The following is a 71643-nucleotide window of genomic DNA, read 5'->3' on the forward strand; positions in this document are numbered from 1 at the left end:
GAAATGCCAGACTATTTTTCAAAGATGCTGCATCATTTTACATTCCCAGCAGCAATGGTGGAGGGTTCCAATTTCTCCTCTATAACACTTGTTAATATTCATCCCAGTGAGGTGAAGTAGTATCTCCTTGTGGATTTGATTTCCATTTCCTTAATGTCTGAGGACATTGATGATCTATTCCTGTGTTTAAGGTTGTAGAAATGAGGTCCTGGTTTCTTTACTGGGTGACAGCCAGGGACTACTCTCAGCTCCTAGGCCCTCCAGCATAGCTTCGTTGTGTACTCCTACATCTTCAAAACAGTAAAGCCCAATCAAATCCCTCTTGTCCTTTGACTATCTTGTACTTCTGTTTCTGCTCTCTGGTGAAGAAATCTGTCTACTTTTATGTGTTTTTATTGGGGTGGGTGGGGGGGCATCAGTGGTGTTGTTCATTTGTTTGTTTGTTTGTTAGACAGGGTCTCGCTCTGTCTCCCAGGCTGGAGTGCAGTGATGTGATCATGGCTCACTGCAGCCTCAAATTGCTGGGTTCAAATGATCCTCTCGCCTCAGCCTCCCAAGTAGCTGGGACTATAGGCACGCACCACCACGCCCACCTAATTTAAAAAAACAATTGTGTTTGGAGACAGGGGTTTCACTATGCTGGCCAGGCTGGTCTCGAACTCCTGGACTCAAGTGGTCTGCCCACCTCGCCCTCCCAAAGCACTGGGATTACAGGCGTGAAACACCACGCCCATCTCTGTCTGCTTTTAAAGGACTCAATTGAGTGTGGCAGGCCCATCCACAGGGACACCTCAGGGATAACTGAGATATGGAGTTTATGCCATCTGCAAAAGCCCACCCCAGCCAGTCACTGCTGGAGTGGGCAGAGGCTGCTTGGCTGGGTCCTGCAGGCCCCTGGCCACTGATGGATGAGTGTGCCCAGGAGGCAAGTCCGCTGGCAGCACAGGGAACAAAGAGGGCTGGGGTGGGGCTCAGGCAGGGCTTCTCCCAGGACAGACCTGGGTGCTGAACTGGGAGGACCGAGGTGACACTGAGCCCTGGCGGCTCCTAGTCTGATGAGCTGCAGCTGCCAGGCGAGGATGCGGAGCCCCGGCAGTGCAGGGCAGCTGAGAGCCTATGGGCAGGCACCCCAGGACCCAAGATGAGGGCAGCTGCCAGAGCCAGCTCCAACTGCTACAGTCCAAGGCCACCACTGTGAGGCTGTCCAGTTCTACCAATGTTCTCTCCTTTCAGCATTTGTTGGTACCCCAATGAGTTTCCCCGTAATAACCCCAGACATTGCCTCAGGTACCTGAAGAAGAATGCAGCTTTGAAGATGGGGTGCTTAATCCCAAGGATCCCCACCCATTTGGCCACATCAAATGACTTTGGTATTGTAATTTGCATTTTGTATGCGAAAGGCTCAAAATACTTCAGGGGTAGGCTGGTGTTCGATTTTTGCTAGAGAACAAACACTACTTTACCCCAGACTTTTACCATGTCTTCAAAAAGTTGTAGCTATCAGAGTGGCAAGAGTGTCCTGGGTGTGATGTCCTCTTTCCAGGGACTTACATTGCCAGCTGCAGTTTCTACAGCACTGCTGATGAAGTGCATATAAAAACTTGGAAAAGAAAGGAAACTAGTATATGGAAGAGGTATCTGCACTCCCATGTTTGTTGCAGCACCATTCACAATAGCTAAGATTTGGAAGCAACCTAAGTGTCCTCCAGCAGATGAATGGATAAAGAAAATGTGGTACATATACACAATGAAGTACTATTCAGCCATAAAAAAGAATGAGATCTCATCATTTTCAACAACATGGGTGGAACTGGAGGTCATTATGTTAAGTGAAATAAGCCAGGCAAAGAAAGACAAACTTCACATGTTCTCACTCCTTTGTGGGAGCTAAAAATTAAAACCACCGAACTCATGGAGATAGAGAGTAGAAGGATGGTTACCAGAGGCAGGGAAGAGTAGTGGGGGTGTCAGGGGGAAGCGGGGATGGCTCGTGGGTACAAAAATATAGTTAGGTAGAATGAGTAAGATGTAGCATTTGATAGCACAACAGGGTGACTAGAGTCAATAATTTATTATAAATTTTAAAATCACTAAAAGAGTATAATTGGATTGTTTGTAACACAAAGGAAGGATAAATGGTTGCGGTGATGGAGACTATTTACCCTGATGTGATTATTATACATCGTATGCCTTATCAAAATATCTCATGTAATCCATAAAGATATACACCCACTAGGTACTGACAAAAATGAAAAATGAAAAAAGACCCTGGAAATCCACAGAGCATGATATGGGTCTAGCCTTCACCTGGGATGGCAATTAGACACTGATTGAATGCACAGACATTTTCTCTTCTGATGGTGATTATAACTGGGACTGGACTCTTCAATATTTGTATCTTGGCTTCCAAAATTCTGGAAAGCACTAGTTCCTCAAGTTCCTAGGGTTATTCATTCTGGAGACTCCAGTATACTCTGCAAGAAAACCTGTAGGCCATCCACCGGAATGCCCAAATGGAGTCACTCTTAAATAACAAGCCCTGCATGTTTCCAAAACCTCTAATTATCAGTGAAAAGTTTACTACGGCAGCCATTTCGCCACCCAGGGCAATTGGAGAATGGCAGATACTAGGGACCATTAATTCTGTAAAAGCTGTAGAAGACTGCAGTAAAGAATCACAGTTACAGAACCAAAAGTGACAGTCTTCTATTTTGGATGTTTGTACAAAGAGGATATACAATTAATAAAGTGGTCGAGGAACAGTTTTCTGCTTTAACACCAAAAACTAACATAGAAACCTGTAAAGGTGTCCAAGTATAGTAATCCTTTTCATGTATATCTGGTTAAGATTTAAAACTGAAGCTTTCTTTTTTAACCTTTTTAAAATTATAGATGCAAGACGGGTACATGTACAAGTTTCTCACTTGGATATAATTGCATAATTCCGGGGTTTGGGCTTCTAGTGAACCCATCTCCCAAATAGTGAAGAGAGTATCCAATAGGTAGTTTTTCAACCCTCCAACCCGCTCCCTCCCTCCCCTCCACTTCCCTTTTGGAGTCCTCAGAGTCAATGGTTTCTACCTTTATGTTCATGTGTACCCATTGTTTAGCTCCCACATATGAATGAGAACATGCAGTATCTCATTTTCTGATTATCTGATTTTGTTTCTGCGTTTCACTTAAAAGTGAAGTTTTCGCTGGACACAGTGGCTCACGCCTGTAATCCCAGGATTTGGGAGGCAGAAGTGGGTGGATCGCTTGAGGTCAGGAGTTCCAGATAAGGCTGGCCAACATGGCGAAACCACAGCTCCACCAAAAATACAAAAAATAGCCGGGGCCTGGCGCGGTGGCTCGCGCTTGTAATCCCAGCACTTTGGGAGTCTGAGGTGGGCAGATCACTCGAGGTCAGGAGTTTGAGACTAGCCTAGCCAACATGGTGAAACCCTGTCTCTACTAAGAAATGCAAACAACTAGCCAGGTGTGATAGTGTGTGCCTATAGTCCAGCTACACAGGAGGCTGAGGCAAGAGAATTGCTTGAACCCGGGAGGTGGAGGTGGCAGTGAGCTGAGATCGGACCATAAACTTAATCAAATTGTTGTTCCAACTGCAGCTGCTGTACTGCAGGTGGTTTTGTTGCATCGGCAACTGTGACATCCCTGGGAACCTGATATATAATCCTGATTAGGTGAATGTTTTGTTTTCTTTCAGTAGTTGTCATAAACAAGAGTTTGGGTCCAGCTAGAAAGGACAGCAATGTACTATCATCTCCTCTTTCAACCTTATATCAACTCTCAAGGTTTATATCCTAAACGAGTCCTTAGGGACCATGACCACCTTTCTCTTAAACCAGATGTAACACCATTCTTTGCACTGATGACATTATGCTGACTGCGCAGGACGTAGCAACTAATCCAGACACATTAGCGACACACTTACAAGACATTATGTGAGAAATAATTCCCAAACAACGTCAGGGGTCTTCTACCTGAGGGAAACGTTTAACAACTTAGTAGTCTGGCATGTCAAGATGGTGGTTATAAGGTGAACAGCATGTTCTTACATCTTGCCTTTTTTACTACTAAATAAGGAACACAGAAACGAGTTCCATAATAGATGTTGTCTTAGTATATACCTCAATGTTGTGCAGTACTGTGACCCATTGACAGGTGCCTGAAACCCTGCTAGCATGGATTGGGGCCCAGAAAAAGAGAAGCTTCCTTAGTCCTGCACCTGCGGTCTCATGGGGAGTTCCCTGCGACCAGTTGATGAGAAAATAAAAAACATCATGCCTGATTTTCATTTGTTACTTCAAAATATGCCGGCACCACGTCTATTAAGTTTGTTGCTACTGCAAAAGAAATTATCCCCAATTTAGCAGCTTAAAACAACACAAATATATAAGCAGTTCTGTAGATCAGAAATCCATGCAGCCTAGATTGGTATCTCGGCTTAGGATCTCACAAATCAAAGGTAAGGTATCAACCAGGCTGCTGACTAACTGAGGACTCAGAGAGAAATTATTTTCAAGCTCATTTGGGTTATTGGCAGGTCTAACTTCTATTTATTTATTCATTTATTTTCATTATACTTTAAGTTCTAGGGAACATGTGCACAGCGTGCAGGATTGTTACATATGTATGCATGTGCCATGTTGGTGTGCTGTACCCGTTAACTCATCATTTACGTTAGGTATATCTCCTAACGCTATCCTTCTCGCCTATGAGTGAGAACATGCGGTGTTTGGTTATCTGTCCTTGTGATAGTTTGCTCAGAATGATGGTTTCCAGCTTCATCCATGTCCCTACACAGGACATGAACTCATCCTTTTTTATGGCTGCATAGTATTCCATGGTGTATATGTGCCACATTTTCTTAATCCAGTCTATCATTGATGGACATTTGGGTTGGTTCCAAGTCTTTCCTATTGTGAATAGTGCCGCAATAAACATACATGTGCATGTGTCTTTATAGCAGCATGATTTATAATTCTTTGGGTATATACCCAGTAATCGGCTGGCTGGGTCAAATGGTATTTCTAGTTCTAGATCCTTGAGGAATGGCCACACTGTCTTCCACAATGGTTGATCTAATTTACAGTCCCACCAACAGTGTAAAAGTGTTCCTATTTCTCCACATCCTCTCCAACACCTGTTGTTTCCTGACTTTTTAATGATCACCATTCTAACTGGTGTGAGATGGTATCTCACTGTGGTTTTGATTTGCATTTCTCTGATGACCAGTGATGAGGAGCATTTTTTCTCCCATTCTGTAGGTTGCCTGTTCACTCTGATGGTAGTTTCTTTTGCTGTGCAGAACCCCTTAGTTTTATTAGACCCCACTTGTCAATTTTGGCTTTTGTTGCCATTGCTTTTGGTGTTTTAGTCATGAAGTCCTTGCCCATGCCTACTATGTCTTGAATGGTATTGCCTAGGTTTTCATCTACGGTTTTTACTGTTTTAGGTCTAACATTTAAGTCTTTAATCCATCTTGAATAAATTTTTGTATAAGGTGTACGGAAGGGATCCAGTTTCAGCTTTCTACATGTGGCTAGCCAGTTTTCCCAGCACCATTTATTAAATAGGGAATCCTTTCCTCATTTCTTGTTTTTGTCAGGTTTGTCAAAGATCAGATAGTTGTAGATATGTGGCATTGTTTCTGAGGGCTCTGTTCTGTTCCATTGGTCTATATCTCTGTTTTGGTAACAGTACCATGCATACCAGAATCTCTGGGACACATTCAAAGCAGTGTGTAGAGGGAAATTTATAGCACTAAATGCCCACAAGAGAAAGCAGGAAAGAGCTAAAATTGACACCCTAACATCACAATTAAAAGAACTAGAGAAGGAAGAGCAAACACATTCAAAAGCTAGCAGAAGGCAAGAAATAACTAAGATCAGAGCAGAACTGAAGGAAATAGAGACACAAAAAACCCTTCAAAAAATCAATGAATCCAGGAGCTGGTTTTTTGAAAAGATCAACAAAATTGATAGACCGCTAGCAAGACTAATAAAGAAGAAAAGAGAGAAGAATCAAATAGACGCAATGAAAAATGGTAAAGGGGATATCACCACCGATCCCACAGAAATACAAACTACCATCAAAGAGTACTATAAACACCTCTACGCAAATAAACTAGAAAATCTAGAAGAAATGGATGAATTCCTCGACACATATACCCTCCCAAGACTAAACCAGGAAGAAGTTGAATCTCTGAATAGACCAATAACAGGCTCTGAAATTGAGGCAATAATTAATAGCTTACCAACCAAAAAAAGTCCAGGACCAGATGGATTCTCAGCCGAATTCTACCAGAGGTACAAGGAGGAGCTGGTACCATTCCTTCTGAAACTATTCCAATCAATAGAAAAAGAGGGAATCCTCCCTAAATCATTTTATGAGGCCAGCATCATCCTGATACCAAAGCCTGGCAGAGACACAACCAAAAAAGAGAATTTTAGACCAATATCCTTGATGAACAGTGATGCAAAAATCCTCAATAAAATACTGGCAAACCGAATCCAGCAGCACATCAAAAAGCTTATCGACCATGATCAAGTGGGCTTCATCCCCGGGATGCAAGGCTGGTTCAACATTCGCAAACCAATAAATGTAATCCAGCATATAAACAGAACCAAAGACAAAAACCACATGATTATCTCAATAGATGCAGAAAAGACCTTTGACAAAATTCAACAACCTTCATGCTAAAAACTCTCAATAAATTAGGTGTTGATGGGACGTATCTCAAAGTAATAAGAGCTATTTATGACGAACCCACAGCCAATATCATACTGAATGGACAAAAACTGGAAGCATTCCCTTTGAAAACTGGCACAAGACAGGGATACCCTCTCTCACCACTCCTATTCAACATAGTGTTGGAAGTTGTGGCCAGGGCAGTCAGGCAGGAGAAGGAAATAAAGGGCATTCAATTAGGAAAAGAGGAAGTCAAATTGTCCCTGTTTGCAGATGACATGATTGTATATATAGAAAACCCCATTGTCTCAGCCCAAAATCTCTTTAAGCCGATAAGCAACTTCAGCAAAGTCTCAGGAGACAAAATCAATGTGCAAAAAATCACAAGCATTCTTATACACTAATAACAGACAAACAGAGAGCCAAATCATGAGTGAACTCCCATTCACAATTGCTTCAAAGAGAATAAAATACCTAGGAATCCAACTTACAAGGGATTGTGAAGGACCTCTTCAAGGAGAACTACAAACCACTGCTCAATGAAATAAAAGAGGATACAAACAAATGGAAGAACATTCCATGCTCATGGATAGGAAGAATCAATATCGTGAAAATGGCCATACTGCCCAAGGTAATTTATAGATTCAATGCCATTCCCATCAAGCTACCAATGACTTTCTTCACAGAACTGGAAAAAACTACTTTAAAGTTCATATGGAACCAAAAAAGAGCCCGCATCGCCAAGTCAATCCTAAGCCAAAAGAACAAAGCTGGAGACATCATGCTACCTGACTTCAAACTATACTACAAGGCTACAGTAACCAAAACAGCATGGTACTGTTATCAAAACAGAGATATAGACCAATGGAACAGAACAGAACAGAGCCCTCAGAAATAATGTCGCATATCTACAACTATCTGATCTTTGACAAACCTGACAAAAACAAGAAATGGGGAAAGGATTCCCTATTTAATAAATGGTGCTGGGAAAACTGGCTAGTCATATGTAGAAAGCTGAAATGGGATCCCTTCCTTATACTTTATACAAAAATTAATTCAAGATGGATTAAAGACTTACATGTTAGACCTAAAACCATAAAAACCCTAGAAGAAAACCTAGGCAATACCATTCAGGACATAGGCATGGGCAAGGACTTCATGTCTAAAACACCAAAAGCAATGGCAACAAAAGCCAAAATTGACAAATGGGATCTAATTAAACTAAAGAGCTTCTGCACGGCAAAAGAAACTACCATCAGAGTGAACAGGCAACCTACAGAATGGGAGAAAATTTGTGCAATCTACTCATCTGAAAAAGGGCTATTATCCAGAATCTACAATGAACTCAAACAAATTTACAAGAAAAAAACACACAACCCCATCAACAAGCGGGCGAAGGATATGAACAGATACTTCTCAAAAGAAGACATTTATGCAGCCAACAGACACATGAAAAAATACTCATCATCACTGGCCATCAGATAAATGCAAATCAAAACCACAATGAGATACCATCTCACACCAATTAAAATGGCAATCATTTAAAAATCAGGAAACAACAGGTGCTGGAGAGGATGTGGAGAAATAGGAACACTTTTACACTGTTGGTGGGACTGTAAACTAGTTCAACCATTGTGGAAGTCAGTGTGGCAATTCCTCAGGGATCTAGAACTAGAAATACCATTTGACCCAGCCATCCCATTACTGGGTATATACCCAAAGGATTATAAATCATGCTGCTATAAAGACACATGCACACGTATATTTATTGCGGCACTATTCACAATAGCAAAGACTTGCAACCAACCCAAATGTCCATCAGTGATGTACTGGATTAAGAAAATGTGGCACATATACACCATGGAGTACTATGCAGCCATGAAAAATGATGAGTTCATATCCTTTGTAGGGACACGGATGAGGCTGGAAACCATCATTCTCAGCAAACTATCCCAAGGACAAAAACCAAACACCACATGTTCTCACTCATAGGTGGGAATTGAACAATGAGACCACATGGACACAGGAAGGGGAACATCACACACCGGGGCCTGTTGTGGGGTGTGGGGAGGGGGGAGGGATAGCATTAGGAGATATACCTAATGTTAAATGACGAGTTTATGGGTGAAGCACACCAACTTGGCACATGTATACATATGTAACAAACCTGCACGTTGTGCACATGTACCCTAAAACTTAAAGTATAATAATAAAAAAAAGAAAAGTACCTGGAACAATTAATATTTGTTGAATCAATGAATGAATGAATTAAGTAAAAGCATAGAATGGGCTGGGTGCGGTGGCTCATGCCTGTAATCCTAGCACCTTGGGAGGCTGAGATGGGCAGATCACTTGAGGCCAGGTTTCGAGACCAGCCTGGACAACATGGCAAAACCCCATCTCCACTAAAAATGCAAAAATTAGCAGCGTGATGGCACCTGTGGTGCACCTGTAATCCCAGCTACTTGGGAGGCTGAAGCACAAGGATCGCTTGAACTGGGGTGAGCTGGAGGTTGCAGTGACTTGTGATCGTGACACTGCACTCTAGCCTGGGCAACAGAGCAAGATTCTGTCTTAAAAAAATAAAATAAAAAGCATAGAATGTGCAAGTCATATCTGGAGACAACAGTCTTAAAGGGACTGCTACTGAAGCTCCAAATTATTGCTATCAGGCCAATCCTATCTAGGAACTACCTTTATTATATATATTGGATATACCACCCCACCCGCATAGATATACATATATATATGTGTATATATATATATATATGGGGTGTATATATATATATATATATATATATGGGTTGTATATATATATATGGGGTATATATATATATGAATAGGGGTGTATATGTAATATGTGTAATGTGTATAATGTGTATTATATGTATAATGGGAGATTACAAAGTGTGTGTGTGTATGTATATATACCCCCACCAACACACACACACACACACAGGTATAATGTGCATTACATGTATAATGGGAGATTTTAAAGTGTGTGTGGATTTTAATGTGTGTGTGTGTAAAATATTTTACACACACACACATTAAAATCTCCCATTAGTTCTGCCTTTTCGTTGAAGGCTGACTGATACAGATTTCAACATTGAGATCGGGTTCCCACTACACCAGGGGCTAAGGAAGAGTATGTGTGATATGTCTAGAGAGCTTCTTAGTCCTCCCGTGTTTTTCGATTAGAGTTAATGGAAAATCACAGCAACCCCATCCAGGCAGGACATCTAATGGTTCAGACTCTTCCGTAATGAAGGTTTGAGTCATCCTGCCAGGCCAAGCATCATGACCAACTGACATGCTATCTTAGGGCAAAGGGAATGCGAAATGGGTAGCGAAAGAAGGTAGTTATAAACGCCAGCTACATCAGTGTGAGCTGCTGCAGAAACCACGACTGTAATAGTATTTACCTAATGGGTTAATAATATCTACCAGCACAGGTGGGAATACAAAATAACCAAAACACAAGTTATCCTTTCAAATAAAATGCTTTGGGAAAAAGAACATCTTTTACTAACAGAAATTTCTTAGCCTCTGGAAGGCTATTTGATTCGGTAACATATGCCAGGAGACTTCAGCAATATCCTGCTCCATTGTAGAAAACAGCAATCTGATCCTTTTCTCTCCTCAATCATTAACGAGATTATGCATTTGGGGTGTGATAATCCTCCAGGGACAAGTATTCTCAAATCATACGTTTCAGTTTCTTCTTAAGGTGCTTAACAAAGTCTCGTCTCATACATCTGAAAAGAAAGAGACATGTCATTAACCAAAAGATAGCTAAAGAACCTATGCTGTACGAAGCACTGTGATGGATAGAAAGATGAAGTAACAGTCAGCATGGAAATAGAAATGTATCTGCATGGTAAGAGGTAGTCTAGCCGGCAATAACAAATGCTGGCAAGGGTGTGGAGAAAAGGGAACCCTCATACACTGTTGGTGAGAATATAAATTACTACAACAACTATGAAGAACAGTTTGGAGGTTCCTCAAACAACTAAAAATGGAGCTATCATATGATCCAGCAATCCCACTGCTGGGTATATACCCAAGAGAAAGGAAGTCAGTGTACCGAAGAGACATCTGCACTCCCATGTTTGTTGCAGCACCATTCACAGTAGCCAAGATTTGGAAGCAACCTAAGTGTCCACTAACACATGAATGGGTAAAGAAAATATGGCACATACACACCATAGAGTACTGTTTAGCCATAAAAAAAAGAATGAGATTCAGTCATTTGCAACAACACGGATAGAACCGAAGGTCCTTATGTTAAGTGAAATAAGCCAGGCACAGAAAGACAAACTTCACATGTTCTCACTTATTTTTGGGAGTAAAAGTGTAAAACAACTGAACTAATGGAGATAGAGAGTAGAATGACAGTTACCAGAGGCTACAAAGGTTAGTGGGGGTGGAGGGTGTGGGAAGTGGGGATGATCAATACGTAGAAGTAGGGAATAAATAAGATGTCGTATTTCATAGCCCAACAGGGTGACTATAGTCGGTAATAATTTAATTGCACATTTAAAAATAATGAAGAGTATAATTGTATTCTCTGTAACGCAAAGGATAAAAGCTTGAGGTGATAGAAACCCCACTTACCTTGATGTGATTATTACACATTGTTGTCTGTATCACAATATCTCATATAGCCCAGAAATATATGCATCTGCTATGTGCCTACACAAATTTTTTAAAAAGAGGTAGTCTAGCAAATACAAAGAGTGTCAACTGAGGGACAATGCGCACCTCAGACTATGGTGAAAATGGAAGTCTCCATAGTCTTCGAAGAATGAGTTAGACTCAGATAACATTAGCCTAAGTAACTGTGGAGACAGCCATAACTGTGAGTGAGGACCAGGGTTTGAGAAACGCAAGGCAGGGGCTGCTCCCCAACGCTCACCCCCAGTACTCTATTGAGCCCAAGTGCTTAAAGAAATTGGACAGTTCCTATTTCTACCCACCTTGCTGCTTCCTTGATGATGGATTCAAAAAATCGTTTCCTGACTGCAGTAGGTCCTTGCACTCCTTCAAGCATTTCGAAGATTTTTTCATATTCTGAAGATGTTGAAAAAAAAAACTTCAGTATTATCAAATACAAAGAAGAATAGAAGTGAATCTACACCTCAGCAATCATGCTTCAGAGGCTGAAATGTTTTAAATGCTTAAATCAAGATACCTGCACATACAAAACCTAAATAATAAAAAAGACACCTGCACATACATGCGAATGTAACTCCTTTAATCATAACCAAGAAAGAAAAGAAAAAGAAAAAATGTACATGCTTTAGTCAAAGAAAAGAGGAACCACCATAAATTATGTGCAATCTCAACTCTGGCAAAGAATGAAACTCAACAGGCAACATGAATATTTCCTGAATCATAGAAAGAGAGACTTCCTATAGTTTTATAAAACAGACATTCTTATACTACTTACTTTGTCCAACGCATCGGAGTTCCTTCCCTAATTGACGTTTTATATCAGCATTAATTTCTTGTTGGCTTTTGGGAGAGGAGGCTATTCCTCTGCATTCTAGGTCATCTCCAGAGAAACTGCTGGTAACGTTTCCTCCCACAGGTGCATTGCTACCAGGTTTCCGCATCATCCCATCTTTGCTGAAACCAGTGAAGTCATCAATCTGAGAATCCAATTGGCTGGGTGGAATAGCATCTCCTGTCATAAGCTCTGGTGAAACAGATTTTGAGTAAAAGCCATCAGCTGTTGTTTGACCACTTTCTTTCCCCTCCACATAGACCTCATGAATGACAGCTCTGGAAATCAAACTGAGAAGTTGAGCTGTGAGATACGTGTGTTTCATCACCCCTCTGGGTACATCTATGTGCTCCTCAGTTTCTAGGGAATTATTTATTTCATAAATGGGAGGATACACCAGGGAGAAATCCCAGGCCTGACAAACGGAGGCCAGGACACATAATACAATAAAACCACCTCTTATTTTCTGGCCCTATGAATAGACATGGAAACCAAGTAAGGCAGTACAACTCTAAAGCAACATTCACAGATCCCTGGTACTCATGGGACAGTTTCAGCTTGTTATGCTTTACAAGTTGAAAGCAGCAAGTCTCACTTGATATCATGATTTCTCAAATTCACTTACAAACTGCCATGCTTTACTGAGCTGGAACCCAGGCAACTGGGATACAACTCAACCGGTCTCCTGTTATATCAAACACATTCTGAGAAAATAGAGGCGGCCATTACTGCTGAAAGTTCTATACACACTCCATCACCAAAAAGTCCCTTTTACTGTATGATTTTCCTCATCCTTCCTTTCTGTCTCACAAAAGTGACTTTCTTTTCACTCCAGGTCTGACACCTCTCATTTATTCATCGTCTGTGGCAGGCAGCATGCCAGTAGCTGGGGATCAGCAGTAAACAGCCCAGAGAGCAACGTTCCCTGCCCTTGTGGAGCTCACATCCTCATGGGGCGGTCAGACAGTACGTGCACAATGAGCAAATGAAACATACAGTGTTGGGCTAGTGGTAAGGAAGCAGTCCACAGGCCTGTGGGCAACAGCAGCAGAGGGAGCCCCAGGAGCTGCTGCTGGTTGGGCAGAGCCTTCTGTGGAGGTACCCTTGGGCAGGGCTTGAAGGAAAAAGCAGAGCTGCCTGCGCAGAGGCAGAGGGGGAGTTCCAGGCTGCGGTGAGGCCAAGGATATGGGCTGGAGTGGGGATGGACCGGGCACTACGGGGTGAAGGACAGTAGCAGAGAGAGTCAGGAGATGATGGGGCCCGTGTGAGGAGAGGGTGACGGAGGCCAGGCCACGCAGAACCTCGCAGACCAAAGCTGCTTCGCAGTCGGTTCTGAGTGCTTAGGAGTGTTGAGGATGGGTGTTCAGGAGCGACATGGCATCACGTGATTTACATGCCAACATCATGACCCGGCTGCAGGGTTGGAGGGTATGTGTTTGATGCGGGAAATAACGGGAAACATGGAGGTATCTCAGGAGCTCAGTGATTGATCGTGGCAGAGTGGAATAGAAGGAGAGAGAGAGATGCTGGGGTTCAGGAATTTTTTACAGTATTTAGAGAAGAGAAGAAAAAGAAATGTAGAAAAAAACAATGATGGGGTCGGGGGTGGTGGCTCGTGCGTGTAATCCCAGCACTTTGGGAGGCCGAGGTGGGTGGATCACCTGAGGGGGGGAGTTCGAGACCAGCCTGGCCGACATGGCGAAACCCCATCTCTACTAAACTTACAAAAATTAGCTGGGTGTGGTGGCTGGTGGTTGTAATCCCGCTACTCGGGAGGCTGCGGCAGAAGAATCACTTGAACCCAGGAGACGGAGATTTCAGTGAGCCGAGATCACGCCACTGCACTCCAGCCTGGCTGAGAAGAGCGAAACTCCATCTCAAGAAAAAAATGATAGGGATTCACCAATACGGACAAGAAATTAAAAAAAAAAAAAAAAGATTGTGGGAAATGGAAATCCTAGAAGGTTTTCATGAAGAAGCGAGTGAACAACTGTCAAATGCTGCTGAGAAATTAATGGCAATGTCAGCCGAAACTGTTAACCTTGACAAGGACAGTTTCTCTGGAGGGGATGAGGCAGGGGCATGAAGAGGAGGTGAGGACAGGCTTACTTACTCTTTTCTTTGGACATGGCAGAGCCTGCAATAAGGCTGTCTCCTGCTCCTTGTTTCCTTGCCAACAGGGCCATCCTCTGCCTTTTCTGATACGAAGGACTGTCACATTCCCTGGGACGTTTAAACACAGTTTCAGGATCTACAGCCACCTTCTCTGTTTTATCGGTCATTGTTTCCTGAAAAACATCAATGAATATATTCTATTCATGACAAAAATATAACAATCACAAAATGGCAAGCAATCTGCATATGTGTATACAACCAAGACTTTGAATCATTAATTTCACTTTTAATCATGAGCCAAGATTTACCAAGTCTGAACAGACACTCTGTTCTCAGGAAAAGAAACCTAATTTTAATGTACACAAAGTAAAACAGAAGAAAGATGGTATAACCAAATCAATCAGAATGCTTGTGGAATAAGCAGCTGTCATCAACCAAAAATAGATAAAAATATTATTACCTATTTGAAGATGTATAAGCCAATCTGTATTAACCCTTATTAGAAAAAATGGATGTATAAACCAATCTGTATTAACCCTTATTATACATTATATTTTAAATTATATATTATATATCATATATATTTAATATATAAGTATTTATGCTTATATATTCAAATAGATGTATAAACCAACGTGTATTAACCCTTATTAGGAACCCTTATTAGAAGATTGATACAAAACTGATAACAACATCTGACAAGGAATTTAGAAGGAAGAAAAACTACAAGATCAAGCCAAAAATACAAGCCAAGATCACCCCGAACTTAGACACAAAAATTCCAAACTAAGGGTGAGCAAATAAAATGTACTGGTACTTAAAAAGGACATACATCATCCATGGTGGAGTATATTGCAGAAAGGCAACACTGATTTAACATTTGAAAATCGATAAACGTAGTGCACCACATTAACAACAACAAAAACAGGGAAACACCACATGATCATTTTCATACATGGATCAATGTTTAAAGTCCATTCGTGATAAAAACTATCACCAACTTAGGAAAAAGGGCAACTTTCCTATTCTGGTTAGCATATGTACAAAAAATTTTTAAATGCCATACTTCATAGTGACATATCAGTATTTTCTCCCTGAGTTTGAAAACAAGACAAAGATGTCCACTATCCATTCAACAATTTACTGGAGGTTCTAAAAAGTGCCATAGCATCAGGAAAATACAATAGGTTTAAAATTTGGAAAGAAATAAAACTGTCATTATTCACAGATGACATTGTTCTGTACATAGAAAAATGCAGCAGAATAAAATCATTACAGTTAATAAGCAAATTTAGTCAACTTTCTAGATATAATGAAAACCAATGGCATTTCTGTGTAATGAATAGCAATTCTGTATAATGAATGGCATTATACAGAATGGCAATTCTGTATAACGAATAATTAGAATATGAGATTTCAAATGTCATTAAAAACAGTTCCAAAAACATCAAATATTTAGGAATAAATCTAATCAAGATGTGCTAGAGTACTTCACAAAAATTATAAAACATCACTCAGAGAAATTCAAGACTGCAGTAAATGGAGAAAAATATTCTTTCCATGCATTGGAAGACATTGCTATTTTTTTTTTTTGAGTCGGAGCCTCGCTCTGTCACCCAGGCTGCAGTGCAGTGGCACAGTCTCTGCTCACTGCAACCTCCACTTCCCAGGTTCAAGCAATTCTCCTGCCTCAGCCTCCTGAGTAGCTGCGATTACGGGCGCCTGCCACGACGCTGGATAAAGAAAATGTGGTACATATACACCACGGAATACTATGCAGCCATAAAAAAGAATGAGTTCATGTCCTTTGAAGGGACATGTGTCAGCAAGCTAACACAGGAACAGAAAACCAAACACCACGTGTCCTCACTCATAAGTGGCAGTGGAACAATGAGAACACATGGACGCAGGGAGAAGAACATCACACAGTGGGGCCTGTCAGGGGTTGGGGGGCTAGGGGAGGGATAGCATTAGAGAAATACCTAATGTAGATGACGGGTCAATGGGTGCAGCAAACAACCATGGCATGTGTCTTCCTATGTAACAAACCTGCACGTTCTGCCCATGTATCCCAGAACTTAAAGTATAATTTTAAAAAAAGGAATATTATCGTAATGGCATTGGGTGAGTCAAAGATGTTTCTTAAAATAATAAAAAGCACTATCCATAAATAATACACTAATTAATAAAATTAAGAGAATCTGTTCATCTACAACACATTATTGAGATCGTGTAAAAGCAAAAAAGATTTATAGAAGATACTAAAATTGTATATGTATTTTTATATATGTACATATACGCCTGTGTGCCTGTGCGTATAATTCAAATACAGAATATATGGAAACTACAAATCCATTTTTAAAATACAAACATCTCAGTAAAAGCTGGGGGAAAATACCTGAAAAGGAACTTCATAAAAGGCATAGTTAAATGACCAATAAACACATAAAATGGTGCTAAAAAAAAAAAAGAAAACAATAAATAGCTGGGTGCGGTGGCACTGCAATCCAGTCTGGGTGACAGAGGGAGACCCCGTCTCAAAAGACAAACAAAAATCAATAAATAAAAACAATTTCTTAAAAAGGTGCTTGATCTCATTGATCAGCAGAGAAATGCGAGTGTAGACATAAGGAGAGATCACTGCACACCCATCAGAGTGGCTGGAATGAAAGACTAACTGTACTGCGAGTGTTCAAATGTGGCACAGCTGGAACCTTTGAATATTTCTGGACTCCCATTCCCACACAGACACCTGAGGCTGTGGCTAAAAGGTCAGATAGAATCCCAGTAAAGAGCTCCTTCAGAATTGCGATCAACCAACCGAGGAAAAGCACCCCAACCTGGGTCGAGACAAGAGTTCCCAAGGTCACGTGGCCTCCTTCATGGCTGACACAGAGCTCCCTGAGTCCCACCATAGGCTTAGAGAATCCAAGGAACATTACCCCATTCCCCGGCGGCACCGGGAGAGAGCACCTACAGATAATAATTTTAAAAACCCAGCACCAAGAGAAAGCATCCAGTAAGCGTCCACAACGGGGATAAGCAGAACCAAAGAAAAGCCAACACATTGTAACTGAGAGCGAGCAACATCCGTGGACAAATGCGCCTCACGGCCGACATCAGTACCCAAGGAAGAGTCCACCAGAGGTTGAGATAAAGCCCCCGACAGTGACCCCACAGGGCTACGATCATGTGTCCGGGGCACAGCCACCCCCACCACGTTCCATGAGCACAGATAGTGTCCCCAGGGCGGAGTCCCCCTCAGGACAGCGACTGAGTGGGAAAGAAACACCGCGGCACCCGAGGCCGACACAGGCAACCAAGGCATGGCCCCCACCCCCCGGGCTCAGGTCATTTCAGCAGGAAAAGTCGCCTTTTCCATCACCGACAGAGAGCCCCCAAGAAGAGCCCCCAAGAAAAGCCCCCTGGCCCCACAACATAGCCGAGACGGGGTGCCCAAGGAAAACGCTCCCCCGCGGCTGACACAGGCGCCCATGGCGGTGTCCCCAGAGCTAAGCCACTTCCCCAAGGGAGCCCTCCCACACACCGGACAGAGAACACCACAGAAAAGACTCTTTCTGAGGAAAAAGGACACTTTCCAGGGCGAAATTAAAGCATCCAGGGAAAAACTGCCCACTCACAGTCCTGAAGTCCTGACCTTGCTGGAGGAGAGACGGCGGCACCTCACAAAATGGCAGTGAAGTTGTGGCGCCTCCCCGCTGGTGGCACTTTCTAGAAACCTGCCCTCTGGGAGTTGTGGGAAATGTGCCCCCTAGGGCACCTGGGAGTGATGTGCATGGGGAGGCGTCTCACCAGAAGCACTGATCCCGTTTGGCCCAAGGGAGATGGGAGGAAGGGAAGTAGCCAGCCACAGCGTGCCTGCCCCAGCCGAACACAGGGAACCTGTTGGGGGCGCCAGAGTGCTGAGGAGAAGCCTCGTGCCCCAGAGAACCAGGAAGCGCAGCCCTCCCCTTCGCTGACTCTGGCGCCCTCTACAGGCGACCTTCAGTAACAACTGCACAGCAACGTATGCGGAGGAATGCAGAACCTTCTCACACAGTGGGATGAAATCGCCTGGGTAACATAGTGAGACCCCGGCTCTACAAAGCAACCAACTAATCAAAAAAGAAAGAAAGAAAGAAACACACAAATTAGCCGGGCCTAGTGGCCTTGCACCTGTGGTCCCAACTACTCGGGAAGTTGAGGTGGGAGGATGGCTTGAACCCAGGAGGCGGAGGTAGCAGTGAGCCACTGCACTCCAGCCCAGGCGGTAGAGGAGACCCCATCTCAGAAAAAAAAAAAAAAAAAAAAAAAGAAAGAAAGAAGGAAAAGAAAAGAAAAAGAAAAACAACAACAACAAACTGAAATTTTCATTTGAGGGGGTTGTGTTTTAAAGTCAACCCCGACCCGCCACAGTGGCTCACGCCTGTAATCTCAATACGTTGGGAGGTCGAAGGGGCTGGACCACCTGAGGTCAGGAGTTCGAGACCAGTCTGTCTGACCAACATGGTGAATCCCGTCTCTACTGAAAATACAGAAAATTACCGGGCGTGGTGGCATGCACCTATAATCCCACCAGCTACTTGGGAGGCTGAGGCTGGAGAATCGCTTGAACCGGGCAGGCAGAATTTGCAGTGAGCTGAGATCATGCCACTGCACTCCAGCCTGGGTAACAGAGTGAGACTCTGTCTAAAAATAAAAATCAATCAATCAGTAAATAAAGTCAACCTCTATCTGTTAAAGGTAACCATTATTGTTAATTGATAAGAAAAATGAGGGCCCCAGTGCGGTCGCTCACGTCTGTAATCCCAGCAATTTGGGAGACCAAGAGGGGTGGATTCCTTGAGCCCAGGAGTTCAAGAGCAGCCTGGGCAGCATGGTGAAACCCCATCTTAACACAAAATACAAAAATTAGCTGAGCGTGTAACTGTGGTCCCAGCTGCTTGGGAGGCTTGACACCAGGAGGTTGAGGCTGCATTGACCTTTGTTCGCACCATTGCACTATAGCCTGGGTGACAGAGTAAGACTGTCTACAAAAAAAAGAAAGAGAAAGAAAGAAAGAAAGAAAGAAAGAAAGAAAGAAAGAAAGAAAGAAAGAAAGAAAGAAAGAAAGGAAAGAGAAAGAAAGAAGGAAGGAAGGAAAGAAAGAAAGAAAGAAAGAAAGAAAGAAAGAAAGAAAGAAAGAAAGGAAGGAAGAAAGGAAGAAAGGAAGGACGGAAGAAGGGAAGAAAGGAAGAAAGAAAGAGAGAAAGAAAGAGAGAAAGGAAGGAAGGAGGGGAAACCTTATTATATTGCATCTATTAATCATTTTAATCTGGAACTTTGTATATTTTTCCACCTTTTTTATTTTTTTTGAGACAGTCTGGCTCTGTCACCCAGGCTGGAGTGCAGTGGCATGATCTTGGCTCACTGCAACCTGCGCCTCCCGCCTCCCAGGTTCAAGCAGTTCTCCTTCCTCAGCCTCCCGAGAAGCTGGGATTACAGGCATGCACCACCATGCCCGGCTGGTATTTGTATTTTTAGCAGAGACGGTGTTTCACAATGTTCTCCAGGCTGGTCTCAAACTCCTGACTTTAAGTGATTCATCTGCCTTGGCCTCCCAAAGGCCTGGGATTACAGGGGTGAGCCACCATGCCCGGCCCATTTTTCCACTTTCACAACTTATTTTAAGTGCAGCAAAATTTACTTGAATTGTCCATAGTGGTAAAAAATATTACAGCGAAATTTTTAGAGTTTTAATGGAACAGGCAGTTTCACTATTGACACAATTATTTGGAAGGGATTACTTCACTGGTTTTGTAATTCAAAAGTTATGTTTGTAAAAAAATTAAAATTAAAATTAAAAAATATAGCCAGGCATGGTGGTGGGCACCTGTACTCCCTGCTACTAGGGCAGCAGAGGCAGGAGAATCACTTGAACCTGAGAGGTGCAAGCTTCAGTGAGCAGAGATCGCGTCACTGCACTCCAAAGGAGCAGAGATCCATTGTCACTGGGGGACAAAGGGAGAGTCCGTCTCAAAATAAATAAATTAATTAAAATTAAAATTAAAAATTATGTTTGTTAAGAACCCTGTTAGAAGAGAGTCATATTCAGTATTACAGCTTCTTAGCCTATTGTGTTAATATTTGCCTGTGCTTCAGAGCCTTCATAGAACACATTTTCTTTTGGAATATATTTGATTGATAGGAAAGCTTAAACATTGTTTTCACTTTGATGTAGGAACAGTTGTTTTGTTTGTTTCCTCTAGTGCTATCAAAATAAAATACTCATTTTTTGCATTAAAAAAATCCCACCAGAGCAGTACTCATAGGAGTATTTGATTGAATAACCATGAGACTGGAATCTTGGTGGGGCTTAATTAGAATCCTGCCTACCACACAAGCCACAAGTGGACAGCTGCATACGACAGTCCTGACTGGGACAGCCCTGAAGGACAGTGATGAAGGGAAATCCTCCCAGAGGGAAGAACTTTGAGCAGTGCACCTTCTTGGAGGAGGCATATCCAGACGTGTAAGTATGTATCATGCATAGGCTGTGTCCCACTCATTCGCTGAATTGTCAGGGACTTTGAGAACACACGATTAAAAATGTGTGACAAAGAAGTCTGAGAAAAAAAAATATGTGGACAGGCCTGTCCAAACGGACATACAATGTGAAGATATTGGGGTCTCATGAGAGTTCTCAGCAAAGGGTATCCTCAGCAGAGCAGAATTTTAATAATCAGATGGATAAGGTACTTATTATCTAGGTATTAATCAGCCTCTTTCCCTAACACGTGTGTCACAATCTTACCGGCTCAACAAACAAAGTGGTCAAACTGGCAGGGTTGGAGATTATGCGCAGTAGCATGGACCTCCACTCACCATGCATGGCAAACCTGGCTACGGTCATTGCTGAGTGAAAAATCTTCCAGGAATGGAGACCAACACTAAGCCCCCAATTTGGCACCAGACTCCAGAATGATCTGCCAGCCACTAGTTGGTATGTGGATTACAATAGATCACTTGTATCATAAAAAGAGAAGTGCTTTCTTCTTACCTGAACAGACATTTAGTCTAGATATGGATTTTCCTTCCCACTTGCAGTGCTTTTGAGAAAACCAATGTTTGTATCTTGGCTTCCAAAATTCTGGAAAGCGCTAGTTCCTCAAGTTCCTAGGGTTATTCATTCTGGAGACTCTAGTATACTCTGCAAGAAAACCTGTAGGCCATCCACCAAAATGCCCAAATGGAGTCACTCTTAAATAACGAGCCCTGCATGTTTCCAGAAACTCTAATTATCAGTGAAAAGTTTACTATGGCAGCGATTTCGCCACCCAGGGCAATTGGAGAATGGCAGATACTAGGGACCATTAACTCTGTGAAAGCTGTAGAAGACTGCAGTCAAGAATCACAGTTACAGAACCAAAAGTGACAGTCTTCTATTTTCGATGTTTGTACAAAGAGGACACACAATTAATAAAGTGGTCGAGGAACAGGTTTCTGCTTTAATACCAAAAACTAACATAGAAACCTGTAAAGATGTCCAAGTATAGTAATCCTTTTCCTGTGTATTTGGTTAAGATTTAAAACTGAAGCTTTCTTTGTTAGCTTTTTTAAAATTATAGATGCCAGAAGGGTACATGTACAGATTTCTCACTTGGATATAATTGCACAGTGCCGGGGTTTGGGCTTCTAGTGAACCCATCACCCAAATAGTGAAGAGAGTATCCAATAGGTAGTTTTTCAACCCTCCGACCCGCTCCCTCCCTCCCCTCTACCTCCATTTTGGAGTCTCCAGAGTCAATGGTTTCTACCTTTATTTTCATGTGTACCCATTGTTTAGCTCCCACATATGAATGAGAATACGCAGTATCTCATTTTCTGATTATCAGATTTTGCTTCTGCGTTTCACTTAAAAGTGAAGTTTTCACCGGACACAGTGGCTCACGCCTGTAATCCCAGGATTTGGGAGGCAGAAGCGGGTGGATCACTTGAGGTCAGGAGTTCCAGACGAGGCTGGCCAAAGTGGCGAAACCACATCTCTACCAAAAATACAAAAAATAGCCGGGGCCCTGCGCAGTGGCTCGCACTTGCACTTTGGGAGTCTGAGGTGGGCATATCACTTGAGGTCAGGAGTTTGAGACTAGCCTGGCCAACATGGTGAAACTCTGTCTCTACTAAGAAATACAAACAATTAGCCAGGTGTGATAATGCGTTTCTATAGTCCCAGCTACACAAGGAGGCTGAGGCAAGAGAACTGCTTGAACCCGGGAGGTGGGGGTTGCAGTGAGCCGAGATTGCACCATAAACTTAATCAAATTGTTGTTCCAACTGCAGCTGCTGTACTACAAGTGGTTTTGTTGTGTCAGCAACTGTGACATCCCTCGGAAGCTGATATACAATATTGATTAGGTGAATGTTTGGCTTTCTTTCAGTAATTGTCGTAAACAAGAATTTCGATTCAGCTAGAAAGGACAGCAATGTACTATCATTTCCTGTTTCAAGCTTATATCAACTCTCTAGGTTTATATCCTGAACGAGTTCTTAGGGAAAATGGCCACCTTTCTCTTAAACCAGATGTGACACCATTCTTTGCAGTGATGACATTATGCTGACTGAAAAGGAGGTAGCAACTAATCCAGACACGGTAGCAACACACTTGCAAGACATTATGTGAGAAATAATTCTCACACAAAATCAGGGGCCTTCTAACTGAGTGAAGCGTTTAACAATCTGGTAGTCTGGCATGTCAAGATGGTGGTTATAAGGTGAACAGCAAGTTCTTACATCTTGCCTTTCTTACTACTAAATAAGGAACATGAAACGAGTTGCATAATAGATGCTTGTTTTAGCATATACCTAAATGTTGTGCAGTACCGTGGACCCATTGACAAGTGACTGAAACCCTGCTAGCATGGACCGGGGCCCAGAAAAAGAGAAGCTTCCCTAATCCTGCACCTGTGGTCTCATGTGGAGTTCCCTGAGACCAGTTGACTAGAAAATAAAAAACGTCATGCCTGATTTTCATTTGTTACTTCAGAATATGCAGGCACCACATCTATTAGGTTTGTTACTAATGCAAAAGAAATTGTCCCCGATTCAGCAGCTTAAAATAACACAAATATATAAGCAGTTCTGTAGATCAGAAATCCATGCAGCCTGGATTGGTTTCTCTGCTTAGGATCTCACAAAATCAAAGTTAGGGTATCAACCAGGCTGCTGACTAACTAAGGACTCAGAGAGAACCTGTTTTCAAGCTCATTTGGGTTACGGGCAGGTCTAACTTCTTAAAGTTGTGGAACTGAGGTAGCCGTATACTTGCGGTCTTGGCTGAGGCCACTCTAAGCTACCTGAGACCCCTCCATACCTACTTGGGTGCACCCCTCTATCTTCTAAGCAGTAATGGTGCATCATGATTATGGTGGCTGAGATAAAGCTTATTTACGGGTTTGGCAACATGAACTTTCATTTACCAGGTCCATCTCACTACAGCCACTGCTCACTATTCAATCTGACAGCAGCAGAGACCAACACTGAGTCCCCAATATGGCACCATGTCCCAGAGTGGTCAGTCAGCTTCCAGGTAGCACTGTGATTACTTGGGTCTGCTTCCACGATTGAAGGGGTATCACTTTGATCTTGCTCAAATAGACACTTATTCTGCATATGGATTTTCATTCCCACCCATGGAACTTCAAGGAAATCGGTACTGTGGTATGAGGAAAGGCTGTATCCACCATCGTGGTATTCCACACTGCACCAGTTTTAAACATCAAACTCACTTTACAGGCAATGAAGTATGGGAATGGGCTCATGCTAATGTACTTCACTAGTCTTGTGATGTTCTTCAACATCCTGAAATGGCTGGCTCAATAGAACATTGGAGGACCTTTTAAAGCCTGAGTTGTCATTGCAGCTTTGTGGCAGTGCCTTGTGGGGCTTGGCTGACAATCTAGAAAGTGGCAAAGCTGAATCCTAGCCTCAAGTATATGGAACTATTTCTCCCATAGCCACATTTATGACTTCAAGAATGAAGGAGGCAATATGTGGGCCTTCTCTCACTATTCCTCCTGGGTATCTAGTAACAAAATGTTGCTTCTTATGCTCAAGAAGCAAACTGTGCACCAAGAAGCCAACTTTTGGCTCTGCTGGACTAGAGGACTTAGTTACACATTGAGGAATTTTTTCAACAGGGGAAACCAAAGTGATTCCACCAAAATGAAAGTTGTTCCATATGAACTTTAAAGTAGTTTTTTTCCAATTCTATGAAGAAAGTCATCGGTAGCTTGATGGGGATGGCATTGAATCTATAAATTACCTTGGGCAGGAGGCCATTTTCACGATATTGATTCTTCCTACCCATGAGCATGGAATGTTGTTCCATTTGTTTGTGTCCTCTTTTATTTCATTGAGCACTGGTTTGTAGTTCTCCTTGAAGAGGTCCTTCACGTCCCTTGTAAGTTGGATCCCTAGGTATTTTATTATCTTTGAAGCAATTGTGCATGGGAGTTCACTCATGATTTGGCTCTCTGTTTGTCTGTTATTGGTGTATAAGAATGCTTGTGATTTTTGCACACTGATTTTGGAACCAAAAAAGAGCCCGCATTGCCGAGTCAATCCTAAGCCAAAAGAACAAAGCTGGAGGCATCATGCTACCTGACTTCAAACTATACTACAAGTCTACAGTAACCAAAACAGCATGGTACTGTTATCAAAACAGAGATATAGACCAATGGAACAGAACAGAGCCCTCAGAAATAATGCTGCATATCTACAACTATCTGATCTTTGACAAACCTGACAAAAACAAGAAATGGGGAAAGGATTCCCTATTTAATAAATGGTGCTGGGAAAACTGGCTAGCCATATGTAGAAAGCTGAAATGGGATCCCTTCCTTACACTTTATACAAAAATTAATTCAAGATGGATTAAAGACTTACATGTTAGACCTAAAACCATAAAAACCCTAGAAGAAAACCTAGGCAATACCATTCAGGACATAGGCATGGGCAAGGACTTCATGTCTAAAACACCAAAACCAATGGCAACAAAAGTCAAAATTGACAAATGGGATCTAATTAAACTAAAGAGTTTCTGCACGGCAAAAGAAACTACCATCAGAGTGAACAGGCAACCTACAGAATGGGAGGAAATTTTTGCAATCTACTCATCTGACAAAGGGCTAATATCCAGAATCTACAACGAACCCAAACAAATTTACAAGAAAAAAACAAACAACCCCATCAACAAGCGGGCGAAGGATATGAACAGATACTTCTCAAAAGAAGACATTTATGCAGCCAACAGACACATGAAAACATGCTCACCATCACTGGCCATCAGATAAATGCAAATCAAAACCACAATGAGATACCATCTCACACCAGTTAGAATGGCAATCATTAAAAAGTCAGGAAACAACAGGTGCTGGAGAGGATGTGGAGAAATAGGAACACTTTTACACTGTTGGTGGGACTGTAAACTAGTTCAACCATTGTGGAAGTCAGTGTGGCGATTCCTCAGGGATCTAGAACTAGAAATACCATTTGACCCAGCCATCCCATTACTGGGTATATACCCAAAGGATTATAAAACATGCTGCTATAAAGACACATGCACACGTATGTTTATTGTGGCACTATTCACAAGAGCAAAGACTTGGAACCAACCCAAATGTCCAACAATGATAGACTGGATTAAGAAAACGTGGCACATATACACCATGGAATACTATGCAGCCATGAAAAATGATGAGTTCATGTCCTTTGTAGGGACATGGATGAAGCTGGAAACCATCATTCTCAGCAAACTATCGCAAGGACAAAAAACCAAACACCGCATGTTCTCACTCATAGGTGGGAACTGAACAATGAGAACACATGGACACAGGAAGGGGAACATCACACACTGGGTCCTGTTGTGGGGTGTGGGGAGGGGGGAGGGATAGCATTAGGAGATATACCTAATGTTAAATGATGAGTTAATGGGTGCAGCACACCAACATGGCACATGTATACATATGTAACAAACCTGCACGTTGTGTACATGTACCCTAAACCTTAAAGTATAATAAAAAAAAGTACCTGGCACAATTAATATTTGTTGAATAATTGAATGAATTAACTTTTTTAAAAAAAGCATAGAATGGGCTGGGTGCAGTGGCTCATGCCTGTAATCCTAGAACCTTGGGAGGCTGAGATGGGCAGATCACTTGAGGTCAGGTTTCGAGACCAGCCTGGACGACATTACAAAACCCCATCTCCACTAAAAATACAAAAATTGCAGCGTGATGGCACCTGTGGTGCACCTGTAATCCCAGCTACTTGGGAGGCTGAAGCACAAGGATCGCTTGAACTGGGGTGAGGTCGAGGTGGCAGTGACTTGTGATCGTGTCACTGCACTCTAGCCTGGGCAACAGAGCAAGATTCTGTCTTTAAAAAAAATAAAAAGCATAGAATGTTCAAGTCATATCTGGAAACAACAGCCTTACAGGGACTGCTACTGCAGCTCCAAATTATTGTATCAGACCAATCCTATCTAGGAACTACCTTTATTATATATATTGGATATACCCCCCCTCCACACGCATACATATATATATATGGGGGTGTATATATAATATGTGTAATGTGTATTATATGTATAATGGGAGATTAGAAAGTGTGCGTGTGCATGTATATATACCCCCACCAACACACAAACACACACACACACACACACACACACACACACACATTAAAATCTCCCATTAGTTCTGCCTTTTCGTTGAAGGCTGACTGATACAGATTTCAACATTGAGATCGGGTTCCCACCACACCAGGGGCTAAGGAAGAGTATGTGTGATATGTCTAGAGAGCTTCTTAGTCCTCCCGTGTTTTTCGATTAGAGTTAAAGGAAAATCACAGCAACCCCATCCAGGCAGGACATCTAATGGTTCAGACTCTTCCGTAATGAAGGTTTGAGTCATCTTGCCAGGCCAAGCATCATGACCAACTGACATGCTATCTTAGGGCAAAGGGAATGCGAAATGGGTAGCGAAAGAAGGTAGTTATAAACGCCAGCTACATCAGTGTGAGCTGCTGCAGAAACCACGACTGTAATAGTATTTACCTAATGGGTTAATAATATCTACCAGCACAGGTGGGAATACAAAATAACCAAAACACAAGTTATCCTTTCAAATAAAATGCTTTAGGAAAAAGAACATCTTTTACTAACAGAAATTTCTTAGCCTCTGGAAGGCCAGTTGATTCGGTAACATATGCCAGGAGACTTCAGCAATATCCTGCTCCATTGTAGAAAACAGCAATCTGATCCTTTTCTCTCCTCAATCATTAATGAGATTATGCATTTGGGGTGTGATAATCCTCCAGGGACAAGTATTCTCAAATCATACGTTTCAGTTTCTTCTTAAGGTGCTTAACAAAGTCTCGTCTCATACATCTGAAGAGAAAGAGACATGTCATTAACCAAAAGATAGCCAAAGAACCTATGCTGTAGGAAGTGCTGTGACAGATGGAAAGATGAAGTAACAGTCAGCATGGAAATAGAAATGTATCTGCATGGTAAGAGGTAGTCTAGCCGGCAATAACAAATGCTGGCAAGGGTGTGGAGAAAAGGGAACCCTCATACACTGTTGGTGAGAATATAAATTACTACAACAACTATGAAGAACAGTTTGGAGGTTCCTCAAACAACTAAAAATGGAGCTATCATATGATCCAGCAATCCCACTGCTGGGTATATACCCAAGAGAAAGGAAGTCAGTGTACCGAAGAGATATCTGCACTCCCATGTTTGCTGCAGCACCGTTCACAGTAGCCAAGATTTGGAAGCAACCTAAGTGTCCACTAACACATGAATGGGTAAAGAAAATATGGTACATATACACCATAGAGTACTGTTTAGCCATAAAAAAAAGAATGAGATTCAGTCATTTGCAACAACACGGATAGAACCGAAGGTCCTTATGTTAAGTGAAATAAGCCAGGCGCAGAAAGACAAACTTCACATGTTCTCACTTATTTTGGGGAGTAAAAGTGTAAAACAACTGAATTAATGGAGATAGAGAGTAGAATGACAGTTACCAGAGGCTACAAAGGTTAGTGGGGGTGGAGGGTGTGGGAAGTGGGGATGATTAATACGTAGAAGTAGGGAATAAATAAGATGTCGTATTTCATAGCCCAACAGGGTGACTATAGTCGGTAATAATTTAATTGCACATTTAAAAATAATGAAGAGTATAATTGTATTCTCTGTAACGCAAAGGATAAAAGCTTGAGGTGATAGAAACCCCACTTACCTTGATGTGATTATTACACATTGTTGTCTGTATCACAATATCTCATATAGCCCAGAAATATATGCATCTGCTATGTGCCTACACAAATTTTTTAAAAAGAGGTAGTCTAGCAAATACAAAGAGTGTCAATTGAGGGACAATGCGCACCTCAGACTATGGTGAAAATGGAAGTCTCCATAGTCTTCGAAGAATGAGTTAGACTCAGATAACATTAGCCTAAGTAACTGTGGAGACAGCCATAACTGTGAGTGAGGACCAGGGTTTGAGAAACGCAAGGCAGGGGCTGTTCCCCAACGCTCACCCCCAGTACTCTATTGAGCCCAAGTGCTTAAAGAAATTGGACAGTTCCTATTTCTACCCACCTTGCTGCTTCCTTGATGATGGATTCAAAAAATCGTTTCCTGACTGCAGTAGGTCCTTGCACTCCTTCAAGCATTTTGAAGACTTTTTCATATTCTGAAGATGTTGAAAAAAAACTTCAGTATTATCAAATATAAAGAAGAATAGAAGTGAATCTACACCTCAGCAATCATGCTTCAGAGGCTGAAATGTTTTAAATGCTTAAATCAAGATACCTGCACATACAAAACCTAAATAATAAAAAAGACACCTGCACATACATACGAATGTAACTCCTTTAACCATAACCAAGTAACAAAAGAAAAAGAAAAAATGTACATGCTTTAGTCAAAGAAAAGAGGAACCACCATAAATTATGTGCAATCTCAACTCTGGCAAAGAATGAGCCTCAAGAGGTAACATGGATATCTTCTGAATCATAGAAAGAGTGACTTCCTACAGTTTTATAAAACAGACGTTCTTACACTACTTACTTCGTCCAAGGTATCGGATTTCCTTCACTACTTGATATTTTATATCAGCATTAATTTCTTGTTGGCTTTTGGGAGAGGAGGCTATTCCTCTGCATTCTAGGTCATCTCCAGAGAAACTGCTGGTAACGTTTCCTCCCACAGGTGCATTGCTACCAGGTTTCCGCATCATCCCATCTTTGCTGAAACCAGTGAAGTCATCAATCTGAGAATCCAATTGGCTGGGTGGAATACCATCTCCTGTCATAAGCTCTGGTGAAACAAATTTTGAGTAAAAGCCATCAGTTGGTGTTTGACCACTTTCTTTCCCCTCCACATAAACCTCATGAATGACAGATCTGGAAATCAAACTGAGAAGTTGAGCTGTGAGATACGTGTGTTTCATCACCCCTCTGGGTACATCTATGTGCTCCTCAGTTTCTAGGGAATTATTTATTTCATAAATGGGAGGATACACCAGGGAGAAATCCCAGGCCTGACAAACGGAGGCCAGGACACATAATACAATAAAACCACCTCTTATTTTCTGTCGCCTTGAATAGATATGGAAACCAAGTAAGACAGTACAACTCTAAAGCAACATTCACAGATCCCTGGTACTCATGGGATAGTTTCAGCTTGTTATGCTTTACAAGTTGAAAGCAGCAAGTCTCACTTGATATCATGATTTCTCAAACTCACTTACAAACTGCCATGCTTTACTGAGCTGGAACCCAGGCAACTGGGATACAACTCAACCGGTCTCCTGTTATATCAAACATATTCTGAGAAAATAGAGGCGGCCATTACTGCTAAAAGTTCTATACGCACTCCATCACCAAAAAGTCCCTTTTACTGTATGATTTTCCTCATCCTTCCTTTCTGTCTCACAAAAGTGACTTTCTTTTCACTCCAGGTCTGACACCTCTCATTTATTCATCGTCTCTGGCAGGCAGCATGCCAGTAGCTGGGGATCAGCAGTAAACAGCCCAGAGAGCAACGTTCCCTGCCCTTGTGGAGCGCACATCCTCATGGGGCGGTCAGACAGTACGTGCACAATGAGCAAATGAAACATACAGTGTTGGGCTAGTGGTAAGGAAGCAGTCCACAGGCCTGTGGGCAACAGCAGCAGAGGGAGCCCCAGGAGCTGCTGCTGGTTGGGCAGAGCCTTCTGTGGAGGTACCCTTGGGCAGGGCTTGAAGGAAAAAGCAGAGCTGCCTGCGCAGAGGCAGAGGGGGAGTTCCAGGCTGCGGTGAGGCCAAGGATATGGGCTGGAGTGGGGATGGACCGGGCACTACGGGGTGAAGGACAGTAGCAGAGAGAGTCAGGAGATGATGGGGCCCGTGTGAGGAGAGGGTGACGGAGGCCAGGCCACGCAGAACCTCGCAGACCAAAGCTGCTTCGCAGTCGGTTCTGAGTGCTTAGGAGTGTTGAGGATGGGTGTTCAGGAGCGACATGGCATCACGTGATTTACATGCCAACATCATGACCCGGCTGCAGGGTTGGAGGGTATGTGTTTGATGCGGGAAATAATGGGAAACATGGAGGTATCTCAGGAGCTCAGTGATTGATCGTGGCAGAGTGGAATGGAAGGAGAGAGAGAGATGCTGGGGTTCAGGAATTTTTTACAGTATTTAGAGAAGAGAAGAAAAAGAAATGTAGAAAAAAACAATGATGGGGTCGGGGGTGGTGGCTCGTGCGTGTAATCCCAGCACTTTGGGAGGCCGAGGTGGGTGGATCACCTGAGGGGGGGAGTTCGAGACCAGCCTGGCCGACATGGCGAAACCCCATCTCTACTAAACTTACAAAAATTAGCTGGGTGTGGTGGCTGGTGGTTGTAATCCCGCTACTCGGGAGGCTGCGGCAGAAGAATCACTTGAACCCAGGAGACGGAGATTTCAGTGAGCCGAGATCACGCCACTGCACTCCAGCCTGGCTGAGAAGAGCGAAACTCCATCTCAAGAAAAAAATGATAGGGATTCACCAATACGGACAAGAAATTAAAAAAAAAAAAAAGATTGTGGGAAATGGAAATCCTAGAAGGTTTTCATGAAGAAGCGAGTGAACAACTGTCAAATGCTGCTGAGAAATTAATGGCAATGTCAGCCGAAACTGTTAACCTTGACAAGGACAGTTTCTCTGGAGGGGATGAGGCAGGGGCATGAAGAGGAGGTGAGGACAGGCTTACTTACTCTTTTCTTTGGACATGGCAGAGCCTGCAATAAGGCTGTCTCCTGCTCCTTGTTTCCTTGCCAACAGGGCCATCCTCTGCCTTTTCTGATACGAAGGACTGTCACATTCCCTGGGACGTTTAAACACGGTTTCAGGATCTACAGCCACCTTCTCTGTTTTATCGGTCATTGTTTCCTGAAAAACATCAATGAACGTACTCCATTCACGACAAAAATCTAACAATCACAAAATGGCAAACAGTCTGCATATGTGTATACAACCAAGACTTTGAATCATTAATTTCACTTTTAATCATGAGCCAAGATTTACCAAGTCTGAACAAACACTCTGTTCTCAGGAAAGGAAACCCAATTTTAATGTACACTAAGTAAAACAGAAGAAAGATGGTGTAACCAAATCAATCAGAATGCTTGTGGAATAAGCAGCTGACATCAACGAAAAATAGATAAAAATATTATTACCTATTTGAAGATGTATAAGCCAATCTGTATTAACCCTTATTAGAAAAAATGGATGTATAAACCAATCTGTATTAACCCTTATTATACATTATATTTTAAATTTTATATTATATATATTTAATATATAAGTATTTATGCTTATATATTCAAACAGATGTATAAACCAACGTGTATTAACCCTTATTAGGAACCCTTATTAGAAGATTGATACAAAACTGATAACAACATCTGTCAAGGACTTTAGAAGGAAGAAAAACTACAAGATCAAGCCAAAAATACAAGCCAAGATCACCCCGAACTTAGACACAAAAATTCCAAACTAAGGGTGAGCAAATAAAATGTACTAGTACTTAAAAAGGACATACATCAGCCATGGTGGAGTATATTGCAGAAAGGCAACATTGATTTAACATTTGAAAATCGATAAACGTAGTGCACCACATTAACAACAACAACAACAACAACAACAAAAAAAACAGGGAAACACCGCATGATCATTTTCATACATGGATCAATGTTTAAAGTCCATTCATGATAAAAATTATCACCAACTTAGGAAAAAGGCAACTTTCTTAACCTGGTTAGCATATGTACAAAAAAATTGTAAATGCCATACTTTATAGTGATGTATCAGTATTTTCTCCCTGAGTTTGAAAACAAGACAAAGATGTCCACTATCCATTCAAGAATTTACTGGAGGTTCTAAAAAGTACCATAGCATCAGGAAAATATAACAGGTTTAAAATTTGGAAAGAAATAAAACTGTGATTATCCACAGATGACATTGTTCTGTGCATAGAAAAATGCAGAAGAATAAAATCATTATGGTTAATAAGCAAATTTAGTCAACATATTAGATATAATGAAAACCAATGGCATTTCTGTATAATTAATAGCAACAAATAATTAGAATATGAGATTTCAAATGTCATTAAAAACAGTTCCAAAAACATCAAATATTTAGGAATAAATCTAATCAAGATGTGCTAGAGTACTTCACAAAAATTATAAAACATCACTCAGAGAAATTCAAGACTGCAGTAAATGGAGAAAAATATTCTTTCCATGCATTGGAAGACATTTTTTTTTTTTTTTTGAGTCAGAGCCTCACTCTGTCACCCAGGCTGCAGTGCAGTGGCACAGTCTCTGCTCACTGCAACCTCCACTTCCCAGGTTCAAGCAATTCTCCTGCCTCAGCCTCCTGAGTAGCTGCGATTACGGGCGCCTGCCACGACGCTGGATAAAGAAAATGTGGTACATATACACCACGGAATACTATGCAGCCATAAAAAAGAATGAGTTCATGTCCTTTGAAGGGACATGTGTCAGCAAGCTAACACAGGAACAGAAAACCAAATACCACGTGTCCTCACTCATAAGTGGGAGTTGAACAATGAGAACACATGGACGCAGGGAGAAGAACATCACACAGTGGGGCCTGTCAGGGGTTGGGGGGCTAGGGGAGGGATAGCATTAGAGAAATACCTAATGTAGATGACGGGTCAATGGGTGCAGCAAACAACCATGGCATGTGTCTTCCTATGTAACAAACCTGCACGTTCTGCCCATGTATCCCAGAACTTAAAGTATAATTTTAAAAAAAGGAATATTATCGTAATGGCATTGGGTGAGTCAAAGATGTTTCTTAAAATGATAAAAAGCACTATCCATAAATAATACACTAATTAATAAAATTAAGAGAATCTGTTCATCTACAACACATTATTGAGATCGTGTAAAAGCAAAAAAGATTTATAGAAGATACTAAAATTGTATATGTATTTTTATATATGTACATATACGCCTGTGTGCCTGTGCGTATAACTCAAATACAGAATATATGGAAACTACAAATCCATTTTTAAAATACAAACATCTCAGTAAAAGCTGGGGGAAAATACCTGAAAAGGAACTTCATAAAAGGCATAGTTAAATGACCAATAAACACATAAAATGGTGCTAAAAAAAAAAAAAGAAAACAATAAATAGCTGGGTGCGGCGGCACTGCAATCCAGTCTGGGTGACAAAGGGAGACCCCGTCTCAAAAGACAAACAAAAATCAATAAATAAAAACAATTTCTTAAAAAGGTGCTCGATCTCATTAATCAGCAGAGAAATGCGAGTGTAGACATAAGGAGAGATCACTGCACACCCATCAGAGTGGCTGGAATGAAAGACTAACTGTACTGCGAGTGTTCAAATGTGGCACAGCTGGAACCTTTGAATATTTCTGGACTCCCATTCCCACACAGACACCTGAGGCTGTGGCTGAAAGGTCAGATAGAATCCCAGGAAAGAGCTCCGTCAGAATTGCGATCAACCAACCGAGGAAAAGCACCACAACCTGGGTCGAGACAGAGTTCCCAAGGTCACGTGGCCTCCTTCATGGCTGACACAGAGCTCCCTGAGTCCCACCATAGGCTTAGAGAATCCAAGGAACATTACCCCATTCCCCGGCGGCACCGGGAGAGAGCACCTACAGATAATAATTTTAAAAACCCAGCACCAAGAGAAAGCATCCAGTAAGCGTCCACAACGGGGATAAGCAGAACCAAAGAAAAGCCAACATATTGTAACTGAGAGCGAGCAACATCCGTGGACAAATGCGCCTCACGGCCGACATCAGCACCCAAGGAAGAGTCCACCAGAGGTTGAGATAAAGCCCCCGACAGTGACCCCACAGGGCTACGATCATGTGTCCGGGGCACAGCCACCCCCACCACGTTCCATGAGCACAGATAGTGTCCCCAGGGCGGAGTCCCCCTCAGGACAGCGACTGAGCGGGAAAGAAACACCGCGGCACCCGAGGCCGACACAGGCAACCAAGGCATGGCCCCCACCCCCCGGGCTCAGGTCATTTCAGCAGGAAAAGTCGCCTTTTCCATCACCGACAGGGAGCCCCCAAGAAGAGCCCCCAAGAAAAGCCCCCTGGCCCCACAACATAGCCGAGACGGGGTGCCCAAGGAAAACGCTCCCCCGCGGCTGACACAGGCGCCCATGGCGGTGTCCCCAGAGCTAAGCCACTTCCCCAAGGGAGCCCTCCCACACACCGGACAGAGAACACCACAGAAAAGACTCTTTCTGAGGAAAAAGGACACTTTCCAGGGCGAAATTAAAGCATCCAGGGAAAAACTGCCCACTCACAGTCCTGAAGTCCTGACCTTGCTGGAGGAGAGACGGCGGCACCTCACAAAATGGCAGTGAAGTTGTGGCGCCTCCCCGCTGGTGGCACTTTCTAGAAACCTGCCCTCTGGGAGTTGTGGGAAATGTGCCCCCTAGGGCACCAGGGAGTGATGTGCATGGGGAGATGTCTCACCAGAAGCACCGATCCTGTTTGGCCCAAGGGGGATGGGAGGAAGGGAAGTAGCCAGCCACAGCGTGCCTGCCCCAGCCGAACACTGGGAACCTGTTGGGGGCGCCAGAGTGCTGAGGAGAAGCCTCGTGCCCCAGAGAACCAGGAAGCGCAGCCTTCCCCTTCGTTGACTCTGGCGCCCTCTACAGGCGACCTTCAGTAACAACCGCACAGCAACATAAGCAGAGGAATGCAGAACCTTCTCACACAGTGGGATGAAATCGCCTGGGTAACATAGTGAGACCCCGGCTCTACAGAGCAACCTACCAACCAAAAAAACACACACACAAAAATTAGCTGGGCATGGTGGCGTGTACCTGTGGTCCCAACTACTTGGGAAGTTGAGGTGGGAGGATGGCTTGAACCCAGGAGGTGGAGGTAGCAGTGAGCCAAGATCGTGCCAGTGCACTCTCCATCCCAGACCATACAGAAGACTCCATCAAAAAAAAAAAAAAAAGAAAGAAAGAAAGAAAAAGAAGCAACAACAACAACAAACTGAAATTTTCATTTGAGGGGGTTGTTTTTTAAAGTCAACCCTGACCGGGCGCAGTGGCTCACGCCTGTAATGTCAGCACCTTGGGAGGCCGAAGTGTCTGGATCACCTGAGGTCAGGAGTTCAAGACCAGCATGGCCAACATGGTGAATCCCGTCTCTACTAAAAATACAGAAAATTAGCCAGGTGTGGTGGCACGCACCTGTAGTCCCGCTAAGGAAGGAGACCACTACTACTCCTGCTGCCCTCCTCCCCCTACCTTGCCTAGTTCACAAGACAGGAGGAAAGAAAGAAAGCAAAAAGTTGGAAAAAAAAAAAAAAAGTAAAATAAATAGCCAGACAACCTTGGCACCACCACCCGGCCCTAGGAGTTAAAAAAAGTAATAATAATATCAACCCCTGACCTAAACTACTTGTGTTATCTCTAAATTCCAGACACTGTATGAAAAAAAGCATTGTAAAACTTATTGTTCTGTTAGCTGCTGCATGTAGCCCCCAGTCACATTTCCCACACTTGCTCAATTTATCACGACTCTTTCACGTGGACCCCTTAAAGTTGTAAGCCTCTAAAAAGGCCAAGAATTTATTTTTCGGGGAACTCAGCTCTTATGACGCAAGTTGGCCGATGCTCCCAGCCGAATAAACCACTTCCTTCTTTAATCCGGTGCCTGAGGAGTTTTGTCTGCGGCTCATCCTGCTACATTTCTTGGTTTCCTGATTAACGGACAGTCGAGGCAGCCCCTTAGGCAGCTCATGCCTGCCCTGTAGAGCATCCCTGCTGGGAACTCTGGCCAGCTTGAGCGATGCGGATCCTGAGAGCGCTCCGGGGTAGGCATTTGCCCCTGTGGAACGCCTTGTCAGAGCAGTGCACAGCAGGCCCCCGCGGAGGATCAACGCAGTGGCTGAACACCAGGAAGGAACTGGCACTTTAAGTCTGGACATCTAAAACTTGGTAAGACTGGTCTTTGGAACTTGCCGACTCCATTTGAGTGGAAGCATGGCCAGATCACCCACGGTGTACCTGTACCAGCCCTTTGGTTTTTGTTTTTGACTTGACTTGAATTGCTTGATAATTTTAGTTTTGATTTTGACTTGACTTGAATTGCTTGATAAAAAGGCGTGCCTTTATTGGCACTTTGGTTTACTTTCCATGGAATGGAAGACATTATTAAGAGACATTATTGTTAATTCTCTCAGAATGAACATACCAATCATTTAAAATTCCACCGTGTTAACAAAATTTTTTCTGAAAATTGACAAACAGATAATTGTTTTAAGTATATGCAAATCGAAGATTTGGTAAAGCTAAGACAATCTTTAAGAAAAAGAACTAAGTTGGTAAATACACACTACTAAATATGAGATTTACTATAAAGGTAGAGTAATTAAAACCGTGTGGTATTGGAGCAATGACAGGTAAATACACCAAGGGCAGAGGACACAGAGGCCAGAAACAATCTGGAAATGGAAAATAGCTAGATTTACCACAGGAGAGCTCCTGTAAATCATTGTGGAAAGACTAGTGCTTTTAATAAATGCACTTCATAAATGCAGGGAAAATACAAACTTTGATTCTTACCCCATCCCACTGCAGAAAACATTATTAAAGATAGATAGTGAATCCAGTAAAAAATATAAGATATTAGCTTTACAGCTTTAGAATAGGCCAAGGTGTTTTTGATTAGGATAAAAAAGCTCTAACCGTAAAGAATACATTGTTTAATTAGACATGATTAAATGTAAAACTTCTATTCCTCAAAAGACACTCTTAAGAGAGTGGAAAAGCAAAGCATATATGTAGATTACATATTATATAATGTATAGGATAGGTTATATATAAAAATATACATTAATCATATATAAATATATATATATTATATATAATATAATATTTTATATATATACATATATATGTATCTGGCAACAACTGAGTGGAATCCAGAGTATATCCAGAACTACAAATCAATTTTAAAAGCAAACATCGCAATAAAATTTGGGGGGAAAAGCTGAATACGCATATCATAAGAGTCATACTCAAATATACCTTTAGTAATCACATAAAATATACCCGGACTCTGACTTTACTCCATTCCATGAAAATTTATTTGAGGTGAATAGGAGATCTAGAAGAAAACTTAGAATATTATCGTCATGGCATTGGGGGAGGCAAAGATTTTCACTTAAAATAATAAAGAGCTCTAGCCATAAACAAGACTGATTAATAAGATTAAGAGAATCTGTTCATCTAAAACACATTATTGAGATACTGTAAAAGCAAAACAGATTTGTAGAAGACATTAAAATTGCATATGTATTTTAATACATGTACATATATGCCTGTGTGCATGTGTGTATAACTGAAACCCAGAATATATGTAAACTACAAATCCATTTTTAAAATACAAACATCTCAATAAAATTTGGCAGAAAAGACCTCAAAGGGAACTTCCTAAAAGACATGGTTAAATGACCAATAAACACATGAAAAAGTGCTCCGAAAAAAAAAACAATAAATAGCTGGGCGCAGTGGCTCACGCCTGTAATCCCAGCACTTTGGGAGGCCGAATTGGGCAGATCACTTGAGTCCAGGAGTTCGAGACCAGCCTGGGCAATTTGGCAAAACCCCGTCTCTACTAAAAAATACAAAGATTAGCCAGGCTTGGTGGCATTCGCTTGTAGTCCCAGCTACTGAGGCACGAGAATCGAGCGAGCCTGGGAGCCCAAAAAACAATCAAAAATCGATAAATGAACACTTTAAAAAAGGGTGCTCAATCTCATTAATTAGCACAAAATTGCAAGTGTAGACATAAGGAGAGATCACTACACTCCCAAAGAGTGGCTGGAATGAAAGAATAATTGCACAGTGAGTTGTGTGCATGTGGCGAATCTGGAACCTTCAAACATTTCTGGGCCCCGATTCCTGCACAGACATCTGAGGCTATGGCTGAAAGGTCAGATAGAATCCCGGGGAAGAGCTCCCTCAGGACTGAGAACCAACCAAGGAAAAGCACCCAACCCTGGGGCGAGACAGAGCTCCCAAGGTCAGCTGGGCACCCTCGTGGCTGACACAAGAGTTCCCCGAGTCCCACCACAGGCTCAGAGAATCCAAGGAACAGCACCCCACTCCCCGACAGCACCAGGAGACAGCACCCACAGATAATAATTTTAAAAACCCAGCACCAAGAGAAAGCGTCTGGTAAGCGTCCCCATCAGGGATAAGCAGAACCAAAGAAAAGCCAACACATCCTAGCTGAGAGCGAGCAACATCTAAGGACAAATGTGCCCCACAGCCGAGAACAGCACTCAAGGAAGAGTCCCTCACAGGCTGAGGTAAAGCCCGCGACAGAGAGTGACCCCATAGGGCTGTGATCATGTGTCCAGGGCACAGCCACCACCACCCCGGCCCTTGAACATAGACAGAGCTCCCAAGGCAGAGTCCCCCCTCAGGGCTGCCACCGAGCAGGGAAGAAACACGGCCACACCCGAGGCTGACACAGGCAACCAAGGCAGGGTCCCCAACCCTGGGCTTAGGTCATTTCAGCAGGAAAAGCCCCTCGCATGAGTGAGGGAGCCCCCAAGAAAAGCCCCCCGGACCCGCAACACAGCCGAGATGGGGTGCCCAAGGAAAACGCTCCCCCATGGTTGACACAGGCGCCCATGGCGGTGTCCTCAGAGTGGAGCCACTTTCCCAGGGAACCCTACCACACACCCGACAGAGAACACCTCAGAAAAGACACTTTCTGAGGAAAAAGGACACTTTCCCGGGCGAAATTAAAGCATCCAGGGAAAAACTGCCCCACTCACAGTCCTGAAGTCCTGACCTTGCCAGAGGAGGGGCGGCAGCACCTCACAAAATGGCAGTGAAGTTGTGGCGCCTCCCCACTGTTGTAACTTTCTAGAAACTTGCCTTTTGGGAGTTATGGGAAACGTGCCCCCTCGCGTGCTTGGGAGTGATGCTCATGGGGAGGCGTCTCACCAGAAGCACCAATCCGGAAAGGCTCAAGGCGGATGGAAGGAAGGGAAGCTGACCGCTATCGCGTGACCTGCCCCAGCCTAACACTGGGAACCTGTGTGGGGCGCCAGAGTCCGGAAGAGAAGTTTTGCGCTCAGCAGGACCGCTGGCGCCAGCGGGAGAACCAGGAAGCGCAGCTCTCCCCTTAGCTGACTCTCTGGTGCTCTCTACAGGTGGCCTTCACTATCAACTGCACAGCGGGCAGAGGCAGAGGAACACAGAACCTTCTCACACAGCGGGATAAAAGGGTGAATTTGGAGCTGACAGGCAAATATATCTTGTGATATATTTCTCTGGCTTTGATATCAGGGTAATATTGGCTGCATAGAATGAAGTAGTGTTCCTCCGTTATTTTTTGGAAGACATTGCTAAGTACCGGTATTATTTCTTCCTTAAATGTTTGATAGAATTTACACGCGAAGCCATCTTGGCTTGGCTTGTATTTCTGGGGAGATTTTAAATTACTAATTAAATCTCTTTTCATGCTATAGTCCTAAGTCGATTTTCTACTTATTATTTATTTATTTATTTATTCATTTATTTATTTTGAGATGGAGTTTCACTCTTGTTGTTCGCTCTTGTTGCCCGGGGTGGAGTGCAATGGCATGATCTTGGCTCACCCAACCTCCGCCTCCCGGGTTCAAGTGATTCTCCTGCCTCAGCCTCCCAAGTAGCTGGGATTACAGGCATGCGCCACCACGCCCAGCTAATTTTGTATTTGTGGTAGAGACGGAGTTTCTCCATGTTTGTCAGGCTGGTCTCAAACTCCCGACCTCAGGTGATCCGCCCGCCTTGGCCTCCCAAAGTGCTGGGATTACAGGCGTGAGCCACTGCACCCAGCCTGTTTCTTCTTGAGTCAGTAATTTGTCTTCCAAGAATTTTTTCCATTTTACCTAAGTTGTTTAGTTTGTTGGCGTAAAGTTGTTCATAATGTATTCCTTTTAATTTCTGTAAGGTCAGTATTAATAACCCCCCCTTTCATTTTTGATTTTGATAATCTGTGTAGTCCTTTCTATTTTTCTTGGTCAGTCAAGCTAAAAGATTGTTAGATTTTTTTTTCACCTTTTCGGTGAACCAACTTTTGATTTCATTGATTTTTCTGTTTCTTATTTCATTGATTTTCTTCTACTCTAATTGTCATCATTCCCCTCCTTCTGCTTGCTTGTATTAAATACATCAGTTTAAAACTTCAGGAATAACAAAAGATTTGTTTCGCAAAGGAAGATTTGAAATGTTAGACATGTAGAAATGCTTATGATATTGCAAGTAGCAGTCATTTCGACCAGTTAACCAGAAGGAAATTCGGTGTGCTGAAACCAAACAAGTTTTCTTTTGTGCCGGGCTTTTACTGATTTTGAAAATATCAAGTCTAGCTTGTGGGAAGCTGTTTATTGCATGAGCAGTTTATTTTTTTAATGTTTTAATATAGAGAATGCCCATGTTCACTAAATCCCACAAGTTTGTTTGTTTGTTTGTTTTTTAACTTAAAGGAAAGTATGTATTAACCAGCACATACACTATCCTCTTTGTGCTTTATCTCTGGTAATCCTTATAAGAGCACCATGAGTTAGATACTGTTTTATGCCCTTTTTATGGAAATAGAATCTTAGAGTGTACATTTAAGTAGCTCTCCCAGGTATAACCAGCTGGAAAAGTGACAGAACCTAGGTCTCTCAGATTCCAGAGACTGCACACACGAATACTATATCACACTGCTTACTGCTGTGAGTTCAGCAGAGAATTCCTTGTTTATATGGAAATAACAAAATTGATAGTATCCAGGATAATTGGCAACAGTTTACAAACCCTCTTTACCCCCACTTTGGTGATTTTAAGTGGGGTCATCTGTCCACTAAATTAAACAGATCTTAGGCTGGTCACACTTCTAAAATTGTACACCAAGTTTGTGTGTAAAGGTACTTTCCCAGGGAAAAATATCTGTAGATTTAATCAAATTATCCAAAGAGGGTTAGGCCCACTACCCAGCGTTCCCTGGATGATCAGAGAATGCCATGGAGCCTACACCCTTCCAGTGGGAAGAATAGTGCCAATTTATTTGCCATTTATGTTCTAGTTTTTAATCAGAGTGTTCTAGTCACACACACATAGTTAGCTATGAGGAATATCTGCAGATGCTGGTTCCTCCACTTCAAACGAGTCAGCTAACTCTAGGTGAAGAGCTTTATACTTTGGACTATGTGGTTATAAATGATGGGCAGGTAGGATAACTAGAACAGTGTATATGCTCATTAATACATACTTATCCCTTAAGTCTGAAAAAATGAACTTGTGGAATTCAGTGAAAATTGGCATTCTAAATATTAAAGTATTAATATTTAGAATTATAGATTTTTAGTTGGGATGGTGGTATAAGGAAGGTCAGCCCATTCTCAAACTGGGGTGGAGGCATAAGGGACTTGTTTAACCTAACCTAGTGGTGTGAACCTACAGGAAGTAGTGATGGTGGACTGAGTCATGACTTAGGTAAAGGGAGATGATTCTAGATCATGGAACATGATATAGATTCTAGACATGAGATCCTAAACTCTGTTTGGTACCAAGGCACACATTGCTAAGACAATCTGTGATCATGTACTCTCAAGAGGATCATATATTTCAGCTGTATAGCGCCAATTTATGTGCCAGTTACGTTCCAGTTATAAATCAAAGTGTTCTAGTAACACACATAGTTAATTATGAGGACTATCTGCAGATGCAGGCTTCTCCACTTCAAACGAGTCAACCAACTCCACCTGAGGAACTTCATGCTGCTGCCTATGTGTTTACAAATGATGGGCAGGTAAGATAACTCTTTCTATTTCTGCACAAATTGTGACATTCTTCGTATAATTATTTTCTCATTGGAAAGATGAATATAAACTATATGTGTTAATTCTCTTGATTTAAAAGATAAAATATGACACAGGAACTCTTATGTGAACATAAAATGGGAACTTTTTGATCCAAGAGTGGATTGGTTGTACTAGGAACTGATTTATTTTATTTTATTTATATCTTTTTTTTTTTTTTTTTTTGAGATGGAGTTTCACTCTTGTTGCCCAGGCTGGAGTGCAATGGCACGATCTCAGCTCACCGCAACCTCCACTTCCCGGGTTCAAGTGATTCTCCTGCCTTAGCCTTCTGAGTAGCTGGGATTACAGGCATGCGCCACCACACCCAGCTTATTTTTTGTATTTTTAGTAGAGACAGGGTTTCTCCATTTTGGACAGGCTGCTCTCGAACTCCCGACCTCAGGTGATCCGCCCACCTCGCCTCCCAAAGTGCTGGGATTACAGGCATGAGCCACCGCACCTGGCCGAACTGATGTTTTTAATTATCACATTCAATGCTCATAGTTGTTCTGCAGATATGTATTACTATCTACCCTTTAATAAGAAATCAAGGCTGACAGTGGTCAAATGGCTTGCCCCATGTGACACATGATAGGAGGTAGAGCCAGGGTTTGAACGCATATCTTTCTGACTCCAGAGTCTATATTCTTTCCCACTCCCCACAATAACTCCTTTAATATCGAGATTGCAGTCTACAGTATCTCTTTCTGTTATCCAAGTCACTAGTGCTCTGCCTAAAAAAATGACTAAGTATTCCTCGTGGAATATGAAGCACTAGGTGATGTTGCCATGATTGGATTGTCCTGATGGAGATCTTAATGTGAGTTTTGTGTTGTGTATGAGAGAGACTTACTAACTTCACCATTAAAACATGAAGACAAAGGGAATTGCATCTGCACTAGGACACAATTAGGCAATAATCTCTTCTGTAACAAAACCAGACTAAAGTTATTCCACCACATTCCCAAAACTCCTCAATTAATTAGGCTTTTCCTTAATTTTCTGTGCCCTTATTTTCTCTTTTTTAACAATAGTCATAAGAATCACACCTCACTCATAGGGATTGGCCAAGGATTGAGTTAATACATGTAAAGCATTGAGAACAGTACCTGGAGGGTAGTAAATGTTCAGTAAAAATGTTTTCACACATTCTCCACTCTGCTTTTATAGGAAATGAAAATGGTTTGGAAAATTTTTTAATCAAAAGTATATATTTGAATATAATTTTCATTAAATATGCTCCTGCATATTTAATGCAAGAGCATATTCTTTATTTCTTCAACTTTTACTTTAAGTCCTGGGGTACATGTGCAGGATGTGCAGGTTTATTACATAGGTAAACGTGTGGCATGGTGGCTTACTGCACCTATGAACCCATCACCTTGGTATTAAGCCCAGCACCCAGTAGCTATTTTTCCTGATGCATTCCCTCCCCCAACTCCTCCCCCAACAGGCCCAGTGTGTGTTGCCCTGCCCGACGTGTCCATGTGTTCTCATCATTCAGCTCCCACTTATAAGTGAGAACACGTGCTGTTTGGTTTTCTTTTCTTGCGTTAGTTTCCTGATGATAACGGCTTCTAGCTCCATCCATGTTTCTGCAAAGGACATGATTTCATTCCTTTTTTTTTTTTTTTCTTTTTTTTGAGACGGAGTCACGCTCTGTCGCCCAGGCTGGAGTGCAGTGGCATGATCTCGGCTCACTGCAAGCTCTGCCTCCCGGGCTCATGCCATTCTCCTGCCTCAGCCTCCCGAGTAGCTGGTACTGCAAGCGCCCGCCACCACGCCTGGCTAATTTTTTTTGTATTTTTAGTAGAGACGGGGTTTCACCGTGTTAGCCAGGATGGTCTCGATCTCCTGACCTCGTGATCCACCTGCCTCGGCCTCCCAAAGTGCTGGGATTACAGGCGTGAGCCACCGCACCCGGCCGATCTCATTCCTTTTTATGGCTGCATAGTATTCCGTGGTGTATATGTACTACATTTTCTTTATCCAGTCTATCATTGATGGGCATTTGGGTTGATTCCACATCTTTGCTATTGTGAATAGTGCTGCAATGAACATACACGTGCATGTATCTTTATAATAGAATGATTTATATTTCTCTGGGTATGTACCCAGTAATGGGATTGCTGGATCAAATGATATTTCTGCCTCTAGATCTTTCAGGAATCACCACACTGTCATCCACATGGTTGAAGTAATTTACACTCCCACCAACAGTGTAAAAGCAGTCCTTTTTCTCCACAGCCTTGCCAGCATCTGTAGTTTTTTGACGTTTTAGTAATCGCCATTCTGACTGGCATGAGATGTTATCTCATTGTGGTTTCGAGTTGCATTTCTCTAATGATCAGTGATGTTGAGCTTTTTTTCATATTTTTGTTGCCCGCGTGAATATCTTCTTTTGAGACGTGTCTGTTCATGTCCTTTGCCCACTTTTTAATGGGGTTGTTTGGTTTTCTTTTGTAAATTTGTTTAAGTTTCTTGTAGACTCTGGATAGTAGACCTTTGTCAGATGGGCAGATTGCAAAAGTTTTCTCCCATTCTGTAGGCTGTCTATTCACTCTGATGATAGTTTATTTTGCTATGCATATGCTCTTTAGTTTAATTAGATCCCATTTGTCAACTTTTGCTTTTGTTGCCATTGCTTTTGGCATTTTTGTCATGAAATCTTTGCCGGTGCCTATGTCCTGAATAGTATTGCCTATTTTTTTTTCTAGGGTTTGTATAGTTTTGTGTTTTACATTTAAGTCTTTAATCCATCTTGAGTAAATTTTTGTATAAGGTGTAAGGAAGGAGCCCAGTTTCAAATTTTGCATACAGCTAGCCAGTTCTCCCAGCACCATTAATTAAATAGGGAATCCTGTCCCCATTGCTTGTTTTTGTCAGGTTTGTCGAAGATCAGATGGTTATCACCGTGTGATCTTATTTCCGAGTTCTCTATTCTGTTCCATTGGTCCATGTATCTGTTTTTCTGCCAGCACCATGCTGCTTTGGTTACTGTAGCCCTGTAGTATAGTTTGAAGTTAGGTAGCGTGATGCCTCCAGCTTTGTTCTTATTGCTTAGGATTGTCTTGGCTATTCTGGCTCTTTTTTCGTTCCGTATGCATTTTAAAATAGCTCCTTCTAACTTGGTGAAGAATATCAATGATAGTTTAATGGAAATAGCATTGAATTTCTAAATTACTTTGGGCAGTATGGCCATTTTCACAATATTGATTCTTCCTATCCATGAGCATGGAATGTTTTTCCATTCATTTATTTACTCTCTGATTTCCTTGAGCAGTGGTTTGTAGTTCTCTCTGAAGAGGTCTTTCACTTCCCTTGTTAGCCATATTCCTAGGTAATTTATTCTTTTTGTAGGAATTGTTAATGGGAGTTCATTCATGATTTGTCTCTCTGCTTGCCTGTTTTTGGTGTAGAGGAATGCTAGCAATTTTTGCACATGGATTTTGTATCCCGAGACTTTGCTGAAATTGCTTATCAGCTTAAGAAGCTTTTGGGCTGAGACAATGGGATTTTCTAGATATAGGGTCATGTCATCTGCAAACAAAGGTAATTTGACTTCCTGTCTCCCTTTTTGAATACTCTTTATTTCTTTGTCTTGCCCGATTCCCCTGGACAGAACGTGTAATACTATGTTGAATAGGCGAGGTGAGGGAGGGCATCCTTGTTTTGTGCCAGTTTCAAGGGTAATGCTTCCAGGTTTTTCCCATTCAGTATGATATTGGCTGTGGGTTTGTCATATATGGCTCTTATTATTTTGAGGTATGTTCCTTCAATACCTGGTTTATTGAGAGCTTTTAATATAAGGGGATGTTGAATTTTATCAAAGGCCTTTTCCGCGTCTATTGAGATAAGCGTGTGGTTTTTGTCTTTAGTTCTGTTTATATGATGAATTACATTCATTGATTGGCCTATTCTGAAACGACCTTGCATCCCGGGGATGAAGCCAACTTGATCATGGGGGATAAGCTTTTTGATGTGCTGCTGGATTCAGTTTTCCGGTATTTTATTGAGGATTTTGCATCGATGTTCATCAGGAATACTGGCCTGAAGTTTTTTTTTGTTGTATCTCTGCCAGGTTTGGGTATCAGGGTGATGCTGGTCTCATAAAATGAGTTAGGTAGGAGTCCCTCCTTTTTAATTTTTTGGAATAGTTTCAGTAGTAATATTACCAGCTCTTCTTGGTACCTCTAGTAGGCAGGAACATATTCTTGGGTTATCCTTTGATGAAAACAGCTTTTAGTTAACATACATACTATACCCTTCATTTTCATGTTTTATTTACCACTAACATTGTAAAGCACGCCCTACCCCTGCCTGATTCCAAGATCAACATATCGGAATCTCCATAAGGTTGGAGGTGGGAAAATTTATCTTTTCAATCTATCCTACCCTTCATTATCTATATGTATCATCTAATAAAGTATTAATGAGTATTGGTTAATAACTAACTTTAAAGCACTAAAAGAGGCCTGGTGTGGTGGCTCGCACCTGTAATCCCAGCACTTTGGGAGGCCGAGGTGGGAGGATCAGGAGGTCAGGAGATCAAGACCATCCTGGCTAACACGGTGAAACCCCGTCTCTACTAAAAATACAAAATAGCCGGGCGTGGTGGCGGGTGCCTGTAGTCCCAGGAACTCGGGAGGCAGAGGCAGTAGAATGGCGTGACTCGGGGAAGCAGAGCTTGCAGTGAGCCGAGATCATGCAATTGCAATCCAGCCTGGGCGACAGAGCAAGACTCCGTCTAAAAAAAAAAAAAAAAAAAAAAGCACTAAAAGATAAAAAAGGTATTTCTTTTTTTTTCTCCCCTAACAAGGGCTGAGACAAAATGATGTGTACTTCATGAGAGAGATAACCATATGTTTATACCTTTGGATGATGAAAGCCACTCATTCCCCAAGCATTCTGATTTATCATGACTGTACCATGTTTGACTTTGGATAACACCTTGTATTTTACCTTCCCTTGTTTCACTGAGACTTGATTAAAATTAGCTTGCCTTTTCTGAGAGCATCGTGTATGTTCAGGGATGAGAAATCTTTGACCTGTGACTAAAACTTACATTAATGATATAAATGCATGGCTGTGTATGCATATGAAGACTGTGACTTTGCAGTGGTTGGATTTGTCTTTAATGGAATATGTTCACTGATGTTTTTCAGCAAATGAGGAGTGATGAAGTAAATCTGGTTGCAACAGGGCATCAAAGCAAAAAGAAGCATTCCAGAAAATCCAAGAGACACTCTTCATCTAAGAGAAGGAAGAGTATGTCCTCGTGGTTAGACAAACAGGAAGGTGAGGGGGAATCCAATCTTTGGGCCTCAACCATGTCAAAGGACATTTGTAGTCATGTCCTTGAGGGATGAACAGATACGAGCACATTTGCAAGTGGAAGGGCAAGGTTCTAATTAGGTGCAACAATTTGGAGTTGTTGCAAGCGTTAGATGAATGAAGCAGGTTCCTGAGGCAGAAGGAGATGGTGGGCTCAACAAGAGGATGGGTCTGCTCACTTTCTGCCTGTCCTCACATTCCGCTCTAACCCAGTGTGGTCTGGCTTCTTAGTGTACTCCAATGAAACTACTATCATCAAGGTCACCAGTGTTTGCTACACTTTGGCGTTAATGTCTCAGCAGCATGCGACACAGTTGTTTACTCCCTCCTGCACGGAAAGCTTCTTGGGTCCCCAGACACCTGGATTTCTTACCCTGTTACTAGAGACTCATTTTCCTTCTCTTTTTTGTTTTTCTCCTCTCCCTTCCCACCTCTAAATATTTCGGAGCCCCAAAGCTTAATCCTAGACTCTCTTCTCTTCAATATACTATCTCCTTAGGCGATGCCATGCTGTCTTAGAATTTTAAATGATTCACACTATAAGAATTCTCACCATTATACTTCTACACTACAACTTGCTCCTGAAATCCAGACTCAAATACGACTACACTCGCGGTATCTTTACTGGGTGTCTAATAGGCATGTAAAATTCAACTGACTCTACATGCTCAAATTTCTGACCTCCCTCTCTCCAAAAATACTCTACTTTTATCTTTCACTATTTCAATTAAAGATACTGTCCATTAGGTGAAACATCCACAAAGGTGTAACAACCAGCTGTTCACAGGTATGGGGGATTGAGGAATCCTGGTTTTTACAGTTTGCAGCTATCCATCGGGCAAATAATCCCACCATGGCCTAGTTCAAGCTGTCAACATAAGGTCACTGAACCAGATTCAGGAAGAGTTGGCAGCACTCAGCTCTCATGGTCGGTTGCCTAACACCTCCTGAACACCCCTGGTGTACTTTTACTTAGCAGTTCTAGTCAAAATACTTAAAGTCACTTATGAGTTATCTCATGATTCTTTTATTACTCTCTCATTTCCCATTTCTTAGCAAGTCCAGCAGTAGATGCCCAGTATAAATTCTGCATCCAACCATTTCTCTCTATGCCTCCAGTGCACGCTGCCGTGATCTGTCTCCAGGCTAGTACAATGCCTTCTTAGCTCTGTGTTTCTAATCTTCGCTCATCTATCGCATACTCTCTAACCCTGTGGCTAGATAATTATTTCAGCACGTAAATCACATCATGCCATGTCCCTCCTGAAAACCCATCCTCATCTCTCCTAAGCACTCAGAACAGACCCTGAACCGGCTTTGGTCTCCAAGCCTCTGCACGGCCTGGCCTCTGTCACCCTCTCCTAACATGGGTCCCATCCATTTCCTCCTGGCTCTCTCTGCCTCTGTCCTTCACCTCTGTAGTGCCCGGTCCATCCCCACTCCATTCCCTACCCTTGGCCTCACTGCAGCCTGGAACTCTCCCTCTGCCTCTGCACAGGAGGCTCTGCTTCTTTCTCCAAGCCCTGCCCAATGGCACTTCTTCAGAAGCCTCTGCCAAACCAGCTGCAGCCCCGGGGGCTCCCTCTGCTGCTGTCTCCCACAGGCCTGTGGACTGCTTTTCCAACACCAGCCCAATGCTGCTTGTTTCATTTGCTCATTGTGCATGTACTGTCTGACTGCCCCATGAGGATGTGAGCTCCACAAGGGCAGGGAACGTTGCTCCCTGGGCTGTTTACTGCTGATCCCTGGGTCCTGGCATGCTGCCTGCCACAGATGATGAATAAATGAAAGAGGCGACAGACCTGGAGTGAAAAGAAAGTCACTTTTTCTAGATAGAAGGGGAGGATCTGTAGAATCATATAAAAATACAGATGTGTGATGATGGAGTGGAGATAAGAGTGTTCAACTCCAATAGCCACGTGTATTTTCTCAGAGTATTTGGGGTAGAAAGGAGGCAGGTTAAGGAGGGCTCACTTAGTCTGGCTTCCTGCTGTGCACAGCATGGCATTTATAGGTGAACTATACAAATAATATCAAGTGAGAATTGTCTAAAGGGCAGCAAGATGATACAAAATGACGAATACAAAAACTTGTGAATGTTTATTCTGCTGTCGTACTTCTTTACTGCATATATTCATTATGCCAAGAGGTAAAAAGGTAGTTTTATTGTATTATCTGACCTGATCTCTGTCACAAGATCTGAGATTTCCACGTGGTAAATCCTTCTGTTTCATGAAATAAATAATTCTTTAGAACCTGATTAATACATAGCTGTCCCTCTGGGGGAGGATGGGACAAAACACACCTATCTTGCAGCTCAACCTCTTCATTTGGTTTCCAGCTGCTAGCATCACTCACAATGTCGATGAAGAGAAGGTAAAAAATGGCCAATCTGCACACAATAATGTCATTGCAACTGTTCCATCAGTGCTTATTAGTATGGCAGCAGCTGGTATTTCATCCATGAGTACCAGGGACCAGTGTAAATTTGCTCACTTGTTATACTGTCCTACGAGGATTCCACTACGCACCATATATGCATAGTGTCGTGAGGGAAGAAGGTAATTTTGTTGTATTATCTTTTCTGGCCTCAATTTTAGGGTTCTCAGATTGCTACCTGGTGTATCCTTCTTCTTTATGAGATAATTTCCTAGATACTGAGCATCAGTGGGGCATGCCTGTGCCATTGACATAATGCACTTACCTCACAGCTCAACCACTTCATTTGGTTTCCAGATGCTGCAGTCACTCACAGCATTCGTGAAGAGAGGATAAATAACGGCCAACCAGCAGCTGATAACGTCTTGTCAACTGCTCCACCATGGCCTGGTAATATGGCAGCAGCAGGAATTTCATCCATAAGTATGAGAGATCTGTGTATGTCTACTTATTAATTGTACTGTCCTATTTGGTTTCCATAAGCAGGCATATTTTCATGAATTATAGAAGGTGGTTTTGTTGTATATTCTTTCCTAGCCTCAATTTGAGGGGTATCAGATGGCCAGCTGGCATATCCTCCCCTGCTTTTTTAGACAATTTCCTAGAAATTGAACACAGAGGAATATACCTGTGGGGTTGACATAATGCACTTACCTCACAGCTCAACCTCTTCACTTGGTTTCCACACGCTACTGTCAATCACAGTGTCCATGAGGAGGGGATGGAAAATGGTCAACCCCAATGAGATAATGTCATGTCAAATGTTCTATCAGGGCTTATTAATATGACAGGAGCTGGTATTCCAGCGATGAGTACCAGGGATCTGTGTGTGTTTGTTTATTAGTTGTAGTGTCCTCCTTGGTTTCCATATGCATGCGTAATGTCATGAAGGGAAGAAGGTGGTTTTGTTGAATTATCTTTCGTGACCTCAACTTAAGTGGACTCAAATCATTATATGATGTATTCTCCTGCATTAGGGGATAATTTCCTAGAAACCGAGCATCAGTGGGATATACTGGTGCAATTGTCATAATGCACATACCTCACAACTCAACCTGTTCCATCGGTTTCCAGATGCTACCATCGCTCACAATATCCGTGAAGAGAGGATGGAAAATGGCCAATCTCGAACTGATAAAGTCTTGTCAACTGCTCCACCACAGCTTGTTCATATGGCTGCAGCTGGTATTCCATCCATGAGTACCAGGGATCTGCGTATGTCTGCTAATTAGTTGTACTGTCATACTTGTTTTCCATAAGCATGGATATTTTCATGAAAGGTGGAAGTCACTTTTGTTGCATATACTTTCCTAGTCTCAATTTGAGGGGTCTCAGATGGCCACCTGGCATATCCTCCCCTGATTTCTTAGATAATTTCCTAGAAACTGAGCATCAGAGGGATATACCTGTTGGGCTGACATAGTGGACTTACCTCACAGTTCAAACTCTTCGTTTGTTTTCCAGATTCAACTGTTACTCACACTATCTGTGAAGAGAAGATAAAAAATGAACAAATGGCACCTGATAAATTCTTGTCTACTATTACAGCGGGGCTTATGAATTTCACAGGGGCTGGTATTCCACCCCTGAGTACCAGGGATCAGTGTGTGTTTACTAGTTGTACTGACCTACTTGTTTTTCGTACGCATGCAGTGTCATGCAGGGAAGAAGGTGGTTTTGTTTTATTATCTTTTCTGGCCTAAAATTCAGGGGTCTCAAATCACCACCTGATATGTCCTCCTGGTTTATGGGATAATTTCCTAGAAACTGAGCGTCAGAGGGATATACCTGTGGCACTGACGTAATGCACTTACCTCACAGCTTGAACTCTTCATTTGGTTTCCAGATTCTACCGTCACTCACAATATCCATGAAGAGAGAATGGAAAATGGCCAACCCCAACCTGATAACGTCTTGTCAACTGGTCCCACAGGGCTTATTAATATGGCAGCAACTCCTATTCCAGCCATGAGTGCCAGAGATCTCTGTATGTCCACTTATAAATTGTACTGTCTTACTTGGTTTTCATATGCATACATAGTGCCATGAAGGGAGTAAGGTGGTTTTGTTGTGTTATCGTTTCTGGCCTAAATCTGAGGGGTCTCACATCACCACCTGATATATCCTACTGCTTTATGAAATAATTTCATAGAAACTGAGCACCAGAGGGATATACTTGTGAGTTGGCATAATGCACTTACCTCACAGCTCAACCTCTTCCTTTGGTTTCCAGATGCTACAGTCACTCACAATGTCTGTGAACAGAAGATGGAAAATGTCCAACCAGCACCTGATAACGTGTTGTTGACTCTTCGACCACGGCGTATTAATATGACAGACACTGGTATTTCACCCATGAGTACCAGGGATCCATGTAAGTTTGTTTATTTGTATTACTGTCCTACTTGGTTTCCATATGCATGCATAGTGTCAAAAAGCATACAAGGTGGTTTTGTTGTATTGTCTTTCCTGGTATTTCACCCATGAGTACCAGGGATCCATGTAAGTTTGTTTATTTGTATTACTGTCCTACTTGGTTTCCATATGCATGCATAGTGTCAAAAAGCATACAAGGTGGTTTTGTTGTATTGTCTTTCCTGGCCTCAATTTCAGGGGTCTCGTATGGCAACCTGGTATATCCTCCTGTTTATGAGATAATTTCCTAGAAACTGAGCATCAGAGGGATATACCTGTGGGGTTACCATAATACACTTACCTAACAGCTCAGCCTCTTCATTTGGTTTCCAGATGCTACCATCACTTACAATGTCCCTGAGGAGAAGATGGAAAAGGGCCAACCCCAACCCCAACCTGATAACATCTTGTCAACTGCTTCAACAGGGCTTATTAATGTGGCAGGAGCTGGTACTCCAGCCATCAGCACCAATGGCCTGTGTATGTTTGCTTGTTAATTGGATTATCCTGCTTGGTTTCCATATACGTGCATATTGTCATGAAGGGGAGATGGAGGTTTTGTTGTATCATCTATCTTGAGCTCAATTTGAGGGATCTCAGATCACCACCTGTCATGTCCTCCGGCTTTATGCAATAATTTCTTAGAAGCTGAGCATCATAGGGATATACCTGTGGGGCTGACATAATGCACTTACTCACAGCTCAACCTCTTCATTTGTTTTCCAGATTCCACCGTCCCTCACAATGTCTGTGAAGAGAAGATGGAAAATGACCAACCGCAACCTAATAACGTATTGTCAACTGTTCAACCAGTGATTATTTATTTGACAGCAACTGGTATTCCGGGCATGAATACCAGGGATCAGTGTATGTTTGTTTACTAGTTGTAGTGTCCTAGTTGGTTTACATATGAATGCACAGTGTCATAAAGGGAAGGAGGTTGTTTTATTGGATTCTCTTTCATGAGCTCAATCTGAGGTGTCTCAGATCATCACTTGCTGTATCCTCCTGCTTTATGAGTTAATTTCCTAGACCCTGAGCATCAGAGGGATATACCTGTAGGGCTGACATAATACACTTAGCTCAGAGCTCAAGCTTTTCATTTGGTTTCCAGATGCTACCATCACTCACAATGTCTGTGAAGAGAGAGTGGTAAATAACCAACCACTACCTAGTAACGCCTTGTCAACTGTTCTACCAGGGCTTGCTTATTTGGCAACAGCTGATATGCCAGCCATGAGTACCAGGGATCAGCGTAAGTTTGTTTACTAGTTGTGGTGTCCTACTTGGTTTCCATATGCATGCATATTGTCATCAAGGGAAGAAGACGGTATTGTTGTATTATGTTTTCTGGCCTCGATTTTAGGGTTTTCAGTTGCTCCCTGGTATATCCTAGTTCCTTAGGAGATAAATTCCTAGATAGTGAGCATCAGAGGGGGTATTCCTGTGGGATTGACATACTGCACTTACCTCACAGCTCATCAACTACATTTGGTTTCCAGATGCTACCATCATTCACAATCTGCGTGAAGAGAAGAAAGATAACAGCCAACCAACCCCTGATAACGTCTTGTCAGCTGTTACACCAGAGCTTATTAACTTGGCAAGAGCTGGTATTCCACCCATGAGTACCAGGGATCAGTGTATGTTTGTTTACTAGTTGTACTATCCTACTTGGTTTCCATATGAATGCAGTATCATAAATGGAAGAATGTGGTTTTATTGTATTGTCTTTCGTGAGTTGAATTTGTGGGGTCTCAGATCGCTGCCTGGTATATCCTCCTGCTTTATGTGATAAATTCCTAGAAACTGAGCATCAGAGGGATATATACATGTGTGCTTGGCATAATGCACTTAACTCACAGCTCGACCTCTTTATTTGGTTTCTAGATGCTACCGTCAATCACCATGTCCATGAAGCAAGGATGGAAAATGGCCAACGAAAACAGGATAACGTCTTGTCAAATTTTCTATCCGGGCTTATTAATATGGCAGGAGCTAGTATTCCAGCAATGAGTTCCAGGGATCTGTGTATGTGTGTTTTTTAGTTATACCATCCTCCTTGATTTCCATATGCATGCATAGTGTCATGAAGGGAAGAAGGTTGTTTTGTGAATTATCTTTCCTGGCCTCAATTTGAGGGGCCTCAGATCATCATATGATGTATTATCCTGCTTTATGGGATAGTTTTCTAAAAACTCATCATCAGTGGGATATATCGGTGGGGTTGACATAATGCACGTACCTCACAGCTTGACCTCTCCCTTTGGTTTCCAGATGCTACCATTACTCACAGTGTTCGTGAAGAGAAGATGGAAAGTGGCAAACCCCAAACTGATAAGATCATATCAAATGTTGCACCACAGCTTGGTCATATGGCTTCAGGTGGTATTCCATCCATGACTACCAAGGATCTGTGTATGTCTGTTAATTAGTTGTACTGTCATACTTGGTTTACATATGCATGCATATTTTCATGAAGGGTAGATGTGGTTTTGTAGTATATTCTTTCCTAACCTCAATTTGAGGGATCTCAGTTGTCCACATGGCATATCCTCCCCAGCTTTCTTAGATAATTTCCTAGAAACTGGGTATCAGAGGAATATATCTGTAGGGCTGACATAATGCACTTACCTCACAGCTCAACCTCTTCATGTGGTTTCCAGATTTTACCATCACTCACAATGACTGTGAAGAAAAGATTAAAAATTAGCAAAGAGCACCTGATACATTACTGTCAACTGTTACAGCAGGGCTTATGAATGTCACAGGGGCTGGTATTCCACCCCTGAGTACCAGGGATCAGTGTATGTTTGTTTACTAGTCGTACTGTCCTACTTGACTTCCATACGCATGCAGTGTCATGCAGGGAAGAAGGTGGTTTTTTTGCATGATCGTTTCTGGACTAAATTTGAGGGGTCTCAGATCACCACCTGTTATAGCCTCCTGTGTTACGGAACAAGTTCTTACAAACTGAACATCAGAGGGATATACCTGTGGTATTGACATAATGCACTTACGTCACAAGTCAACCTCTTTATTTGGTTTCCAGATGCTACCGTCACTCAAAATGTCCATGAAGAGAGGATGGAAAATAACCAACCACAACCTAGTTATGACTTGTCAACTGTTCTACCAGGACTTACTTATTTGACAGCAGCTGGTATTCCGGCCATGAGTACCAGGGATCAGTGTATGTTTGCTTATTCAGTTGTACTGTCCTACTTGGTTTTCATATGCATGCCTAGTGTCATGAATAGGAGAAGGTGGTTTTGTTGTATTATCTTTCATGAGTTCAATTTGAGTGTTCTCAGATGGCCATCTGGCATATCCTCTCCGGCTTTACGGTATACTTTTCTAGAAGCTGAGCATCAGGAAGATATACCCGTGGGGTTGACATAATGCACTTAACTCAAAACTTAACCTCTTTATTTCTGTTCCAGATGCTACCGTCACTCACAATGTCCATGAAGAGAAGATTAAAAATGGCCAAGCAGCATCCGATAATGTCTTCTCGACTGTTCCACCAGCACTTATTAATATGGCAGCAACTGGTGTTTCATCCATGAGTACCAGGGATCAGTGTAAGTTTATTCACTTGTTGTACTGTCATACTTGGTTTCCATATGCATGCATAGTGTCATGAGGGAAGAATGTAGTTTTGTTGTATTACCTTTTCAGGCCTCAATTTTAGGGTTCTCAGATTGCTACCTGGTATATCCTCCTTCTTAATGAGATAATTTCCTAGATACTGAGCATCAGAGGGGTATGCCTGTGCGGTTGACATAATGCACTTACCTCACAGCCCAACCTCTTCTTTTGTTTCCAGATGCTGCAGTCACTCACAACATCCGTGAAGAGAAGATAAATAACAGCCAACCAGCACCTGGTAACATCTTGTCAACTGCTCCTCCATGGCTTCGTCATATGGCAGCAGCTGGAATTTCATCCACGATTACCAGGGATCTGTGTATGTCTGCTTATTAGTTGTGCTGTCCTACTTGGTTTCCCTAAGCAGGCATATTTTCATGAATGGTAGAAGGTAATTTTGTTGTATATTCTTTCCTAGCCTCAGTTTGAGGGGTATCATATGTCCACCTGGCATATCCTTGCCTTCTTTCATTGATAACTTCCTAGAAACTGAGCATCTGAGAGATATACCTATGGGGTTGACATAATGCACTTACCTCACGGCTCAATCTCTTCATTTGGTTTCCAAATGCAACCGTTACTCACCATGTCTGTGGAGAGAAGATAAAAAACGGCCAACCAGCATCTCATAACTTCTTGTTAACCCCTCCATCAGGGCTTATTAATATAGCAGGAGCTAACATCCCAGCCATGAGTACCAGGGATCTGTGTATGTTTTCTTATAAGTTGTACTTTCCTACTTGATTTCCATATGCATGCATAGTGTCATCAAGGGAAGAAGGTGGTTTTGCGGTATTACTTTTGCTTGCCTCAATTTCAGGGTCTCTGATTGCCACCTGGTGTATCCTCCTGCTGTATGGGGTAACGTCCTGGAAACTGAGCATCAGCAGGATATCCCTGTGGGGTTGTCATTATGCACTTACTTCACAGCTCAACCTCTTCATTTTGTTTCCAGATGTCACCACCACTCACAGTGTCCATGAGGAGATGACAAATGGCCAACAGGCACCTGATAACTCCTTGTCAACGGTTCCACCTGGTTGTATTAATCTGTCAGGAGCTGGTATTTCATGCAGAAGTACCAGGGATCTGTGTATGTTTGTGTATTGGTTGTACTGTCCTACTTGGTTTCCATATGCATGCATAGTGTCCTGCAGGGAAGAAGGTGGTTTTGTTGTATTATCTTACTCGAACTTAGTTTGAGGGGTCTTGGATCACCACCTGGTGTATCCTCTTGCTTCATGAGATAACTCCCTAGAAACTGGGCATCAGAGGGATATACTGTGGGGGTGACCTAATGCACTTATCTCACAGCTCAATTTTTTCATTTGGATTCCAGATGCTACTGTCATTCACGATATCCAGGAGGAGGAGATGGAAAATGATCAAACCCCTCCTGATGGCTTCCTGTCAAATTCTGATTCACCAGAGCTGATAAATATGACAGGACATCGTATGCCACCCAATGCATTGGATTCTTTCTCTCACGACTTCACAAGTCTCAGCAAAGATGAGCTGCTTTACAAACCTGATAGTAATGAATTTGCGGTAGGCACCAAAAACTACAGTGTCTCTGCAGGTGACCCACCAGTTACAGCAATGTCTTCGGTGGAAACTGTGCCAAATACACCACAAATATCTCCTGCCATGGCAAAGAAAATTAATGATGATATAAAATATCAATTAATGAAAGAAGTTCGAAGGTTTGGGCAAAGTAAGTACTGCAAGAATGTCTATCAATGAAAGCATGAGAAGTGTCTCATTCTATGATTTAGAACAGAATTGAGCTGCCTCTTGAGCTCATTGTTTGGCTGAATTGGATCTATATATAATTTAGCATGGCTTTACTTTAATTTCACTGAAAATTGCTAATATGTCTGCTTAAGTGTTTTGTTTTCCTTTGTTAGTGTTCACAATAGTTTCCTTAGTAATATACAGATGTCGTGATTTAAGCATTCAAAACACAAACACTATGTAACATTGTAGCCCATGAAAAATGTATACTGTGGTAGTGGATGCACTAAGATTGAGGTATATTTCATTTTTGTAATTGTAGAAATACTAATTTTTAAAATATCTTCAGATTATGAAAGAATTTTCATTTTGCTTGAAGAGGTACAAGGATCTATGAAAGTCAAGAGACAATTTGTTGAATTTACCATCAAGGAAGCAGCAAGGTGAGTGCAAAAAGGAACTGTGCTATTGTTTTAAGCACTTGCGCCCAATTTGGGACAGGGGCAGGAAAAAATCATGGTTTGTTCCTCCTAATCCCTGGCCCTCAATCATAGTTCATGCTATTTCCACAGGCATTTAGGTTGATACTATCTTATTCTAACACTTTCTTCCAATACCATGGAGGCTTCCAAATTTATCAAAATCTGGGAGTGTATGTGGGCCCTCAGTTGACTCACTTTGTATTTTTCTAGTTTGTATCTTTCAATGAGGATGCATTTTCTGTTTGCATGTAGATGGTAAATTCTATTTTGTATCCACTCTACCTCTTACATCTCATAGATCCTGTAGGTATCCTCTGGTGAATGGAATACCTCTTTAATTTCAGGTTTAAAAAAGTTGTCTTAATTCAGCAACTCGAGAAGGCGCTTAAAGAAATAGATTCCCACTGCCATCTCAGAAAAGTTAAGCACATGAGAAAAAGATAATTGTGTTAGTGCAAAGACCAAGGAGAAACAAGGACATATGCTGTAGGATGGAACAGGTTATTGCTGAAGCTCCCTATAATCCTGAAACGAAGAGAATTCCCTTCCAGAAGCTACGAAAAAGGGAGCTGTTTAAATTTAATAAATCTCTGTTAGTAAAAGCTGCACTTTTCTTGTTTGTTGGTTTCTTCTTCCACCTGAGGAGGGATATGAGTTAACAACTCACCAAGATATTTAGTATTACAGTCCTGGTTTCTGCAGCACCTCACATTGCTGTAGCTGGTACTTATAACTGCCTTCTTTCACTACCCATTTCTCATTCCCTTTGCCCTGAGATAGTATGTCAGCCAGTCATGGTGCTTGGCCTCGCAGGTTGACTCAAACCTTCATTACTGAACATTCTGGACCATTCGATATCCTGCCTGGATTGGGTTGCTGTAATTTTCCATTAAGTGTAATCGAAAAACATGGGAGGGGCCAGGCGCAGTGGCACCTGCCTGTAATGCCAGCACTTTGGGAGACTGAGGCAGGCAAATCACAAGGTCAGGAGTTCGGGACCAGCCTGGCCAGCATGGTGAAACCCCGTCTCTACTAAAAAAAACCAAAAAATTAGCCGGGCATGGTGGCCCGCGGCTGTAATCCCAGCTACTCAGGAGGCTGAGGCAGGAGAATTGCTTGAACCTGGGAGGTGGAGGTTGCAGTGAGCTGAGATCACGCCACTGCACTCCAGCCTGGGCAACAGAGTGAGACTTCATCTCAAAACAAACAAACAAACAAACAAAATGGGAGGTCTAAGCAGCTCTCTAGACATATCAGACATACTCTTTTTTAGCCCCTGGTGTAGTGCAATTAATCCCCCTTTCATCATCAGGTTCATCACCCCCAGACACTAGATGACCCCCTCCTTTGATTCTGGATGGAAATTGATGAAGACACCAAAATGGCCAGCTGGCAGTATCAATCTGTTCTCAATAGAATCACTGTTGTGTCGCTTGGTGAAAGCATTTCTTCCTTTGGAACTAAGACTTCTAGTTCAGCAGAGCCTAAAGTCAGAAGGATAAGAAGCATTTTTGCTAGTCGATCACTGGGGTGAATAGTGAATAGAGACACTCCCAGTTTTACTTCTTGATTCTAGGACCCATGGATCCTAACTATGGGAGAGAAAGCAAAGTATGCTGGATGCAGATATACTGCAAACACTGCTTCCTAAAAGTAATTTCTCTGACCTGCAAGGTATTGCCACCTAGCTAGCACTGTAACTGAGTTCCACAAGGCCATTCCACTGTTCTGTTGATCCAGTCATTTTAAGATAATGGGGGGCACTTTGGGAGGCTGATGTGGAGTCACAGACCAAGTGGGCAAGACACTACCATCTCTTGAAAAAATGATGGGGGATATGGGGATATACGTAATAAGAACAGTGAATTTCTATGAGCATGGGCCCATCACTGCACTTTTTATATTCTGTGAAGTGAGGGCCTTTTTTCGAGGTGATGCTGTGTGGAATACCATGATGGTAAATAAGGCATTTTTCTAAGTGCACAAATGTTGCTTTTCTCAAAGTACTGTGGGTGGGAAGGAAGATCCATAATCAAAGTAAGTGTCTATTTGAGGAAGAACACAGCCCTGTCCCTTCCATAGTGGAAGTGGTCCAGTGTAATCACCTGCCATCTGGTAGCTGGCTGATAACTCTGCAGGCAGGTGTCATATAAGAGGCTCAGTGTTGCTCTCTGTTTCTGGCAGATTGTACACTCAGCAATGACTATGTTGCAGAATTTTGCTTCTTAGATAAGCTAAAACCAAGTTCTTGTCACACGACCAGGAAAGATTAGGTTCGCGGATGCATTGAAGGGTGAGGAGCGGAATTTATTGGTTGAAAAGAAAAAATAGGAAGGAAAAAAACTCGGCAAAGCGAGAGGGAGTCCTGCTAACAGGACCCCATCTCACATATTGATTCTGGGCCACCACACAGGAACCGAAGAGACCAGGCTCCCCACCGCCACCCCTGCACAAGGTGCAAACTTCCCGTGGCTCCACATCCTTCCCCCAGTACATGTCGCCATTATTAAGAAAGAATCAGTTGGGAAAGGGCGAGCAAACAGTGACGGTTCTCCCTCTGGATCGCAGGTTACATTCGGGACCAGCAGTCTGGTTTTTCAACCTTCAGGCCATTTTAGGCTTGAAGGCAGGTTTCTCCAGGAATCCTTTGCTGTCTCATGTCTTTATTAACTGTAGCCAGGTTGGCCCTGGTGAGTGGAAGTCCATGCTACTGAAGCATAATCTCTATCCCTGGTCACCTTAGCCACTTTGTGAGCCCATGAGGTTGTGACACAAGTGTTGGGGAAAGAGGCTGATTAATATCTAGATAATAGGTAACTTATCCTTCAGATTATTAAAATTCTTCTCTGCTGAGGTTACCCTTTGCTGAGAACTCTCATGAGACCCAAATATCTCATAGGCCTGGCCATCTCTCCTCCACACAGGAGCACTGCTCAAAGTTCTTCCCTCTGAGAGAATTTCCCTTCACCACTGTCCTTCAGGACTATGCAGCTGTCCACTTTTGGCTTTTGTGGCAGGCAGGCATTGTGGACCGACTGAATATTTGTGTCCTCTGAGAAGTCATACGATGAAACCCTGACTCCCAATGGGATGATATTTGGAGGTGGAGCCTTTGGGAAGTAATTAGGTTTAGATGTGGTCATGATATTTGGGTCCCTATGATGAGATTAGTGCCCTTATAATTAGAGAAAAGAGAATTTGTTCTTCCATGCTTCCTCAACATGTGAGGATACAGCAAGGTGGCTGACTACAAGTTAGGAAGAGGACGCTCACCAGAATTTGAGCATGCTGGCACCCTGATCTTTTACTTCTAGCCTCCAGAACCTTGAGAAAGAAATGTCTGGTGATGAAGCCACCCAGTCTGTGGTATTCTGTGATAGTAGCTCGAGCTGACACAGCTGTAGTCTGATTCCCCAGATTCCCATCTCCTGTATACTCAATCAAGCACTAATCCAAATACTGCTATGGTGGGATTTTGCTGGATAATTAAACTCTCAAGTCAGTTGACCTTGAGACATGGAGGTGGTGTGGGTGGGCCAGACCTGGCAGGGGAATCCTTGAAAAGCAGAGCATTTTTCTTACCAAGGAGCAGAAGAAGAGGTAAGAAAGTCAAAGCACAAGAAGGATGTGACACAACAGGCCCGCTTTGAGGATAATGCCGTGCTCCTGAGAAGGTATATGGGGTGGCTCTCGGCGTTTAGAGAAGTCTCTGGATGACAGCCAGCAAAAAAAAATGGGAACCACATTCCTACCACCTCAAGGAACTAGATCTAAATGGGCAATAACCTGAATAAGCTTAGAATTGGATTATTCCACAGTCTCCACATCAGCACCCAGCCGGCCTGACATTTTGAGTTGGCCTTGGGAGACACACAGCAGAGAGGCCGGTTGAGCCTTCCCGGTCTCGATTTGCAGAGCTGTAGATAATAAATGTGTGTTGTTTTAAGCTGCTCAATTTGGGGTAATTTGTTATGTGGCAATAGAAAACTAATACAGGTGCTGCCAGCCCATTATAAAGAAAGAATAGTAAGTAAGCCAGGCCTAGGGATTTTCTGATTGTTTCTTTTTTAGACAACTCTGTTCATAAGGAACCCCCCTCGGAGCCATAGGTGTGGGTTCAGAGAGCTTTTCCTTGTACTAAGCCAAACTCAGAAGTAGCAGATTTTCCAGTCATTAGCAGATAAGTCACAGCAGCACACGCCAATGAGGTACATGTTACCACCATCAGAACCTAAAGAGGCCCACTATTTTTTGTATCCCCTTTGAGTGGTAGGAAGGGTGAGATGTACCAACTTGCTGTTCACCTGATAAGTATGATGTTGACATGCCTCTGAGCGCTTGACCATTAAATATTTCACTAAGTTTAAAGGCCCCTGATTTTCTGTGCGAATTCATACTTAGGTTTTCATGTCAGTATGTTACCAGTGTGTCTAGAGTAGTTGCTAGGTCCTGCCCAATCAGCATAATGTCATCAATGCAAAGTAATGGTGTCACACGGTTGGAGGGAAAGGAGATCAAGATCCCTACGGATTAGTTTGGGACATCAGTTTATGATGCAGGATACTTTCTTGACCCCTTCACAGGACTCATGACAGGGGTGCCGAGCCACTTTGGCACCAGCAGGAGCAAACTCCTTTTCCTCGGGCCCACCGCACACCACCCCTCATGGGAGGGAATACGTAGGCAAGTGAGTGTGGGAACTGGCCAGCTGCTTTGGCACTGGCAGGAGCAAACTCAGTCCAGGCTCTGTGGCAGCATCCAGATAGGAATGCCTGCGACCCCAAGGCCCCAGAGTGCGTGTTACAATGCTCTCCTAGCTCTACCATCCACGGGCAGCAGTGTGTTATCAGCTCAGTGGGACCTTTGCCTCATTGCTTGGGGTGGCTGCCCTCTGTCAGCAAGGGCAAAGGCCCAGTGCGACAGCCTTTTTGGGTACCCACACATGGTGGGTCCCAAATTCTTGTCTGGTGCACAAGAAGAATGAGGCCACACAGATGAATTGAAGGATGGTGAGTGCAGAGAATGTTATTGTGCAATAAAAGCAGCTCGCAGCAGAGAGGGGAGCTGGAAAGCGTATGGGAAGGGCAGGTCGCTCTCCCCTGAAGTCAAGTCGCCTCTCTGCCTCTCTCCTCCGAAGTCAAGTTGCTTCTCCCGGACGTGCAGCCATCATCTCTGAAGTCAAGTCACCTCTCCCTGATGTCCAGCTACTTCTCGTCTCTACTGGCTGAATCTGGAATCTTTATAGGCGTGGGACCGGGAGCAAGGCAGGCTGTAGGTAGTTATGGAAAAGGCAACATTCGATTGGTAAAAAGACATTATTCAGAAAGAACCAATTGACAGAGCGGCCAAACTGGGATAGAAGTTCTCACTTCAGGCTTTTCAGCTTGAAGATGTGGTTTCACCAAGGAACCACCCTTGTCTGCCTAGAGTTTCTCTGCCTCCTGCCTCTATCACTTAGAGAGTTGATATAAGACTGAGGTAGGAAGGAAAAGGGGTTTTGCTGGCCTTGCCAGCTGAAAGCAAACAGTTCCTCATGATCTTTAAAAAACATGTATAGAGTAAAAGGCATTCGCATGATCTGACACACACACACACATATAAATATATGTATGTATATATGCATATATAATGTTAAATACCTATCTAATTTTAAACATCTATCTGTCTACATAAAAGGGAGTTGCCATGTAGAATTGGTCTGATATAGTATTTTTACATGACTATTCCGTCTCTATCAGGCTCTTATCTCACGTATAATACTGGATAAGGGGACAAACATTTCTGGACTTGCCAAACCATATTTTGTGCTTGAAGAATAGAGTGGAAGCACCCAGTGACGGTGCATTCGCTGAAATACTGCCCTTAGTAAGCGGAGAGGCTCTCACCCCAAATACTCGAGGCTCCTGGGTCTGGGCACGGAGCAGCCCTGTGCAGCAGGCAGGCTGGATATTTGGCTTCTTAGACTCTGTTCCAACCCTAGCTGCTTACGACCTGGGATGGGTCTTTTCCTTCTTGGGGTCTCATTTGTATCTCTGGAAAATGACAATCCTGGGATAACTGATCTCTGATGTTCCTTGTGGCCTTGATAGTCCTGTCTGGGTAGATTGCTATCCCTGGCCACAAGAGTGGTGTGTTTCTGTAATTCCTTTATTCAAAGACTTCGAGCTGGTCTCGAACTCCTGACCTCAGGTGTTCCCCCCGCCTTGGACTCCGAAAGTTCTGGGATTACAGGCATGTGCCAACGCACTCGGCCCATAATTTTTTAAAAATCAAAATTAATAGAAAACTTCCACAATGAACAAAACATTGAAATTTAAAATAAAGACAGGATTTGCCCTTGCACTTGCAGAGCCCTGAGAGTCATGCACGTGGAGGGGACATGTGGGTGCCACAGGCCTGTGACTTAAAAACGTCTCACTTGCAATTTTCTGTGATGACCACTGCTTCCTTCTGAGGGAAGCTGGCAATTGTTCTCTTTCTATGCTCATGCAATCCATAGTGCCACAGGGTGGAAAAAAGAAATCGTTTGATTTAATTATAAATATGTCTGTACAATTTTTGAAAATATTCTAAAGAACCCTCAAGTAGGTCATGCAAATTTTATTCATTAAAATATTTGACTTTTCTGAAATGGAATTTCATCAAATAGCAAACATTTTCTGAAATAGTATTCTTTCCCAGGAAAATAGCAATTATCAAAAAAACCTTTATACTTTCTTCACTGAAGACAGTTATGAAAATTACACTGGTGTTCACTTCGTTTTTAAAAAATTAATTTTCAAGAATTTTTGACAGATTTGATAAGCCTGGTGTGAAATTTTTTACGCTTAATAACTATTTTTTATCTTTATATAATTTTTTATGGACACCTGTGTAATGACTACATATTGTAAATCACACAAGTATCCATAATTAATATAAATTACTTGATTATGTATTAGAGAGCACATTTACTCTAAATAGATTGTATTAATTAAAAGTAAATATATTCGTAAATTATACTAAAATTATTTAGACAGTTAAGGCACCAAAGGTAAGTGGTGTAATGTTCAAGAAAGAAGTAAAATGCATGTGGAAATTTATCAAAATTATGGGAGTCATTCAATTATGAGGTTGACTTGAAAAAGTATTGCAGCTGCTGAAAAATGATTTCCTATCATTGACATTATCAGAACACAGTTACCCTCAAATCCACTGAAAACTAAGGAAACTTTTTGACATGGTAAGAAGAAATTGAAGGGGAGTGTTAGATATTTCAGAAACACATAGTCATGAGTTTGGGCTAATAAAACAAAAGGGGCTTTACTAGACAGAATATGGACAAGACCAAGAGCAACATGCAGATTCTAATGTATTCATATGATGACTGGAGATTTTTAAAAAGATGGGTGTGTGGCTGGGCACGGTGTCTCATGCCTGTAACGCCAGCACTTCGGGAAGCTGAGGCAGGAGGATCACTTGAACCCAGGAGTATGAGACCAGCCTGGGCAACATAGCAAGACCCCATCTCTACAAAAGATATGAAAATTAGATGGGTGTGGTGGTGCACACCTGTGGTCCTAGCTACTCAGGAGGCTGAGGTAGGAGGACCATTTGAACTCAGGAGATCAAGGCTGCAGTGAGCTGTCATCCCACTAGTGCATTCCAGCCTGGGCAACAGAGCGAGTCCCTCTCTAAAAAAAAAAAAAAAAAAAGTATATGAGAAAATATGCTAACAACTAACAGAGAGTGGATTCATCCTAACTGGATTGTTTATTCCAAATAATGTTTGTCTTTATCTGGCTCTCTGCAAATATTTTTTAGCAGTAATGTGACAGAATCAGATGTATGAAACTCAAAAAAAGGGAGTTCACAGATTGGAAGAACTGAAATAGAATTTGGAAACATGAGAATTTCCTGTTCCAGCACGATGCTTTTCCAAAATAGAAGTATTATGGTATGTATATACAGACTCATAGCTTAATAGACAATGGTTTGCAGGTGATTAAATCAACAAACGTGGTAGAATATTTTGGAGTGTTGTTGACGGCTATTCTGAGACATTGGTTCTTGTTTTCTTAGTTTAAAAGAATTTAAACAAGAGGCACACAGCAAAGGAGATGCAGCATAGAGAAATTTATTGCCAGGGAAAATGAATATTTTGAAAGTTAGATGCAGAATACACACTGAGAGAGACAGAGAAGATTCAGGGCTGGCTGGTCATAAGGATGAGACAGCATTGATTATTACTGGGGAAACTCCCTTTATGGGAGTCTTACATGATTATTCATGAGGAGGTGGGAAGAACTGTTACTAGTAAGCATGTTCTGGGTGGTCCTCTGGGTCCACATGCCCAGTAGCTACCCATGCTTGTTCATACATCACATGTCTCATTAGCATCTTAAATCTCCACGCAGGGGTGTGTTTTTTACTATTATAATGAGCAAAGGGTCAGTTTGAGGACAGGTGAAATCAAAGTGCACATGTTCTCTACAGAGGAAATTCCCTACTGAAGATAGCTTTGCTTGAATGAGCTTAACTGCAATGTGAATGCTGAGGCTTATTGTGTTGGCTGTACGGTCCCCACGGTTGCTGCGTGCCAAGGACATGGTCACTTCCTTCACTGCCTACCCTGCCTCAATTCCCCCCTAAGAGATCTTAGGGCCTATAATCATATGGGAGGTTGAGGGGCTAGGTCATTTCTTCTGAAGCTGCTTCCTGCTGAGTGGGGTGTTGTCCCTGCCTAACCTGGGCCCTAAAGTCTCTTCCTGCCTGATCTAATGCGGTGTAAACCTTGTTGTTCACGGGACTGGTGGGCAAAGCATAAGATAGCTCATTAGCAGCTCAAGGTTGAAAGCCTTGTGAAACCATCCTGTGGACTTGGAATTGCTGTAAGCAGGAGAGTAAGAAATCAGCATTATAAACAAAGTTGGACCAAAAGTTAAAGTATGTTAATGACCGGCACTATTAAAGGGAGCAAGGCAGACAATAGCTACTGCTTCCTAATTCCCATGGAAGTTCCTAAAGTGTTAATTTCGTTTGATATTAACGAATGATATTTTTAATCAAATATCATTAAATAACGAATGATATTTTTAATATTTTCTTGGACTAAACCAGACTGATTGATGTAAAAAGAGCATTCCTCTTTCAAATACAAACATGTTTCTCTTTGTCCAGCTGTGAGAAGATTTAAGGCTTTTCAGTTTTGTAGGATTATACTGGCGAGGGAGTCCAGCTGTTGTTGAAGTCCAGTGAGGCCCTCTTCCATTTGTTGGAGAGCCACCGTGATCTCCTAAAACAGTTTATGCTGGATTCCCAAGGCTCCACCTCCCATAGCTGACCCTGATAATCCCAATAGAGAGGGCAATACTAAACATAGGGGAATATGGGGTCTTGCTCAGAGGTGAATCTTGCTGTGCTGGTACATGGGGAAAGGGAGAGATGTGTTAGCCCATGCGAAAGTTAGATAAGGGGAAATGTAAGCGATGGAGCATCGCCCCTTCCACAGTGGAGGTAATTGTAGATATGCTGAAGATCCACAAAACCCCAAAATTTTTTATGATGGTGAAATTTCTGCTGCAAAAGTATTTTGCATTAAAGTGGTGAATGCAGTGGAGGTTCTCTAAAAGGGGTCTCCTATTTTCTGGCCTGTAAGTGAAAGGTTTTGTGCAGATAAGTTGGCAATGGTTACTGGGTCTATTAATGAATGGTAGAGTTGGATGGTGGCATTAATAAATTCTTTAAATAAAGTTCCCCCTTTAGGGTTCCACCACAGAACATAGTTATCTTGTGATAGAATATGTTGACAGTCCTTGGCGGATGTATTGAGATAAGGTGAATAGGGGCTTCCCGTGAGAGGATGGCCTCAGCAAAAACTAGAGGTTGTAGTTTGGTTGATAGGAAATAGAGGTGGTGCCAGTCCGAGGACATAATAGAGCAAAAAATTGGTTGTCTGGATGAGGTGTCCATTTATTATTAGTTTAATTCCCGTAGAGGTATTGACTAAAATATGTGACCCAGTGATAAAGGGTCAGCTACACTGACTCTCTTGGAGTTCTATGAAAGTGGCAGAACTGCCATGATTAATGTAAAGGCAGAAGGGGAATTGCTCTGGATAAAAGGTATGTAAGAAAGCATTTTTTCCTTTTGAGATATTTGAACTACTGTTGATAATTAGGAGGAGGAGGAGCTTAAGGAACCCAGGACCTGACCTAATAAAATCCCTTTGTATTGACTGTTGGGCCTGATATCTCCACTCTGTGGGCCAGTGAGTTTGTCCCTGGAGATGTGCTGGGATGCCAGGCCAGTCTTCTCAGGGCCCAGGTCTGGCATATCCCCAACATTTGGTAGTTATGCAAAGTCAACAAGGTTAAGTTTTTTTGTTTTGTTTTTGTTTTTGTTTGTGTGTGTGTTTGTTTTGTTGTGTTTTGTTTTTGTTTTGTTTTGTTTGAGACGGAGTTTCACTCTTGTTGCCCAGGCTGGAGTGCAATGGCACAAACTCACCTCACTGCAACCTCTGCCTCCCGAGTTCAAGCAATTCTCCTGCCTCAGCTTCCCAAGTAGCTGAGATACAGGCATGCGACACCATGCCTGGCTAATTTTGTATTTTTAGTAGAGACGGGATTCACCATGTTGGTCAGGCTGGTGTCGAACTCCTGACCTCAGTTGATCCACTTGCCTCGGCCTCCCAAAGTGTTAAGATTACAGGCGTGAGCCACCATGCCCAGGCCTGAGTTAAGTTTAATAGACTAACAGTATGGTTAATTACTTCCCCAGCAGACAGGCCAGTGTCTCTAAACATACTCTAAACAGTATGGCAGGCAAGTACCAAGAAAATGAAGACGTTACCTATCTTCCAGATTGGCTTTATCTGGAATTGTGTTCTAGAATAGAAAGTTTAGAGCCTCTATGGGCTGGCAGGTATAATTAGTAGCTTCCTCTGGTTCGTGTAAAGATTTATTGCAAAGTTGAATTCTGATCATGTGAACCCGACTGGCTATTCCTTGCAGCTCGACAGCCACTGGGGTGGTGAGTAGTACTTGCTAAGGTCCCTTCCATTTAGGAAGAAGTGGATCTGCCAGGTGGCCTTCCTTCCAAGTTTTTAATAGGACCCTGTCTCCAGGTAGGATTTGGGGAATGTTTTTCACTTGTCCAGGTGAGGGCAGCACTGCATTGCCATACTCCTGGATAGCTTGCTGTACCCAGGTTAGTTTTTTGTTTTGTTTGTTTGTTTGTTTTTGACATCAGACTATTTCTCTGTCACCCAGGCTGGAGTCTAGTGATGCAGGCTCGGCTCACTACAACCTCCGTGATTCTCCTGCCTCGGCCACCTGAGTAGCTGGGATTATAGGATGGCCACCATACCCGGCTCGTTTTTGTATTTTGGGGGTTTCACTATATTGCCCTGTCTGGTCTTCAACTCCTGACCTCAAGTGATCCACCTGCCTCAGTCTCCCAAAGTGATGAAAGTACAGATGTGGATCACCGCAACTGGCCCCTGGCTTAGATTTCGATTATATTGTATAGTAGACAGGGTTTCTAGTTTGATTAACAGGTCTAAGGTAAGGAAGGGTCTCCCAGAAGTCATCTCAAACGGACTAAGTTTTGTCTTTTCTTTGGGTGCCACTCGTATTCTCATGAGGGCTATAGGCAACAGAGTGTACCAAGACTCAGAAGTTTCCTGGCACAGTTTTGCCAGTGTCTGCCTTAAAGTTTGATTAGTCCTATTAACCCTGCTGGAGGATTGTGGCCTCCATGAGGAGTGGAGATGAAATTTAATTTCCAAAGCTTGGGCTATCTATTGGGTTACAGTTGCAAGAAAACAGGGGCCTTTGTCGCTCTGCAAGGAGCAGGGGAGGCCAAATCTGGTATGACCTCTCTTGGCAGTGCCTTGGCCACTTCTGTAGCTTTCTCTGCTCTGGTGGGGAAAGCTTCTACCCATTCAATAAAGGTGTCTACAAAAACTAAAAGGTATTTAAAAACCCGAAAGGAGGGCATTTGGGTGCAGTGAATTTGCAATTCCTCACCAGGATAGGTTCGTTCCCACTGGACTGAGGTTAATAAAGGAGGAGACCCTTGTTTTTTGTTTGTTTGTTTTGTTTGCCCCCAAGGTAATTTTGAGAGCAAAGTTCACAAGCCCGAGTGACCTTTTTTATTGTGGTTGCCAGGCCTTTACCTGTAAAAACATGGTTCATCCAGGCGGGTCATAGCGTCCTGCCATATGGAGGGAATTATGTAAACTTTTAACAATTTGCCACGGTGGGACTGAAGAAGCAATAGCTTTTGGCGTATGAGTCACCAACCCTCAGGTGTTACGGTCTTCGATTTTCTTAACCCATACTCTTTCTTCTATAGTATAGGATGGATTTATATCAAGAGAATGGGACGGGGCATGGTGGCTCATACCTGTTATCCAGCATTTTGGGAGGCTGAGGCGGGCAGATCAACTGAGGCCAGGAGTTTGAGACCAGCCTGGACAACATGGCAAACCCCTTCTCTACTAAAGTACAAAAATTAGTGGTGTGATGGCACATGCCTGTAGTCCCAGCTACTCAGCAGGCTGAGGCAGGAAAATTGCTTGAGCCCAGGAGGCAGAGGATGCAGTGAGCCGAGATCATGCCACTGCACTTCAGCTTGGGTGACAGAGCAAGACTCAGTCTCAAAAAAATAAAAAATAAGATAAAATATAGAGAATGGACAGAGAGGAATAAGGCCAGCGGGGCTACAGCTTCCGTGATTGCCCTGCTATCTTGCCTGCCAGCCTTTGCATTGTCCAATGAGACTGAGGAGTTTCCTTTTTGATGTCTCTCACAGTGAATGACCGCCACTT

The 71643-nt window shown here is 42.5% G+C and overlaps 3 protein-coding genes across 14 annotated transcripts; 1 reads left to right on the forward strand and 2 right to left on the reverse strand.

Annotated features, from left to right (window-relative positions):
* Positions 1–10183: 10183 nt before the first annotated feature.
* Positions 10184–20450, reverse strand: LOC117977685 (cancer/testis antigen family 45 member A6). Of its 2 annotated transcripts, XM_034950157.2 has the most exons (5): positions 17979–20450; positions 14319–14493; positions 12149–12397; positions 11676–11769; positions 10184–10454 (listed from the first exon to the last, which is right to left on the reverse strand). In XM_034950157.2, the coding sequence occupies exons 2-5, from the start codon at positions 14485–14487 to the stop codon at positions 10397–10399; spliced, it is 570 nt and encodes a 189-aa protein (XP_034806048.1). In that variant the 5' UTR covers positions 14488–14493; positions 17979–20450; the 3' UTR covers positions 10184–10396. The 2 variants fall into 2 exon arrangements, with proteins under 2 accessions (XP_034806048.1, XP_034806049.1); XM_034950158.3 differs by lacking the exon at positions 17979–20450 and having other exon boundaries at positions 10211–10454; positions 14319–14604.
* A 5459-nt stretch (positions 20451–25909) lies between these two features.
* Positions 25910–39800, reverse strand: LOC100979948 (cancer/testis antigen family 45 member A10). Of its 4 annotated transcripts, none has more exons than XM_034950028.3 (5): positions 39735–39800; positions 31607–31781; positions 29439–29687; positions 28968–29061; positions 25910–27746 (listed from the first exon to the last, which is right to left on the reverse strand). In XM_034950028.3, exons 2-5 carry the CDS (start codon positions 31773–31775, stop codon positions 27689–27691), a joined length of 570 nt encoding a protein of 189 aa, XP_034805919.1. In that variant the 5' UTR covers positions 31776–31781; positions 39735–39800; the 3' UTR covers positions 25910–27688. The 4 variants fall into 4 exon arrangements, with proteins under 4 accessions (XP_034805919.1, XP_034805920.1, XP_054962353.1 ...); XM_034950029.3 differs by having other exon boundaries at positions 39718–39777; XM_055106378.2 differs by lacking the exon at positions 39735–39800 and adding an exon at positions 35230–35476.
* Positions 36730–59440, forward strand: LOC129395283 (sarcoma antigen 1). Of its 8 annotated transcripts, none has more exons than XM_055106370.1 (20): positions 36730–36865; positions 42639–42725; positions 47943–48075; positions 50848–50988; positions 51625–51765; positions 52397–52537; positions 52784–52924; positions 53299–53445; positions 53692–53832; positions 54080–54220; positions 54468–54608; positions 54856–54996; positions 55243–55383; positions 56018–56158; positions 56409–56549; positions 56795–56935; positions 57572–57709; positions 57956–58330; positions 58700–58793; positions 59177–59440. In XM_055106370.1, the coding sequence occupies exons 2-20, from the start codon at positions 42639–42641 to the stop codon at positions 59274–59276; spliced, it is 2766 nt and encodes a 921-aa protein (XP_054962345.1). In that variant the 5' UTR covers positions 36730–36865; the 3' UTR covers positions 59277–59440. The 8 variants fall into 8 exon arrangements, with proteins under 8 accessions (XP_054962345.1, XP_054962344.1, XP_054962348.1 ...); XM_055106369.1 differs by lacking the exon at positions 36730–36865 and adding an exon at positions 39833–40192; XM_055106373.1 differs by lacking the exon at positions 36730–36865 and adding an exon at positions 39835–40173 and having other exon boundaries at positions 55243–55350.
* Positions 59441–71643: the final 12203 nt, after the last annotated feature.

Source organism: Pan paniscus, chromosome X, assembly GCF_029289425.2.
Source record: "Pan paniscus chromosome X, NHGRI_mPanPan1-v2.0_pri, whole genome shotgun sequence".
In the NCBI taxonomy this organism is placed as follows: Eukaryota; Metazoa; Chordata; class Mammalia; order Primates; family Hominidae; genus Pan; species Pan paniscus.

Coding starts and splice junctions, on each gene's coding strand:
- LOC117977685 (XM_034950157.2), bottom strand. CDS start 14,487: ATGACCGATAAAACAGAGAAGGTGGCTGTAGATCCTGAAACTGTGTTT. Junction 12,398..14,318: donor TGCCATGTCCAAAGAAAAGA/GTAAGTAAGCCT, acceptor CTGTTTCACCAG/AGCTTATGACAGGAGATGCT. Junction 10,455..11,675: donor ATCATCAAGGAAGCAGCAAG/GTGGGTAGAAAT, acceptor CTTTCTTTTCAG/ATGTATGAGACGAGACTTTG.
- LOC100979948 (XM_034950028.3), bottom strand. CDS start 31,775: ATGACCGATAAAACAGAGAAGGTGGCTGTAGATCCTGAAACCGTGTTT. Junction 29,062..29,438: donor AATCCGATACCTTGGACGAA/GTAAGTAGTGTA, acceptor CAACATCTTCAG/AATATGAAAAAGTCTTCAAA. Junction 27,747..28,967: donor ATCATCAAGGAAGCAGCAAG/GTGGGTAGAAAT, acceptor CTTTCTCTTCAG/ATGTATGAGACGAGACTTTG.
- LOC129395283 (XM_055106370.1), top strand. CDS start 42,639: ATGCAGGCTTCTCCACTTCAAACGAGTCAACCAACTCCACCTGAGGAA. Junction 42,726..47,942: donor TGTTTACAAATGATGGGCAG/GTAAGATAACTC, acceptor GATGTTTTTCAG/CAAATGAGGAGTGATGAAGT. Junction 58,794..59,176: donor ACCATCAAGGAAGCAGCAAG/GTGAGTGCAAAA, acceptor CTTTAATTTCAG/GTTTAAAAAAGTTGTCTTAA.